This window comes from Lampetra fluviatilis, chromosome 13 (assembly GCF_964198595.1).
Source record: "Lampetra fluviatilis chromosome 13, kcLamFluv1.1, whole genome shotgun sequence".
In the NCBI taxonomy this organism is placed as follows: domain Eukaryota; kingdom Metazoa; phylum Chordata; class Hyperoartia; order Petromyzontiformes; family Petromyzontidae; genus Lampetra; species Lampetra fluviatilis.
In genome coordinates, this window is record NC_136287.1 from 8,487,109 (window position 1) to 8,559,197 (window position 72,089).

The 72,089-nt window shown below is 42.0% G+C and overlaps 3 protein-coding genes across 5 annotated transcripts in view; 1 reads left to right on the forward strand and 2 right to left on the reverse strand.

The window, feature by feature from the left end:
• Positions 1-279: 279 nt before the first annotated feature.
• Positions 280-35,678, reverse strand: LOC144935615 (chymotrypsin B-like). Its single transcript, XM_078862438.1, has 8 exons — positions 35,581-35,678; positions 29,757-29,884; positions 4,579-4,688; positions 3,954-4,033; positions 3,729-3,810; positions 3,128-3,308; positions 1,763-1,896; positions 280-702 (listed from the first exon to the last, which is right to left on the reverse strand). The coding sequence occupies exons 1-8, from the start codon at positions 35,676-35,678 to the stop codon at positions 541-543; spliced, it is 975 nt and encodes a 324-aa protein (XP_078718564.1). The 3' UTR covers positions 280-540.
• KIF27 (kinesin family member 27) lies at positions 10,140-26,216 on the forward strand. 2 transcript variants are annotated; one of them, XM_078862240.1, is made up of 20 exons: positions 10,140-10,280; positions 11,401-11,705; positions 11,962-12,162; positions 12,444-13,168; positions 13,629-13,733; positions 13,893-14,045; positions 14,359-14,502; positions 14,827-15,051; positions 15,730-15,896; positions 16,184-16,311; positions 16,455-16,631; positions 17,000-17,205; positions 18,760-18,957; positions 19,299-19,412; positions 20,990-21,166; positions 22,289-22,504; positions 22,634-22,837; positions 23,382-23,580; positions 24,188-24,349; positions 24,688-26,216. In XM_078862240.1, exons 1-20 carry the CDS (start codon positions 10,261-10,263, stop codon positions 25,161-25,163), a joined length of 4,302 nt encoding a protein of 1,433 aa, XP_078718366.1. In that variant the 5' UTR covers positions 10,140-10,260; the 3' UTR covers positions 25,164-26,216. The 2 variants fall into 2 exon arrangements, with proteins under 2 accessions (XP_078718366.1, XP_078718367.1); XM_078862241.1 differs by lacking the exon at positions 10,140-10,280 and adding an exon at positions 10,305-10,339.
• Positions 35,679-50,685: 15,007 nt separating the features above from the next.
• LOC144935516 (ras-specific guanine nucleotide-releasing factor 2-like) overlaps positions 50,686-72,089 on the reverse strand; it is a 76,035-nt gene continuing 54,631 nt past the window's right edge. The window contains exons 12-27 of one of the 2 annotated variants that reach the window (XM_078862249.1): positions 70,644-70,783; positions 69,779-69,861; positions 68,824-69,072; positions 67,517-67,890; positions 66,264-66,380; positions 64,239-64,448; positions 62,721-62,815; positions 61,320-61,432; positions 61,122-61,182; positions 59,797-59,900; positions 58,390-58,474; positions 57,668-57,865; positions 57,358-57,437; positions 56,864-56,981; positions 54,240-54,308; positions 50,686-52,796 (exon numbers count right to left, since the gene is read on the reverse strand). In XM_078862249.1, coding sequence (XP_078718375.1) covers positions 52,704-52,796; positions 54,240-54,308; positions 56,864-56,981; positions 57,358-57,437; positions 57,668-57,865; positions 58,390-58,474; positions 59,797-59,900; positions 61,122-61,182; positions 61,320-61,432; positions 62,721-62,815; positions 64,239-64,448; positions 66,264-66,380; positions 67,517-67,890; positions 68,824-69,072; positions 69,779-69,861; positions 70,644-70,783 — 2,189 coding nt within the window. In that variant the 3' untranslated portion in view covers positions 50,686-52,703. Of the gene's footprint in view, positions 52,797-54,239; positions 54,309-56,863; positions 56,982-57,357; positions 57,438-57,667; positions 57,866-58,389; positions 58,475-59,796; positions 59,925-61,121; positions 61,183-61,319; positions 61,433-62,720; positions 62,816-64,238; positions 64,449-66,263; positions 66,381-67,516; positions 67,891-68,823; positions 69,073-69,778; positions 69,862-70,643; positions 70,784-72,089 lie in introns of both variants that reach the window. The other variant, XM_078862250.1, reaches the window with a different exon arrangement.

The window sequence follows — 72,089 nt, forward strand, 5'->3', positions numbered from 1 at the left end:
GCCACTTGGTTATTATTCATGACCATATGCCATCATCTTCAGTTATGTATCCTACCCAAACCCACTTAAGCGGATGATTTATTCACCTATGTATATTCTCTTATCCATTTATTCCTCTACTGTCTCAATATGGCTCCACATATTTCCATGCTTTGTGCCTGTTTCAGTTTTTGTTCAATATGTTTCCAGAAGTATGCATTTATACATTTAAAATAACTCCTTCCTATTACAACCCGTGGTTCATGAAGATCACTGGGGACAGAATAATGGGAAATATAGAGGAAAAACTTGGCTTGGAGGAGATGTTTTACTACCATTGATCAGATTTTGGAAAATACATGTTTATCATATGCCACACTGTATGCATGTCTAAATAGGTGATACAGTATATTTCAGTCTTCCATAATGACAACAAAAGAGTCATTCAATTTAACCAAACATCTAAAAATGTATAACCATTCCACATTGCATCACATAGAGAAATCACGTCTTGCAGGAAATTAAATTTATTTAAATCCTTGCGAACATTTTTACGAGGAATCAGTTCTTGGCCATGGTCTCGGCGATCCAGTCGACAAACGTGGTGACCCGAGTGTAAACCACGGGCACCGAGGTGTCACAGCGACTGTTGCCCCACGAGGTGAGTCCGGCCAGCACCCACATCCCATCCTTCTGCACTGTCAGGGGCCCTCCAGAGTCGCCCTGCCACACCACAATTATGTGAACATACGCAATTATGGGCCCTCCCAGAGTCGCCCTGCCACACCGCAATTATGGGGAATACCCAACAGCATTCAGCACGGCTCGTCATTTGGGGCCGGTGGGGAAAAGAAAAACGATTTTTAATTATACCTGCTCATGAATATTTAAACTAAAACTGCATACAACCTCCTCCTTACCCCACCCACATGCCGCCACCTATTCAGTACAACAGCCCGATCATTTTACAGAATGAGTCGATTTAAAGCTTTCGTGACTGCAGGGATTCATCTTCTTGGTTCTTTCGGTAAAGTCACGTAGAAGGGAATTTTTTTATTTTATTTTATTATTTCCCTTCGACGTGCCTTTACCGAAAGAACCAAGAAGAAGAATGAGTCGATTTATACTTAAAATACTGTGGCTATGCCACTCTTGAAACTGTCTCATGTGAGCCCTCTGCTATTAACATTGAACGGTAATAATCCTAAAGGTTTCCTAGTCTGGCTATTTGAGCCTCTGGTAGAAACGCTTAACTTTAGGAACCCTAAAGAAGCCTTAGTCTTGTTATCTGAGCCTTGGGCATTAAACAGTCCTTTAAAACAATTGGACGAACATGGCAAAGCAAGACCCTCCTGAAAGAGGAGCATGAGAATGAAAGAGGCTCTCCTAGATAAATGGCATTACGATATTTTCTGTATTTTTGCACTGTAGCGTCACTTTGTATATTTATAACACTGCTGCTATGAGTATCTTTATTTACTTATATATACAATGTGAATGACAATTTTAAATGGAACTTGCAATACGTTTAATGTCTGCTATGTGTTGGAACGTTACAACCCATATTTCATTCACTTTTGAGTGACGGGGTGAATATTATTTATATACCACACAAAACTTACGTATGACATACGGATATAACGTCTGTCTATGGACGGTGAATGTATCTTGGACATTTTAATGCAATTCCTGCATATACAAGGACACAAAACATGGCTTTGAAATTATAGTAATGTATTGATATGAATGCACTTTTATGATAAGTCAGTAGTGTATAGCTCACCATACAAGTGGAGTGACCATTTGCTCCAGCGCAGATCATGGGATCCATGATGTAAGAGCCCCACCATTTCTTGCAGTCTTCAGTTGAGATTAGGGGCAGCACTGTCTGCTGCAGCGTGCTGGAACCATAATTAGCTGTGGGTGAATACATTGCATGCATTTATCATACGGACAATTGGCTGCATGAGGTTGTTCCGCTGAATGTGCATGTTTGAACGGCATCTTTTAAGCTCAAGTGTTTATATTTTTAAGTAGTGGTCATGTTAGTCCATTGGGGGTCCGAAACAGAAATTATCTTCCCCCCCCCACCACCTCCCACTGCCTCCACCCCCCCTTTAAATTGAGATAATTTATTGCGATATGACAGAAGGGATACAAAGGAGAGATATGTAGCGAGATAAGAGTAATATAGATACAAATAGATATATACAAATAGAGATGTAGTGAGATACAAGAAGAGAAATACACCTATCATGTTAGTTTACTTATCTTATTTCACTACATATTTACCTCCTAGTTTTTTTTAAATATCAATTAGCTTGTTATGTCTACAATGATTTTTTGAGCGGATATTTGATGCGTGCCAATTTTTTCATGAATCCACGACCCCGTGAACCCCTTGGGGCCCTATCCATTTACTTGGCTTGTGTTTGCCTCGCGCTGCCACTGCTTGTAAGATGCAGGAAGTCCACACTGAAAATGTTCCTCGGTACCCATTCTATAAATTTAAACACGTTACAAAAGTAACGAACATTTACGATGCTTTCATTAGTATATATTTCAGCTGCGCCCACAGTGATGCATTAAAACAATAATTAAACAGGCAGCATGCCACGTTACGATGAGCGAAAACATTAAAATTGTTAATTGACTATGCATGCAGCAATTGATTTGTAGCAGTGGTATTGTTTTAGTGTAGCTGGGTTATACAGGCTCGGAGATGGTTTTGCATTAAATTAAACTCACCTGCTAAGCATTTATCTGCAATAATTTCTATATCATATAAAAAAAATGTTGCCATCACGGTGAGGTTCTGTAATTGCTATTACCCATGCATATTAATTAAGCAAATTAAAACACACGTGCGTGGTGCCGCCACTGTGCAGTGCGCAACACAACCGACACAGCCAGATGTCTAAAATTTGTGCTCGCAGCGGGGAAGTATGAGAGACATGCATTCATGTGGCTTACGATGCGACACCGCCAATTTCGATGTAGCGCGGTAGTTAGCTTCCACGCAGCCAGCCTCCCACGATGTGTTGCGCGCGCACGCTTCATTGACGACACTAACTCGTAGCCAGCTGCAAGCGCTCCTCGCGAGTGAGAACACTCGTTCGTGAGCAGCGGGGTGACCGAAAGCACGTACCGTTCCACCGGGTGACACCCCAGCCAGTCACGGCAGTGTTGGTCCCAGGGGAGAACGCGTCTGTAGCTCGGGGCAGGCAGATAGGCGACACTGTATCTCCAAAGAAGGCTGGCTCCTTCAGCTTGAGAAGCAGGATGTCGTTGTTTATGGTGTTTGGGTCGTACAAGGGATGAGTGATCGCCTGCATCAACGGAGGATCCACATTGAAGCATGTGTGTTTTAATTAATGTATGTTATTGGATTTCAACGCCTCTCTGTGTGTGATTCAAATATGTGTTTTTCTTACAAATACAAATTAAGCTGGTGAGTGCTCAACATTGAAAGTGTTGTAATGAGAATGTCCATTTTGTATGACATGCCGCAAAAAAAGATAAAGCAACGCATTGCTGTTGCTGGTTGTCACATGACGCGTAGAGTGTAAATGTAAGTGGTGATTCAAATAATGGTAATACAGCGTTTATCGCATTTCCAAATACTCTAATGTAGAATGATTCATTTTATTATAAAGCTTTCACAAAAAAAGCAGTACCTTCTGGAAGCATTGTCAAAAAAAATTGGTACTCAAATGGATGAGAGTTGTACAGAATGTTCTATCACTTACCTTCTCCACGTTGAGAATTTGGATGTTTTCCACATTGCTGCTCTTGTCGTGCTCGCCAACAATTACGCGATGATTGGCTGGTCTGGAAAGAGACATTGCACAAAAATAAACTCAGTGAGACTGTTTGTTCTTTTCCATTTTTCATGATGTTGAATGTTCGTATCACAAATATCCGTGCTTTTTTTGCGTCCTTTCAAAAAATTTTAGTCGAACTGCCACATTTACTTGAAGTCGCAGTGCGCGGCCGTGATGACCCAGTAAGGATCAATGATGGAGCCTCCACAGAAATGGAATCCGTCCTCATACTGGGAGTAGAAAATTGACAAAATTAAAAATACAGCACACACCGTTATATCTTCAGTTTAAAAATGATGAATGAAAATTGGTTATTTATACAAAGATGAAGATGGAAAATAAGCATATATGAAGTTGATTCTCCATGAAGGATATGTTTTTTTTAAACGTAATAAATCAACTTTGCAATGAAATATGGTATATCCCAATAGGGAGTTGCAGTATCTACAGTACAACTATATCATATTCTTTGGTTCTTTCGGTAAGGTCACGTAGATAGAAAAATAATATCAAATATTATTTTTTCTATCTACATGACTTTATCGAAAGAACCATAGAATATGAATTCCTGCAGTCACGAAAGTTTTAAGTCAAAACTATATAATTCCATACACATTGTCAATCGCAACTTTCCACTGTGACATAAATACGAGTTTGAATGGATTGTATAAGTTGGACCATTTATCCAGTGTTGTGTAATATGGCGCATGCTATTTAAAAGAGTTTAAATTAACATTTGGTAACCAATGAGCTCCTTGGGAATGGAGGAGCAGACCTGCAAGGAGACCTGCCAGGGCCAGGACCCAGGTACAGCCTCCTCTCCATTGATGACCCTGGAGAAGCCTGAGATAACAGGCTGGATGGATGGGCTCCCACACTTCTGGCCTGCACCCATAGAGGAACCAGCAACAGCAGCAGCAACACAACATGAATCAATGTTACTGGATATATTTTTATACTGCAAGTTCTGGAACAAATTCACACCGAGCAACCGTCGAAACGATGTGCAATATGCACAATCTGATTTTGTAGATATTTTGGACAAGATCCAATATCAATATGGACACTATATGTATGAGTTTTGTTTTCCTCATTGTTCTGACAGAGCTATGTTTGTAACGTTAGTTAGGACATTAATGATTGATGGCTTCTGCTAGGTGAGAACCCACTGATACAGAAATGAAGTCTCTTTTTCAGGGGTGACCTGATTATAATAATTATAGCCCTTGCCTATTCACTGCTGGATAAGGCCACCCCTAAACGTGTGGGTTGTTGGACCATACTTCACCATACAGGTTGGTGAATGGGCAGCCCAGGACCAGTTTATATATCACTCGCCACCGATGTTTGCCATGGCGGAAATCAAACTCAGGTCACTAGGTTGATGGCACAGTGCACGAACATCTCTACCACCTCTCCACCTGTAGCAGTATTGATCTGTGCAAATATAATACGTTATGTGCCGCATTTACCACTTTACATGTATATTTAGTTTAGTTAAAAAAAATACAAGTACAAAAATGTTGATGTTTTTAAAGTACCATATGAGTACGCCAATAATGAAAATAACACTACGATTAACATCATGTTTTTATGTTCTTCAACGTACACCAATTGTAACCAGTGGAAATGCTGCTTCCATTTATATATCCACCAACTTCTGTGCAGGTGGAGTGTTTCTCCGTTGGTATTTGTACAGCGTATCTTTCTTTACAAAGTCCTGCTGTTTTTAGGCAAAACAAACATAGGTGGATCAGGAGTAAAAGTCAGTTTACCCTTGTTGAAAATACTGATGTAGGTCTTAACGTCCGTATCACACATGTTTTAAGTGAATTCATGTGTATGGATAAGAATTCACGAACACAGTCCGAGTCAGCATTTACACATCTGCCCTACTCTCGAGAAACGAAGACGGTAGTGAGTGATGTTTTGCTCACGTGAGTATTGAGGCAGTAACTGATCTCCTGTTTACAGCCCTGAGTTTAGTGGTGGATATTATGCATTGCTATGATGGGGTGACTCCAGAGGAATACCACTGTTGATTTCCCCCACAAAGTTTTACCCATTTTTATAGACTCCAGAGAGATCATGAGCTGAAAAATAACTTAATAGCTCATCGGGTTCCTACAGTCGAAATAAAGATTTTGATTCTGAGTCAACCCCCAATCGCTCACTCTACCGCTGATCGGCACCCAATAAACTGACTAATCACTGTGCAGTATGTGTGTAGTTGTGTGTGGTTGAGGTGATAGGGGTAGAGACCAATCTATGCCAAAGAACAACTAGTAGCTCTGAAATTGTTTATTTTGTGTGCAGATTGAAATTTTACAGCACAATATTCTGTTTAGTGGTTTGAGAGCCTTGAAGCCTTAGCCTCAGGCCTTAGTCTAAGACTCTCGAAACACTACAAGTAAAATATGATATTATTCAAGTATATGCTCCAACAAGGCATGCTGATGAAGAAGTAGAACAACTATACACATAAATTATCAAACTACTAAGTTATGGTACAGCACATTTACAGCATCATAATGGATGACTACTGTAATGCAAACGTATGTAAAAGACACAGAGACGAAAAGATGATTGGTAAATTTGGGTTTTGGAGTGAGGGATGAGTGGTCAGCAACTACTAAAATTTGCAGCTGGAAAATACGTAAAAATAACGACAGACCTGTCTTTTTTTAACAAGAAGGAAACGATAAAATAGACGTGAAGAAGCCCAAACGGTGGATTAAGGATAAATCCCAAATCGTCAGATGTGTCTTCAACATAGGAAGGAATCACAGACTGGTAAGACGAAACATGTTTATGTCTGTCGGTAAGTGAAGAAACATTTCACGATCAGAAAGGTCCGCAGAGAAGCATGGAGAGATGCATACTTGACATTACGCTGCGAGACATCCAGAGGAACACATGAATTAGAGAACCTACACGGGTTAATGTAAGTATGTGGGCTTGGACAGGGCACGTTGCTAGAACAGATGATTGTGGTGAAGAATAATGACAGAGTGGAGTGGGAGCCAAGGAATTAAACGCAGCCAAGAAGATGTCGGCAGAGGAGAATGGAGCGATTAAATCAGCTTGTGTGCAAGTACTAGGTCGACTATTAACATCACAGGATCTTGGGAGATAGTGATTGCCTGGAGAAGCCTTGATCCAGCATCAGATTTACCATGGCTGTGATGGTGTCTCCAAAGAAGCATCAAAATAACAAGTGAGTCTCAGCGTTATTACTATTATAGTGCATGTTCTGATGAGTAATAAGAGTGTATGTATGAAATACAGCATACGCAGATTTATTTGTGCTGCTGCACACACCCAGCACAAAAACAATTGTAATGTTTTACAAAAACAAATACATTTGGCCGGGTCATTCGGTAGTTTAGCGTGGCATTGGATTGATTTGTCTGCAGCAGTTTATTTTCCCACATACGTTGTGATAGCGGCAGTGCTGTACGGAACAAATTGCTCACTTAATGAAACTGTTATGTCCAACGCACCCACGTAGGTGTTAATGGGATTTAACAATAACCTTCAATGCAATACATTAGTAGTGCTGTGTTGTAATTTGTTCAAGTGATCAAAATTCAGATATATAAATAAAATTGCAATGCATTTCCATATTAATGCTTCATAAATGGAACACTTTTAAGGGGATTGGTCTGATAATATATTTCTAGCACACAAAAAAACGATATCAATTTGTTTTTCATTTCCTTGGAAAATCAGCAAGAAACTTCAAAACCCATCATGTACCAAACATTGCTGCCTACAGTTCTTATTATTTCTCAATACATTAAAGTCTATTTACTATTGCTTCTATAGCCAAGCATTTACAAACGCTGCTGGAGAAATATATTTGGTTGTCTGTCTGTGCATGCATGACTCACAGCATGTTTTGTGTGCCAAGTATTTTTTTTTCTGGTTGGATGTGAAATAACTTTTTTTGTGTTAAAACGTGGAGAATTGTACCTGTCAACGCTTCTGTTCCCTCATTTGTGAAAACATCGTCCTCTTCTCTCTCATTGCCTCCCGAAGGTCGCCAAATGTGTGCACACGTGGCAAATTTGGCTTCGGTGTTCCGTTTTGTGCCCACAGTATCCTACCAGTCTCATCACAAATTGCGAGCAGAAACGTGGCATTATTTAAAACCTACAGTGGAACTTTATGTACATCGCATTTGCGATTCCATGTTTGTGATATGACATAGCCCACAAATGAACCCTTGGTCAAATGTATTACTTATAGTGTACATTTATTAAAACTGTTTATATAAATGGCTATCCCACGTGCTTTTGTATTTTGTGAGACGTATGACCTTTCCATTATTGGTTTTATTTGTTTAATCATTGTTAAATGAACGATGTTTAAATGCTGCAATAGTATGCATTCCAGCCAGTCAGTGCCATTTTCCAAAACCTTAACCTATTATTTACCTTTTCTATTGCAAGCCACCTTTAACGATGAAGGTGGTTGGGTTCCATTTGGAATGTAAATCATTAAACCACTAACAATTAACTCACGGTATTGGTAAGTTAGAATTAGTACGGTACAGTATATATTTTTTTTTTTATCTATTGTGTTGTTTTATTCATTGCTTTAAACATTCGTTTTCACCTCCTTCCCACGCTACGTTTATATTGTACCACAGTGGCTACCACGTATAAAACTAGAAACTCAACTCTTTTTTATTTTACCAGGTAACACCCACGAAGCTATATATCTTTTTGTCATAAGCGACCTGGCCACAAATTATAGCTCAACAAAGTGGCTTATATGGAAATGTATAGCAGCCAAATACTCTAAATGCATGTTGATTATAAATGTGGAGGAAAAAATTGGAGGACCTAGAGAAAAATCCACGCGACCACGGGGAGAACGTGTAGATATACAGGTTTCAGGGTCGGGATCGAACCCAAGACCTCCTGTATACCTGGCGAGGGAGTTAACATCTCGCCATTATGGTGTGTTTGTTACACAGCGTGTCACAAGTTTCTTTGGCACAAGCGAGGCCGATTTCATATGCTTACACTGCTTAATTAATAAGGTGCCCAGGAAGATAAAGACAATTTGTTTAACAAAGATGTGGCAATGATTGGATAGGTGTTAGCTCAATGCTTCACGTACGGGATACGAATCCGTTTCACTAACACAAAGCATGCTAATACATAAAGCTAAAGGTTATAATGATAATTTTAAAAAAAACGTTTTATCCTGTCACTAAGAGTAAATATCAGTACACCGCTTAACACCGTGCTGCAAACTGCAGTTGTAAATATTATTGCTCTGGCAGTCCACAACAAGTGCATTGCTTCATGAAATATTTTCTATTTCTCTTGCAATGCAGTTGGTTTTTTACGCTAATTTATATTTGCTTCATTGCTGCGGGTACACTGGACAGCTCCACCGGTCTCTGTGCAGCTACACCGGTTTCAGTGCAGCTACACCGGTCTGAATGCAGCTACACCGGTCTGAGTGCAACTACACCGGTCTGGGTGCAGCTACACCAGTCTCTGTGCAGCTACACAGGTCTGAGTGCAGCTACACAGGTCTGGGTGCAGCTACACCGGTTTCTGTGCAGCTACACCGGTCTGAGTGCAGCTACACCGGTCTGAGTGCAGCTACACCGGTGTGAGTGCAGCTACACCGGTCTGAGTGCAGCTACACAGGTCTGGGTGCAGCTACACCGGTTTTAGTGCAGCTACACCGGTCTGGGTGCAGCTACACCGGTCTGAGTGCAGCTACACCGGTTTTAGTACCGCTACACCGGTCTGAGTGCAGCTACACCGGTTTTAGTGTAGCTACACCGGTCTGAGTGCAGCTACACCGGTTTTAGTGCAGCTACACCGGTCTGAGTGCAGCTACACCGGTCTGGGTGCAGCTACACCGGTTTTAGTACCGCTACACCGGTCTGGGTGCAGCTACACCGGTCTGAGTGCAGCTACACCGGTTTTAGTACCGCTACACCGGTCTGGGTGCAGCTACACCGGTCTGAGTGCAGCTACACCGGTTTTAGTACCGCTACACCGGTCTGGGTGCAGCTACACCGGTCTGAGTGCAGCTACACCGGTTTTAGTACCGCTACACCGGTCTGGGTGCAGCTACACCGGTCTGGGTGCAGCTACACCGGTCTGGGTGCAGCTACACCGGTCTGGGTGCAGCTACACCGGTTTTAGTACCGCTACACCGGTCTGGGTGCAGCTACACCGGTTTTAGTGTAGCTACACCGGTCTGAGTGCAGCTACACCGGTCTGGGTGCAGCTGCTCCCCGCCTGCTCCCGTCGCGCTGCATGCCGGGTAGCCGTTGCTAGGCGACGCACTTCTTCCCCCACCAACGCCCGCGCCGCGTCCCGTAAACCAACGCCGACTTTGAAAGAACGATGTTGGGTCGCAATTAAATTACGATTTTATTTAATGACACAACTTTTTGGTTGTTTTTTTAGCGTGCGTTCTGATGCAGAGGAGCAACAGCGGGTACGGATTTTGCGTCTTGCTTTTTTTTTGGCGAGCGATACGGCGGCGGCGGCGGCACGGTGTGTAACAATAGATGTGCAAGTTTAAAAGCAAGGCCGCAGGGCGAGGCACCTACTGGGCCTTTTGTGTGTTTCGCGACTACGGTTAACTATTCAGAGTACAACGTTCATATCGAGGCGATGAAAACATCCTCCACTTGCAATGATAACTGTATCGCACAACGCGGTACCACGCTGTCGTTGTAATTATGCTAGCTTTATATGATAATTGGTTTTTACCCTTTTATCTGGCAACAAAAGTGACACCTTGTTTTTACAAGGATTCATGTTTGCAAACAAAAAACACAACTCTGATAATGTATGCACTGTCCTTGAAGTTGATTGGTCCACACCCGAGACAGCTTTCCTTAGAGCCTAGTCTCACATGGTGTTGGACCAGATGACGCCAAAAGGCGCACAACTCAAGGACAATGCACCATCAGAGTATTAGAGCTCGGGGAAAGCATTTACACCATTGGAACCTCATTTTCCAGTAGCAAAATATGATAATTGGGTTTTTACCCTTTGGCTGGGCTACAATAATAACTCATTGGCGTGTTGTTTACGTGACAAACCTCACTGAATGTGTCGGGTGGTGGAGGGTGACGACACATACGTACGCGATCTAACCCAAACACCTTGATTATGCTAGCCCTGTTCGTTTGCAGCACGTACGGAAAAGAATAACTATGTAATAGGCGACGTTTCGGCCAATGATCCTTCACAGCACATTGCCATGATATGTTTAATCACACATGGTCGTAACGTCGCTCGTGAACGCATTCTTCAACTGTTGCCCACAAAGACTTCAACGGTGGCTATTTGAAGACAATTGTGAAACTAAATTATAATTGGTAATGATGTGATGTTGCAGAATTCGACAAGGTAAATTTGTCTTGCTGAGAGTGACACATTCGCTCTTTCAAAAAGTTACGGAAATGGTGAATTTATATTTAACTTGAGCATTTAAGTAATTGCAGTATTGTACTTGGACTTCATACGGTAATTGTTACAGTGGAATATTTGAAAGTGCTTTTTTTTTAAACTTTATCATTCCCGCATGTGTTTTCTGAATTTTCCAGCATTGGAATGGATGACACGCTGGTGAGAGTAGCAGTGAGGATTCGTCCACTGTTACGTAATGAAATTCTTTACAGCCAGCAGACATGTGTACGAGTAGTACCAGGGAGCCAACAAATTCTGCTGGGAAAAGACCGAGCGTTTACTTTTGACCACGTGTTTGGGTCAAAAGTGGCACAGGAAGAGGTGTACAAGACGTGTATACAGCCACTTGTGAAATCATTTGTTGATGGCTACAATGTGACAGTTTTTGCATATGGCCAGACAGGCTCTGGAAAGACGTTTACAATAGGAGGAGCAAACATTGGTGAGGAAACACAGAATTTCCATGTTCCTGAAATAAAAAAAAACCCGGATTAATTTAACGATGCAAAGTAATAATTCATCTTGCAATTACATTATATTGTGGGGTAAAATGTATAGTCATTTCCTTAGTGCAAACCCAAAGGCATGTAAAATATGGACAACAGTTTTAAATGTACTGCTTATGATTGGTATATAATTCTGTAATGTTTTTATGAGATTGCACAATATTTGCACCTGATACCTAATGTGTTTTTCAGCCTCGAGTATTGAGGATGAGAGGGGAATCATCCCACGAGCAATTGCAGATTTGTTTTTTGCAATGAAGGAAAGCCACAATACGGACTTTTCCGTTGGTGTGTCTTACATTGAAGTTTACAAGGAGGAGCTGAGAGACCTTTTGGATATTGAGACGTTGAGTAAAGATATGCACATCAGAGAGGATGACAAAGGGAATACAGGTAGATACTGTCAATACATTATTGTTATTTTGACCTTTGTGCAAGTCAACTCTACAACTTATTATTAATGACGACCTTATTTAATCTGGGAATTTCTTCTTTAAGAAAAATTCCGGTTTATAAAACGCTTACAGATTTTATACTTTACAATTATGTATTCAATCTATAAACTTTTATATTGTATGATGTAGCAACTATATTTATAATACGTATATACTGTATATATTAAGCGTACTAATTCCTTGACTTTGGTTCCTTTCTGCATACTTGCATTTTTACAGTTATTATTGGGACAAAAGAGAGTGTGGTGGAGACGGAGGATGAGGTGTTAAGTTTATTGGAGGCTGGTAATGCTGCTCGGCATACTGGCACTACCCAGATGAATGAGCACTCAAGTCGGTCACACACCATATTCACCCTGACTGTTACTCAGAGGCGTCCCTATGGGTCATCCAACTCTGGAGACAACCTACACGATGAATCTGAAGTGAATGCTTTCGAGTCACTATCATCAAAGTTTCACTTTGTTGACCTGGCTGGTTCTGAAAGGGTATCAAAAACTGGCAACACAGGAGAGAGGTTCAAGGAGTCCATACAGATCAACAGTGGCCTTCTTGCCCTTGGTAATGTCATAAGTGCCTTAGGGGACCCAAAACGAAAGAGCTCTCACATTCCCTATCGTGATGCCAAAATCACTAGAATTCTAAAGGACTCGCTTGGAGGTAATGCAAAGACACTAATGATCGCCTGCATCAGTCCCTCATCAGGAAACTTTGACGAGACTATTAATTCGTTGAAGTATGCAAACAGGGCCAAAAACATCCGTAATAAACCAGTTGTAAACTACAACCCAGACTGGGACAGAATAGATGAAATGGAGCAGGAAATCAAGACGTTGCGTGAAGCCCTTCACAATCAGCGATCTACTTTAGCAACACGAGCCAGTCATGTATCACAAGATTTCCAAGCTCAAGACAGGTTGCGTATAAAATCCTTGGAGGATCAGGTGAGATCTTTGAAAATAAAATATAACAATAAAATGGTTACTTTAAAAATATTTTTTTTTACATTCCCCCCCTATATTTTAACTGTACCTGGTGGTTGTAAAAGTGGTATATTGATACGGGATTTAACTAATTATATACAGTAGATGCATTTTCAGTCTAAAGATTCTAAAATGAAAATATTCTTAATCTTAGGTTTTAATATTTTTCCCAATAAATAAATATAGCAGCAGTCACAACATATCACAGCACATTGATACATGCAACACCTGCACGCATTTTTTGTGTTAATTACCCACAATTAGATGCTAATTACACTTCATTAATTTATATTGGATTAACAAAACGAAAAGAATGCGCATTCATTAAAGGCGTGGACTCAATAAATTTAGATAACGGAACTACTGTTACATTTTAGAAGCCATGCCATCCTTGCCTAAGTGCTTTCTGTTTATGAATAAGGTGGGAAGTTTACAGACGGAGTGCAACCACTACCGAAATTGTACAGATGAAGCTTACCGCTTTCTCATGGAATTACGTAGAGCCTCCAACATTACACGGAACCAGGTATGTATATTTTGAAAAGTTATTTTACGGAAACATTGTTTGATATATCGAAAGTGGATTCCTCACACTTTTAAATGTAAACTGTCTCTGTGCCTTAATAAATAAGTCTGCAATAGCATGCCATGAGAATACCAGTCTACATTGCTCTACTCACGACAGGCTCAACGTGCAAAGGAATGGCTTGACCTTGCAGAAGAGTATAGAGATGACATTGCAACTGCATCTGAAAAGGATAGTGGGGTGCAGAGCACAGGCGAGGATCCACACCATGTTACTATCCTGCAGCTCAAACGAGAACTCAAGAAATGCCAGGTTGGCAAATAACCTCGTGCAAACATGCCTTTTGTATGCTCTGGGTTTATGCATCGGTCTATTTTTGTCGTTGTGTTGGAGCTGGTAGGGATTATTTTTGTTCATAATTTGCAACAGTATACATGTAGCGTGACAAGGCAATTATAGCAATTGTTTACATAACATGAAAACGTATATGTACTGTAATTGCATTTATTTGGCATGTAATATTAAAAAAGGTGGTTCGAATTTATTTTTTGAAATTGTAGATTTGCTAAAAATTTTAAGGATGGTCTGGGTTTTTTTTTTATTGTACATTTGCAAACATTTTAAGGATGGTCTGGCAGCAGACGAGAATGTATTTGGACTAAAAGAAAAGGAGCTGCAAGAGCTGCATGAGAAGGTAATGGCACTTGAAGCAGAGAACAAGGAGTGCCTGGCTGCTCTGGAGGACGCCATGGAGCGCTACAAACAACAGGTGTGTTTGTGTTGACATTCAGTTGCTTAGGATATTTGGCCATGCTGATAGTGTTTAAATTGTAATTTTTATTAAATGTTTTCTTTATGTCGCTTTACTTTTTTTCCTGCTTACACTGATTTCAAAATGAAATGCTAACAGTCCACAATTGAAAAGAAATCCGGAATAATCAACCTCATTGTTACAACAGTAAAACATTTATACTGTTCGTGTATTTTTGCATAATATTGCATATTGAAGCAAAAACATGCACAGGCTGCTGTATATAAGCATTGGTTATGATTGAAAAAAAAATAACATTTACCCATATTTGTGTTTGCACAGAGTGACAAGGTGGTTGAGCAACAGATGGTGATTGCAGATTTTGAGAACAAGTTGCATATGCTGAAATCACAGCATGCTGGCATAAATCCAGATATTGTCCCCGTCAGTCCTGTCTTATCGGAGCCTTTTAGACGCCCACACACAGTTCCTCTCAAGGCTGTCCGACCTATCCACTTAAGTGCTGAGCAAGCCAGCCAAAGCCTATTTACACAGAAGGCTCGAAAGGTGTGGGAAATACTTTTTTTTAATGCAATTTGAATTCACAAATGTTCAGTTATGTATGATAGTTTTATATGAAATGCTTGATTGTAATGATGTAGTTGGCAGTAAAAAAAAGTGATGACATTGCTGCTACGATTGATGAGGTATGTTCAATTGACAGCCAAAATGCTTCCAAGGCTATGTGATGTTTCTCTTTAGCACAGAATGCATGCTCAAGATTCAGCTAGGATGGTTTTTACACTTTGCATATCTTCATATAAGTAGTCCTAAGATTGGGCAGACAGATTTGGTATTCAGCACTGCAGCAAAAAGTATTTTATTATGCATACATCCGAACACAGAAAGCAAGTTTAGAAAACATGATCTTGCATTAAATATTCCTGTACAAACTTCTATAATTGGATATGCAAATTTAGTTTTTTTAATTATTAAACATATAAGGACTCCATATTATCTACCAATATATGAACATCTGTTGGTTTCCAGGTGGTAAAACCATGCTACAATACTAAACCATGTACTGAAGCCACTATATTGACCCTTTATTGACATACGATATTGCACATGTATGCTAGAGTCCACAAGTGTGTGTATATATATATAATTGTGCATGCTAATACAATTCTTGGTAAGCTCTCAGACATGAAAGTGTGTGCCCTTAAGTAAATTCCGGTGTTGCAGGTGCACACGAGCCCTCCGACGTACTCTCTGGAGCGTGTGGTGGCCAGATTCCATGCCCGCAGTCAGCTTCTGCTAAAACAGCTGGAGGAACAGGACGAGGTGCTGCGGGAGAGTTTCTCTGATGATGGTGATGAGATGGATAAGCCTGAGCTACACAGCAACTTCAGGTAAATTCGTCCAAGTAATTAAACAGGTTATTTGTAGTCTCCCCAAATCGCCTACCTTTTTTACACGTGAGTAATGAATTAACATATTGTAAATGTACTATAGGACTGGATTGCAAGTTTAAGCATACATGTTGGCAGACTGTTCTATATATGTATTGGTTATTCTGTTTATTATGTGAATATACCCATATTATTTGTGGTTGCACAGAGTAAGAAGGTGCTTGATCAAATAGTACAATTTTGCATTTTCATTTGTTGAATTCTGAACCCATGCATTGTGTTTCTAGGCGCTCTGTTAATCGGACGTGGAGCCGTAAACCAACTTCATTCATGAGCATCAACAAACAAAGCAGAGGCTTTGTGTCTAAGATGGCAGAGCAAAGTGGGGAGATCCCTGAAATTATCACTTCATCAGGTGATGTATAATTTAAAATGGCCACTAATACAAAAGAGGTTTTTTTTATATAAAAGTTTGTAATACCAAGAAAAGTATAAAAAAATAAGTTATAAAGCCTTAATTATATTAATGAAAGATAACGTTCTATTTGGGCTGAGCAGGTGTTAGTGTGGCTGGAAATGATGATGAGGAGGCCCTTTTACAAAAGAGCCAAATGGTGAACAAAAGGCGGCTGAAGGATTCGGAGATACGCTTCATGCAGGCGCAGCAGAAGAACCGCGAGCTTGCAATAAACATCCGTATGAAGGAAGAGCTGATCCGCGAACTTGTTAAAACAGGTACGGACTGCTTAACTCTGGTTTGAGTATCGTTAGCTCACTCTTGCATACTTCAAATAAAGATGTGCAGTGGAATAAAAAATGTTGCAAATACATATTGCATAAATGAACCCTTGTTTAAGATGAAATTGAGGAGCTCATCCATCATCCTGTCAAAACATGTTCACCCCACACAATGTCATTAATGAATGCTCTTTTATATTTCATGGGTGATAATTAAACTGGCATGAGTTTCAAACAACCACTACCTATTTGATACATAGGTATACACTGTGGTGAAGTTTTTTAAACATTTTGCATATGATTGGAAGTAATTTGAGATCTGCAAATAAATGATCGATTTAATGGGCATTGGTGGGCATTGCCAGGCAAAATGGCGCAGGCGATGAACCGAGAGTACTCTGAGAAAATGCGGGAGGCAGAGCGTGAGACCACTGCGGCACGAGCAGAACTTCAGGAGTCCCAGCGGCAGCTGCAAGAGGTCGAGCAAAAGGAAATGAGGGATGTGGCTGAGAAAGCACGCTTGCAGAAGGAGTTTCGCAAAAGGATGGAAGCCGCCAAGGTTAACATTCAGGTCAGAAGCTGGATTGAGGTTGTGGTCCAGTGAATTGCTCTTTCTATGTTTGTAAAGTAAAATGTAAGCAGTAAAATAATTCCTTTGCTTAAAAAAATCCGCAATAATGCTTTTGTGCTATGAATTACATCTAGTTAAACATTTAAGCTAAAGAGATGTGAAATGTATTTTCCTTGTTGATAAGAATGGACATTTTCTTTTTCTGTAAGCATGTGTCCTTTAATGCGGACATTTATATATTCCCTGTGGTGTACATTCACTTTTTGCCAGGTGTGACCAATTGTAGTGTGCGAGATGTGGCGTCTTTGTTTTCAAAATTACATCGAATGAATTTGAGGACAAATATGCAGGTCTGAGTTTGCCGAAATTGATCACACGTGGTTTTTATATTGTAAAGAACATCTACAGTATGTTTTTTATCTGAAACACATAAGAATATGGTAGGTATTTACAATATCTGACGAACATTTATTTTCAGTATGGTATATGCACCCACCAGGCACATAACAATTGATCAATCAATTAAAACCAATTCATCGACCAAGTAAATCGGACAATATCACAGAAACAGTACAAATCAGATAAATAAATATTTTTTTAAGTACCATGATTTCCAAATGTGGTGATACATTGCATTGCCAGTGGAGTGGTTACATTCCTACATTTTTGCGTGAAGCACAGGGAGACATTAATTCTACATTTGAAGCTTTCGTGACTGCAAGGATTCATATTCTTAGGTTTTTTCGGTAAAGTCACGTAGGTAAAAAATTAAAATTAAAAAAAGTAAAAATAAAATAAAAATCACGACGTTTCGGAGGCAACACAAGCCTCCGTCGTCAGGTGGAACCGTCACAGCACGATAGCTGTATCACTTGACACAGGGAGACAATCATATGTGTTGAATAAACAATTCTGGTGACCTTTGTTCAATTCACGATTGAGTATTTCACGATCGAGCAGTAGATCGCTCATGGTGAGTAGTTGAGTTGGGCAACAAGATGACATTGCACGACACGTGACGGTGGGATAACAACGCATGTTATGACATCGAAATGTGTGTATGGTGTGAAGTAATTACCAAAAAAAGGCTTTTAATTTAACAGTGGTTTTTAAATTTAAGTTTTGGTTAACCCTTTCATACATTGGCTATTGGGTATATATACAAAAAGTTTGCTAATTATGGAATAGATTTGTTAATACTTTAACAGTTTGGGTGCTATGGTGGCAAGATGTTAACTTCCTCGCCTGGTATGCAGGAGGTCATGGGATCGATCCCGACCTTGACGACTATATATTTTGAGTTTGCATGTTCTCCCCGTGGTTGTGTGGATTTTTCTCCACTTCCTCCGGTTTTTCCCTCCACATTTTAAAACATGCTTTTAGAGTATTTGGCTGCTTTAAATTTCTGCATAAGTCACTTCGTTGAGCTATCATTTATGGCCAGGTCGCTTCTGAAAAAGAGCGAAATAGCTCGGGTGGGCCTTACCTGGTAAAATAAAAATGCTTTCAGTTTAGTTTTATTTAAAATCCCAATGTGTGTATCTATTTGAACAGAAGCTGCATAAGAAGCATCAGGACACAGAGAAGCTGGCTTCAATAGCAACACAAGGTGATAAGCGTCAGAAGGATTTGGAGCGGCAGGTGGAGGTTATGAAGCAGCAGCAAGCCTCTTTCCAGAAGAAACTGCAAGCTGAGACCGAGCAAAAGAGGCGGTTGGAGAATGAGATGGAAAGGGAACTGCAGCGCATTAAGGTTTCACATTTTTTATGAATGCACTTTTGATATTCTTGGTGTAAAAAGGTATATTACCTTTATATATTTAAAAAATACACTTTCTGAAGCTGGTAAAGTGAATAATATGAATTATTACAATATTGGAGTGAATGGTTGGGTTTTAGTAACATGTTGCCACATTGTATGGCATGCTTATGTATTGTATGCTGTAAAATTACAACATCCATGGGCCAGTAGCCTTTGAAGTTGTTTTTCATATGATATGTACTGCTCATTAAGTATCATATTAAAGTTTTCCCCAAGTAGTAATTTTAAGGTAAATAAAAGTTATTTTCACATTTCTAATACTCTGCCTTCAGGATCTTGAGAAGAAGAATGAACAACAGCAGAAGGTCCTGGAAGTAAAGTCTCTAGAGATGGCGGCTCTTCAAAAACAAAAGCAAATTGGAACCTTCATGTCCATTGAAGACAAGGTCTAAATATTCCATGATTGTTTTTTATTTCACATTGAATCGTTTTACTACACTTCATACAATTCTTCAATGCAAATACTGAAAATACACATGTAAATCATACTATATTACAAACACATTTCTGCGGAGGGAGCTGGTAGGAACATTGGGTTGCTCGGTCAATGGCCAGGGTCAACGGCGGCGTGGTGTATTCCGCAAATATGCCCGACTGTGAGGGCGGGCACAAGCCGGTGTGAGTAGGTTAAACGTTAAGTTTTATAAGGGCCCCTCCCCATCCAGCCCCACCCTCCCCACCATCCACTCCGCACCCAGCCCCACCGTCCCCTCTCAGCCCCTATGCACCATCTCCACCCAGCCCCTCCCTCCCCACCCAGCCCCTCCCTGCACGACGGACACAATAATCCCCTGTGGGCTGGTGTAACCAGGAGGTTCCTACCAGTAAAAAAGATATTCTGGCTGGCTTCCTGTCTGGATTCCTGGCTGGGTTGGCTGGCTGACACACAGGTGCTTGTGCATGTTAGTGACGTCACCTCATACATCTGCGCGATGACATCATCCACATCCCACAGCACTGAGCCAGGTTCGTGCGTGTAGACTTTTCAGAATCTTTATCTCGACTGGAGGAATCCGATGAGCTATGAAGCTCTTTTTCACAGGTGTCCAGTATGGGTGGGTTAGCAGGTTAAAACAGCAAACAATAAAAAAAACGATAGGAGTGAAAAATAGAGAAAATAGCTTAAATGTAAATAAATAATGCTAAAATAATTATATAAGTAATATATATCAAGCTTGCGAAAGGCAGCAAAAACGATAAATACAGAATTTACGCCTCCACCATGGCCGTGGATCCTGCACAAATGCTCGGGATAGGTGATCATATTATACTATATACATGTTGACTGTAGCTGTAGGGGTTGTTTGAACATACTTTTACATGCTGGTCAGTGCAGGGAGATAACGGTGGGGGTCAGAGGAGGGGGGGTGGTTTGGGGAACTCCAGGGCAAGTTCAGACATCCATCACCGATGTCAGCCATTGCTGGTAATTGAACCAGGATTCTGGTACAACGTAGTGCACCAACCATCCTGCCACCCCTCCATCATATAGATTAAATGTATGTTTGGGAATTGCGCTGAAATATACAATGCAAAACAGTTTTACGCCCACTGTATCATGGACCTTTTTTTATTGTTATTCCCGTATAATCCAGTTTAATGCCGTTATTTACACAAAGTAGTTTTGAGGAAGATTACTTGTGTGTGATAGACTTCATGAGGCATTCATCGACAGCTTTATTTCACTGGTGAGATAAAGACACCATCAAATAAAGATGGTCAGTGCATCACACGCTTTCGGATGCGCTTCTGCAGCTGTCTGGAACACTCTTCCTTCTGACATTAGGAAGCCACTGGAGCTATATGCACTTTTAAATCTAGATTGAACAAACATGTTTGGAGAAGTGCTTTTTGTGTTTAGTTGTCCTTCTCTCGCACCTCCAATAAGCATGGTTGGCAACATACGGTGAGAAAGAAATTCAACATAAATACAAACAGCTGTGTCATGTGGCTGTTCGTGCAGAAGCTTGAAGAGCAGAAGGCCTGTCTGGATGAGGAGATGGAGCGGGTTCTTGAGCAGCGGCATGCCCTGTTGGAGCTACAGCAGGAACTTAGCAGGCGTGAAGACATATTAGCTAAGAAAGAAGCCCTGTTTCAGGAGAGAAGCCAGCTAGAGATTAAGCGTCTACGATCAAGTCAGGTACAAACAAATCCTCCACCGAGCTTTCTCATGCACAGTGATAAAATAACAAAGAAATGTTTTGCAAAGCCCAGATTATAACTGGATATCTAACTTTTTATGCAGCCATGATTGATATAACACAATAAACTTGCTGCATCGGAAACCAATTTCAGGTTCCATTTTCTGCATTATCCAAAGGTAATGATAATTTATGAGATGTGTGCCATTATAGTGCAAGGCTTTCACGAATGCACTATGTGTCACAGATGTGTATAGTCTTCAATTCAGGAGAAATGTTACGTGGGTTGACTCGATTAAGTGATTTGCAAATCGGTTTTCAACTTGGCAAATTTTGGCTCTGATGCTAGCATACATGACCAATTCTTTTTTGCATAACGTGACATGATGCTTAATGTCCACTTTGAAGTACACGGTGCATATTTATGGTTAATGTACCTGCAGTGATGATCATTTTACCACTGCCTATGTCTCGCTACTCTTGATACTGTCACAGTTGTGAATCACAGCACACTACACGACACCTCTTTTGCATCTTCCTATTTACACATGTTTCATGGATAAGAGGAGTCATGCTGCAAATTTATCCTCTGCATTTATTCACACAAAAGAGCCACCTGGACATTGCTTCTTGGAAGTACACCACTAATCCTATTATCCGAGATGTTTTCATTCGCGTGGGAAATCATATTCGTGCTTTTAGGGAAAGGTTGGGAGATGTATTCTTAGGTTTTTTCGGTAAAGTCACGTAGGTAAAAAATTAAAATTAATAAAAGTAAAATAAAATAAAAATCACGACGTTTCGGAGGCAACACAAGCTTCCGTCTTTAGGTCGAACCGTCACAGCAAGTACTTGATACAGCAAGCGTGCTGTGACGGTTCACAGCACGCTTGCTGTATCAAGTACTTGCCTACGTGACTTTACCGGAAAAAACCTAAGAATATGAATCCTTGCAGTCACGAAAGCTTCAAATCTAGAAGTTGGGAGATGTATTTTTGTGGATTGTCTTGGATTACAGGATCTATCAGTAGCCACCCTCCTTATCAATGCAAGTAAGAGGTGCTGGGCTGCATTCGTAAATGTTATATACTGTGTAGTTTTTGAATATTTTATGTTTCCAGGTGCTCAATAATGACTTGACTCGTTTGTCAAGCCGCCTGGACATAGTGGACCGAGAGATTTCCGATCGGAGCAAGAAACTTGGGACTACAAGTGATGCAGAACAGCGTAGGGCAGCTGAGGAGTTGGCTGTCCTGCAGCAGGAAAAGCAGCAGCTGCACGAGCGCAGGATAGAGCTTGAAAACAAACTTAAGGCAGGCAATGTCCTGGGTACTGAGGTAAACACAGTTTAATTGATTAAATAAAACCTGCCAACACTCGTTTATTTAGGAATTTTATACATGTTTTGTTACTTCGGGAAAGCCATTTTATGCATGTGATAAGAGTCTTGTTGGTGTGCATTGCAGGAGAGGACTCTGTTTCGACTGGATGAAGAGATAGATGCTTTAGAAGCAGCTATTGCCTACAAGGATGAATTCATTAGTAACCAGCAGCGGGCCCTGCGAGCATCTACCAGTGCCCTGACCCAGAGCCAAGCCAACATGATGGGCAGGCTGAGCTGCTTGTCTAATTCAGAAATCAGGACCCTTCTCTGTAGATATTTTGACAAAGTAGGTACTGCGTTTGGAATATTGGTAAAACTAAAAGTCGGCATGATTTATATATTTTAAAGGGGTTTTATTTATGGAGGGAACATTGTTTTTATTTCAATTTGCAAATAAAAAATTGAAGAGTGAGTTTTCACCATATATATATTTTCAAATTTGATCACAAAGTTTCCACTGCAAAAGTACAGATAAGTCAGCAGTTTCTCTAGAAAAAAAATATGCATTTACTATTTGCCATGCTTTTGGCAAACCACAAAGAAACAAAACAAATATAAAAAAATATTCCTTGATTGCTTGTAAACAACCAATGTTATGAGCATGGTGACAATACTTACTGTGGCAGTGTCCACCACCATTTTTTTTTATAGCTTGAGATTTTGTTGTTGTACTGTTTCCATTGTGGACTGCATTGAGAAACTGTTACAGAGAAAATATTTTGGATTGTAGTATTCCACATCAACAACCACGCTGTTAAAGTGAATGTGATTGGCAAAGTACGATACTTTTGTGTGTCTGTGTGTGCGCGCGCGTGCATGTGTTTGCATAGGTCGTGTCTCTGCGCGAGGCAGAGCGCAGGCTGAATGTGCAGTGTGCCGAGGCAGAAATGCGTGCAGACGAACAGGAACGTATTGTTCGGGAGTTGGAGCTGGCCTTGGACAGGGTGGCCATGGATATGGACAGGAAACTTACAGTCCTTCAACAAGAGTATGAACAAAAAGTTCAGCTGCTGCTTCAACAGCATGCCGGTTGGTCACAGCTAATTAAAAGTCAACAATAAACGGCACTATATTTTATCACTGTTCATCTTGAACCGGATCACATTACAGTTAGCAGGAATATGATATACAATGACAATTGCTATTTGTTGCAAATTGGTGTATGTGAAAGACTGTCATCGTTTTTTACGTGGTAAAATTCTAAGCAATTGCTCATGTAAGCACGCAGTTTATTTTACATGTATATAATGTATGTTTTCTAATTAGTATTCCAGCATAGCTCGAATTGCATGAAACCATTAATGGAATTAAAGTACTCATATTTTTATGGTTTTTGGAATTGTAGAAACATGATTTGTTTGGCTACATTTTTAAACCCCATGCTGAGTGACAAATTGTATATAATCTAGCATCATATATATATTTTAGAACTGTTGGTTGCCAGTTTTGAATTGCTCATCACTTTTAAATGTCATATTTTGTAAATCCCACCAACTGCAAAATGTATTGTACGTGTGCATGAGGTGATTGAATGCTTATCATTACGGAATATGAAAAACTGAATAAGATGGACAAATATTTTCTTCCAATAATGCAATTATCTCATTGCATGCTGTATTATTGTTTTGTTCTTTAGGTGGGGATGGTGTTAATGATATAAAGACTCATGATGAGAAAATGCAACAACTGGAAAAGGACTTATTTTTCTACAAGATGACGAGCCGTGAGTTAAAGAAAAAGTTAAAGGAAAGCAATGGAGAAAGCATCCAGCATAAGCACTCACAAAGCACTCAACAAGGTATGTAAATCTCTCCACAGTGTTTGATGTTGTCTGTTGGAATGCATTATAATAAAAATTACATATTTCTCAATGTTACGTGAGCATTTAATAAAAAATAATGCTAATTAGATTCTGCTTTTAGAATTAATTGTAAATTATACTTCCTGGTCTGATATCTTTAACATTAGAATGTTATACATTCAAGTTAAGCTTCACACCACATATCTATGCTACTTAAGCTACTTACATACCATAAAGGAATGTAATTAAGAACACCATGTTTATATGTTAGTGGAAATTCTAGCTGTTGTCCATTGTTTTGTTAACTGTCAGTAAATGACATTTTACTTTGCTAGGCAATGGCTACAATTCCATGGAATCTGTAAAGGCTACAGGGAGTGAGAATAAAACGTCTAATCCTGGTGTGGAGCACGGCAACGCACAACCTGACGAGTGGTCAGACCATGGAAAGGTATTTGAACGAGGAAAGGTCGGTGCAGACAGCGAGAATTCTAGTTTTAGCCGGGCAGAGCGGGTGAGTCGGCTGAGAGAAGAAATTGCAGAGCTTGTGCGGCACCCAACACCGCCCACAACACGCAGACATTCTGAAAGCTCCGAGGATCCACCTGGTACCACCGAGCTACATGAGCACCCATTGCGTCTACCACATGTATCCGAGAACACAGGACGCGTTATGACGGTTAGGAAGCCTCGTAAAGAGCTACGGCAGATCCCAGCTTCGGAGGTGACGGCACGGCGTGCGAGTCTCACTTCAAGCGTGAGCTCGATGCCTGTAGACTCCATTGATGCTGGAAAAAATCCCTGGTCATAAATGTACACCCTTGATGCTATGCACTTTGCTCCCATTGTTTAGCACCTTAAACGTCCACAAAAGTCATCAATAAATCTATGGCTGGATGAAGGTCTCCCCAAGATATCATCTCTCATGGTCCTGTCTTGTAGCAATTTCCCTACCACCTGCACATGAGCTAATATCATCACTTCATCTTCATGGTGGACATCCTCTCAGGCGCATTGCATTGTTATTCTTGACTACCAGCCAGTATCCATTCTCGCAGTGTCCTGTGCAGGACCACTTCTTTTAACGTAAAAAATGTCTTTAACATGCATATTTTCTCTAATCTATGTGTTCCTCTTTCTTTCTCTCAATGGAGTACTTGCATGCATGCATCCATCCCTCCATACTTTGTGCACTTATCAAATGTTGTTCCATTGTCCATGTTTTTCATGCATATCATTTTATTAAAGGGTTTCTTTTTTGATACATTGGTAAATTGCTTTTCATGATCAAGTTTAGCCTTTCAAAAGCACTCCAACCTGCTCTCTTGTCCATCTGTCCTAAGCATTTACTTTCATCCCAGTCCACCTTCAATTAACTTTCCCAGATATATTGTCTTCCTCTTGTGTATATATAAAGAAAAAAATCTGATATTTAAGTTAAATATCGGAATAAATTAATGTATAGTTTTTACTATTTAGATGCTAATTTATAGTATGTTTCATTTATAGTACTAAAAAAGTGTACATATATTTTATATTTTATATAAGCCAATGTTTTGTTTAATTTTATAGATGTGATTACACCTAATTTTTGTACCTTGAATAAAAAAAATATGCCTTTAGAAATATTGCAAGTACACATTTCATTGTCAATTTTTTTTTTAAACTTCTTTTATTTTTGTATGCTATGTTTTCTAATTGACGTGTTCTCTATACATTTGTTTTGAAATTAGCTAGGGTGGAGGATTTTTGTTGAAGGGATTTTGAGTGTGCAATATAACTTTATTTTGAAAATTTCAGTGATTAGGAGCCAATTATATTAAACATGGCCTTTTATACAATAAATGTAGCATCCAGATTTGAATTGTTGTCTGAGTATTGCTTTGTTTTGCAATGGAACATATGTACAAGTATACAGCTTTTAATATACATCAGAACTCCAATAATATGCACTGATATGGGAGGAGCATATCACGGATCCTGTAATACATGATGCACCCCGCAGGTTTGTGCCACAATCCATGAAAAAATATTCGAGCCAATCGATGCAGTGTGCCACCGGGTAGAGGAGTAATTAGCCATGCGACAACATTAATATGAAAAAGATTCACAGATTACAGGAGAAGTGCGTCACGTGACGAGTGGCTCCATTAATCTGCGATCAATTTGCGGATGAGGTTACATTTCCTAAGACTTGAAATGCAAATCTGGCAGTCTTTTCAAATATGTTTTGCATTTTCTTACACCTGATATCCAATTCGACAAAAAATTCAAAACACCTTTATTACTCAACAGATCAAATTAGGAGAGCTCTGTATGTATGTATGTTGAACTTATTTCTTACCGTACGTAGCCAACCATGCTAATCGGAGGTGGGGGAAAGTATGTGTTTATGCAAAACACAATTTTGCAAAAAAAAATGTATTTCACCTCTATTTATAAATTCAGTTCGACGATTCTACCTGTAGCTATGCTGGCACTTAAAAAAGGGCAAGGAGTGCAAACCCAGCGACATCTGCAATGTGAAGCACTGAAAAAGGGGAATATAGTTCATAATGCAAAGAAGCCAGTAGCCTATTTGCAATGCGAAGTGCTTTCAATTATTTTTATATTAAGTTATGATAATTATAATAAGCCGCCGACGAGGTGTGCCACGGATTGTGAGAGGAATTGGCTGCTCCCAGGAGAGAGCTAAAACTCTCATTCTTTGTATTGATTTCAGGATAAATGGTCCCTTGTATTACGGGAGGAGTCGCACACCATGGGTAATCTGTGAAGTTTCGGACTTTGTGGATTTTTAGAATTCTCTTCCATGTACACAATGCATTTGAAACAATGTTTTCCACCTAAAATATAGTAATGTTCTGCTAAAAGTAGTTTGTAATTGAAACACTTGTTAATAAGCCACTCACAATATACCTATCAAGGTACATTATGTCATTTTACTTTTCAGTTTTAATGTTGCTTATCATCCCGAGTCATTTACATTTTTAACGGTTTACAATGAACTAGAATTTATCCAAATAGTATTTGTATTGTACTTCAATAAAGAATACCATATATATGTCATCAGACGAAGCATTGCATCGGGAGTTTTTCATGGAATATCTCCTGAAATAGTTTTCCAACTGTTTTGGATGTAGTTTCATTACATCAATCTGCATTATGGGTTCCGTAGCGTCCAGGTTGTGTATTCGTGGCGACACGCGTTTAATTTTCACCAATACTTATGGATTGCCTAAATGAAGGCACATGCGGGAAACCAGTCAAGATGTCTCGTCGCTTGTACAGCAGCATGGACCCCTCTTCCTCAAGATACGGGCAATGGTCTTAATGGGATTAGCCCGTAGGACCACTAATGGAACATGGTTGATTGTGTGGCCTGCTGGCCCGTGTTAGTTTCTCTCTTTTATTTACTACTTAATATTTTCTCTATATGCTGGCAAGAACCATTTGTATAGCAACGCTGTTGGTGTGACAATATTCAGGAGAATCCAATACTTTTTGTAAATGGAAGGCCAAGAATATTTTGCAAACCACATGTTGAGAGAGGATTTATCCATATACTAAACAGGATAAGTTATTGGTAAAAATAGAAAACTTAAATAGAAAATTAGAATATTTGTATATTTATTAAAACCAAAATGACAGGTGTTAATATATGTAATATCTTATACACAGAGCCACTTGATTAGCAAATATATATATATATAAAACGTGCAAGTGTCCATCTAGCTCTTTTGTCGCAAAGAGTATGTCGTACAAAAACAACCCGAACACTAAACATTTTCTTGGGGATATACCCGCGAAATATTTGCCTTTTCGAATTCACATTTTGCCCTTGAAATTCCAAGAAATAATGTCCAATACAAACCAATGGGCAGCCAAAAGTGTTCGGAAGATCGACTTTCATTTTATTCGTAGTCGTTCCCCATTGATTATATTAAAATGTTCTACATAAAGCCATGGTTCCTTAACGCGCTTGGCTTTGGCATGGTGACATCACAATATAGGGCTGATTGACTTTATGATGTCATCACGCTTCACGCCATGGGCAAGAGTGGGGTGAAGCTACATCCCGCACAGATGCGCGTGCTCTGCTAGTATGTGATGAGCCCAAGAATACAAATAAACATTTATATTCTGCAAATCATGCATAAGTACACTGCATTGACTTTAAAAAATGTAATTTCACTAAGATGACTTAAAGTGCAATAACTCCAGAATAAAATAAATATGCTATTTTGGACAAATTTCCACAGGATACACTGACATATACGCAGGAGCGTGTCAATGTTTTTGATAATGGGATCTCACCGAGTGTGAATTGGAAGGTAAACAACATGCCACACACACGCGTGGCACCACAGCGACCGGCGTGTGGCCTAGCCGTTGGCAGCACAGTTGTGCAAGGTATTTCCCCCCTCCACATCGATGCGATCGTAGAGCCACTTGCGGTGCACGCGGCACTGGAGGCCACACTTGGAGGAGCTGCACTGGGAGCAGCTGTAAAAGCAGCCTGGACAGTCCTCGTCCAGGCAGTCGCATAGGTCAATCCCCACGGAGATGAGCCGCCCCGCCTCATCGTACACGTGCTGATTCGCTTGCTGACATTGCCTGGCGGTGCCACAACCGATGGATTGAGCTCCAATAAGCAAAATGAGGCAGCGATTCTGAAAACATGTTCACATTCACAAATGCACGAATCCAACATATTTGACGTCATTGCACATTTTCGTACGGAGCATCTGCATACTAAATGTGAAGTTATTCAGCTGGACAGCAAATTGTCATGATTTAGGTGCATGCTCCAATGTAGAAGTTTTTTGTTTAGTTTATAGCATTTCGTTTTTATTGGCTTGTCCCAAATTGTTCTGTCATCCATTTGATTAACTTCCATGTACGGCACATTCGTATATAACTTGCTTAAATATAAATTAATCAAGCCTTAGATATATGATGCATGCATGAGCATATAAACTTATTTATGAATCAATGCATCTTTATAGTGCAGATCATGCATCAGTTATAAGGCAAATAATTTGCAAAACTGTCCGTTTACTGCATTCTTTGGGGAATACTCTAAATAATTATACATTCATGCAGTATTTCTAAATCACGTATTGTACTTTTCAAGTACAATTTCGTGCCCAAGTAAATGATGGCTATGCTATGGTGTGCATTACAAACCATCCTTAAATTAAATGCTGCAACTCAGGTAATTTTGCCTTGGCAGCCAGTCGTGAGCCACAAACCACAAATTACATTGATTGACATTGCCAGACAGGGCAGAACATATTACACACACTGTCCTCTTAGCAATGACACGCTGATCTTGCCCTCCTTGTTCGCTTGACACAATGTGGCCCTTTTGCAAACACGCTGGTGATGTGTGGGGTCCCACCTCTCTGCAGTTTTGACTTTACTCTGCAGCTTCCTCCGTTCCCGCTTGCTGTTCTCAGGGTTGAAGTCCGAGATGTTGGGACCAGGGTTGAGGAAGCGCAGGGTGCGTATGGCCTTGGGTGTCTGCGGCTGTAAGGGAAAGCTTTGTCAGTGTTGTGTACGGCTTCGAAGTGGTCGTACAAAACATTTTGGCAGACGAGTGTGCATCTTCCACGATTACGTTGTCACAATGGGTGGCCATTTACGATACTATTGGGTTACACATTTGTGTTGTTTATATTCTTTGTATTGTCTCAATTGTCCTTGTTCAAATGTGTTGTTGCTCTTCATTGATTGAAGAGGAGAGTAGTTTGCCTTATAACCAAATATCCTGGAATGTACTCTTTGGTTCTTTCGGTAAAGTCACGTAGGTATAAAAAAAAATGTAATCACGACGTTTCGGGCGCACCATAAGCATCCGTCATCAGGTGGGACAACCACAGCAAGAAACAATTGCTAAAAAACCAAAGAGTATGGATCCCTGCAGTCACGAAAACTTCAAATCTAGATTGAACCTGGAATGTTTCAGTTTCACTTATTTGGTATAGCCCTGTGAGCCATTCGGCTCTTGAATCAGGTGCAACCGCAACTAACCAAAAACATGAACAAGAAAACATCTTAAAGTGACTATGTGACTTTGTGAAAACAGAAAATATAAGAAAAGACAGCAAAATATTGCAGAAAAAAAACCGTACACCAACGCTGTGCACAAATCCCAGTGGGATGCAAGTCAAACAACAACCACATAGATTAAGGCCATTAGTACTACAACAAACATGGCCAAACCAAAAAACTTTCCGAAATCACCAAAATAAAGCCATGAAAGCAATGTAACAGTGATCATATCAATGTGCCACATCTTTGAAGGAAAACCAGGGTTGAGCCTGTATATTGCTTTGGTAGATGGCCACTGTGCATCATTAACAGCAGGTTGCTTTTATAGGGTGCAGGGGGGTGCTCTGTGCAACATAACATTGTTGCACTGGACTTGCATGCTCCCTGCCTTCAACTCCACCAGCGTGGTGAAAGAGGGTCAATAAGCCCCATGAGCTGAGACAAAAGGGCTGTTCGCACATCATCATAATACGCACCTCCAACTTTTTCTTAAAAATACAGGGAAGGTTGGGGTTGGGCATCTTATAATCCGGATAATATGGTATGTGTATAGCTTGGGCATGCCATCAGCTGCTGCGATGATGAACACTGCAACCCACGAGGGATTGCGCAATTAATGTAACGATTCTGCAAAGTCCTTGTATGTTGTTACCAACATTGGGTTGTCGACAGGAGGGGTACTGGCTCAATGTATTTACGGGCAACAGCTGTCGGGCTCACTTCGTGTTCGTAAAATATCCCATTAAAAGTGTATCCCAGTTAAATTTCAATTTAAAGCTTTCGTGACTGCAGGGATTCATCTTCTTGGTTTTTTCGGTAAAGTTACGTGACTTTACCGAAAAAACCAAGAAGATGAGTGTATCCCAGTCCCACTACGAAGTGTGATGAATGGGATGAAGTTCACGTTTTGACAAAGGACTTAGTAAGTTATGTTCATATTACATCTATAATATAGTTTTTTGGGTTAGATCGCGTAAATATAAATGTGTCGTTAAACCCGCGACCAGCCGACACAATCAATTAGTGAGGTTTGTCACGTAAAGAGAACGTGCCAATTTGTTACGAGTACAGCACACCGGTTGTGTTGGAGAGCAAATCCACAACATTTACAATCCACAAGTACCACGTTTCGCCAGTAATTTCAACCGGCAGAATTGTGGAGAAATCCTCTCGTTACGTCCCTTAAATAGAGGCGTAGATGTGATGGGGGTCACTTGTGAGCCCTTCACGTGCAAAGTGGCGGGGGGGGGGGGATTAATGCATATGTATAAATTACAATGGTTATCCTTTGCGTCTTATTGCACGTTTGTACTATACAATATAGATCGTGTGATACCAAAGTGAAGGCGTTGCGCAGTGATTAACGCATTTCTGCCTTGAGTTCGAGATTCCCGGCTAAGGCTGAACAGCCTCCACTCCCCCATCCATCAGCCTGCACTGATCAGTGTGAAGTATGAGAAATCAACCAACAACACGTGTTACGGTGGAGGACTGAATCCGGCAGTCGACTGGCACAGGGCTGCAAGTTAATCACGGCAGTAGCCAGGGAAATCTTGACTTCTAAAACACAAATTTGTCGTTAAACCCGCCACCACCTAACACAGCACATTAATAAGGTTTGGCACGCAAACAAAACATGACAATTTGTCACACTGGCTTCGTTACGTTGGGTTGGCCGTGTCGGGTGGTGGTGGGTTTCACGACTCATGTCACGCGCGTGACGTCACTCCACATGAGGCCCATCCCCCCGTGTGACGTCACTCCACATGAGGCCGACCCCCCCGTGTGACGTCACTCCACATGAGGCCCACCCCCCGTGTGACGTCACTCCACATGAGGCCCACCCCCCAGTGTGACGTCACTCCACATGAGGCCCGACGCGTGACGTCACTCCACATGAGCCCCCCCCCATAATTAATATTCATGAGTGGGTGGATTTTTACACGAACGCAGAAGGTCGAGACGAATTAAATAATTTATTACGCAAAGTCGCTTCAAATGTGGCGTCTTTTTACAGAAAGTGAAAAATAAGTATAACCCGTAAAAACAAAGTTTTTCACTATAAATCCTTTATATGCGTGGCAGCGAACTTAATATAAAGGATTTAAAAATATATTCGCCTGTGGAAGACGCAGGGATCGATCCCGCGACCTTTGGCATGGGAAGCGAGGGCGCTACCAACTGCGCTACTCCGCCACAGCTTGTGGAGGGGTTACGCTCTGGGCTCTTACACTGACGTTCAGCCAAAACCATGAATGAGTTCTATTTGAATATATGTAAAATATTTTTTTTTGCCTAAAAAGTGTAAAATTTGGGGAATTTTTTTTCACGAACATTAATTGTCTCGCACAACGAGTCTGTGTGGAAAATGTCAGCTCGATTGGATCACGGGAAGTGGGTTAAAAAACGACCAAAAGATTTGCACGGTCGTAAGCAAGCAAGCACGCAAGCAAGCACGCAAGCAAGCAAGCACGCAAGCAAGCAAGCACGCAAGCAAGCAAGCACGCAAGCAAGCAAGCACGCAAGCAAGCGAACTTAATATAAAGGATTTAAATAAATCTACGCAGCAGCGCGACATCCGTGGGTGACGTCACTGTAAAAGAGCCCCCCCCCTCTTCATTAATATTCATGCCCGCGTGGAAATTCACACCAACGCACTCCACATGCCGCACCCCTCCCCTCATGAATAATCATGAGCGGATGACGTCACTTCATATGCTGCACCCCTCCCCAATCACCATTAGCGGGTGACGTCACTCCACATGGGACAACCCCCCTCATTCATAATCATGAGCTGAAAATTTGTTCTATTGAATATTTCAGATTTACGTCTTTATTTATATTTACGCGATCTAACCCCCCCCCCCCCCAAAAAAAAAACCTCTCCAGTATTATGGAAAATATTGGTAGCGAAAGCCTACGTGTTAAACATGCAAAGCGCATGTGTATAATGGGGAAATGTGTGTGTATAATTTTACAGCACGTGTATTATGGAAAGAAAACACGCATTTAATGGAAAAGCACGTGAACATAACGGGCAAGAGCAGACGGTACAAACAACACGTTGCTACAAAGCACACAACAACACGCAACTCAAGAGCGCCAGCACGCTTGGTAGACACAGCTCAGAAGTAACGTTGCCAGAACGTTGCGTATCCCGCGGTGCAAGTTTCCACACAAGCACCGTGTATATACACTTTAGCGCACAGCAATACGCACGAAGCTATCAGCACTGCATACAAAAGGTGCCCGAAATCTACATTGACAGTCAGTACCAGTGACCGTGTGGTGAGGTAAATGGCTGGGGAGGCACTGGCATGCGTCAGATTCTAGATTTGAAGCTTTCGTGACTGCAAGGATTCATATTCTTAGGTTTTTTCGGTAAAGTCACGTAGGTAAAAAATTAAACTTAATAAAAGTAAAATAAAAATCACGACGTTTCGGAGGCAACACAAGCTTCCGTCTTCAGGTGGAACCGTCCCAGCACGATAGCTGTATCAAGTGACAGCTGTATCAAGTGACAGCTGTATCAAGTGACAGCTGTATCAAGTGACAGCTGTATCAAGTGACAGCTGTATCAAGTGATACAGCTGTCACTTGATACAGCTATCGTGCTGTGACGGTTCCACCTGAAGACGGAAGCTTGTGTTGCCTCCGAAACGTCGTGATTTTTATTTTATCTTTATTTTACTTTTATAAATTTTAATTCTTTACCTACGTGACTTTACCGAAAAAACCTAAGAATATGATAGCGTCAGATTCACACACCGAAGGGGGCGTGGACTCACTGAGGGGGACGTGTCTAACACGCCCACCTCAGTGAGGCAGATGTGATAGCTGCCTCCCCTGGTGCTTTTTCATTGCAGTTTCATGACGAGACCAGCGAGCCAAAATATCTTCATACACATACGTGAAATAAGTTACCTGCAGTATGGAAGGCGAGGACATGAAATGAAGGGGTCTACAAACATTACATTGGTGACATACTGAGATAGTAACAGGCACACGCTTATTGCCCGCGCTCCATCCAGTTACTGAGGGGTTGCGCAATCAGAGGGGAGGCTGAGCTCGTCGCTGCCTCACCTCTCGTCTCTTGGAATCGTACAGAAATGACATTTATAACACAGATCAGTGGGAAGAAAAAAAAATCTTAATATTTATTTTATTCCTTTTTTTAGTCGCAGCTCTTTTTATTGGAGTATGCCAGGTGAGGCTCTGCCTCCCCTGCCTCCCCTGACCCGCACGTCCCTTGGTCAGTACGCGCCGCTGTACGCGTGTACCCATGGAATGTGGGAACACGTTCCGTATAGTAGAACTTCTCTCGCACCGTACGTTGGCTGCCGCTCTTTAAAACGCAACGACCCCGTGATGCTGTGCACTTGATTCAACGAAACAATCACTCGAATAAGAACGGGGGAAGAAGAGAAGTTTGCAACCGTCAAGGAACGGAATCGCGTTACCCCGAGCACGTCAACCGCGGAGATGGAGCCGTTAAAATCGAGTTGGTTGTGCGAGGTGCTGGGGGTCGTGGAACACAAACAACAAGTGGGTGCGTAATCTAGCAGTGGATTGACCCTGACCTACGCGATTAGACGGAGTGAGCCGTGCACACCCACCGAAGCGACACACGTGGGGAGGCCTCGGATCCACCCTCGTGGCCACATTAACACACGCGAAATGTTCACGTTTTACACTGCCCACGAGTTACCCAACCCCCCCCCCCCCGGGTGTTCTTTATCACTGTGGTAACGTCCCTCTCTTTTTAATTAAAATAAAACCGAGACGCAACTCGAAAGTAACTTCCTGATGAGAGAAACAAAAATAAACACGAGAGTCGCTTCCAGATTGTTGGGGGGGGGTCTCTTTACTGTTAACCGCAACTTGCAGCAGCGTATCGTCTCACACACCGTACCACTGCAGTATTTAGTATCGTCTTGATATGAACACACTACTAGGCTCCCACACACACTCTCTACTCCGGCTGCGCCAACAGTTCCCGTCGTATAATACAAAAACTATTGCCAAGGCCTCCGTCCTGGCATCCGCATTCGAGTTTTTTGTTCAGCTTATCAGCAGCCCACGTTAAAGATGTCCACGTCTGGGCAAGGTGTCGATACTACAACAACACAGGGGGAGGAAGGAGGGTGGTGGCCCACAGGAGCAAGAGAGACCTGCGTGGTGGCCGAATTCCCTCCCTCGGCGGTGCGAAGATTCTGATCCATATCCGCGCAGCAGCAAGATGACAGCAAGCGAACAGCAGAATTGACATTGGGTGGGCGGGTAGAATGGGCGGAACAGGGCTGTGTTGGACCACACGTACACCCCCTCGGTTACTGTACACGTACTGAGCCCATGAAGTTCTCATGTTCGTCGTTTCTGATTTGACTTGGGTGGCACTTGCATGTCAAGGTGAACACGAGCCTGCAGGAAAAGCACCGTACACCAACGCTGTGTGCAAAAATCCCAGTGGGATGCAAGTCAAACAACAACAACAACCACAAGACAACTTAGATTAAGTCCATCAGTCTAACTCAGTACTACAACAAACATGGCCAAACCAAAACACGTTTTCGAAATCACCAAAATAAAGCCATAAAAGCAATGTAACAGTGATGCGTTTCTGAGCTGGTGCAGGGGTGGGCCCCCTCCCATGGGCACCCTCCCACCGCCCCCTCCCAGCCACCACCATCAACACCAAATGTCGTTTTGGCCGATTCAAGTTCACCTTTGTGCTATCGTGGCCACCCACACAGCAACTCTACTGCCCCCTTCTGAGAGGACCTGTTGTCACCATATAACACCAGATGTCTATAATGCAACACACATGCACTGTATAATGTAACACTCCTGCTCTATATAATGTAACACACCTGAACTCTATAATGTAACACACCTGCTCTATATAATGTAACACACCTGCTCTATATAATGTAACACACCTTGCTCTGTATAATGTAACACACCTTGCTCTGTATAATGTAACACACCTGCTCTATATAATGTAACACACCTGCTTTGTATAATGTAACACACCTGCTCTATATAATGTAACACACCTTGCTCTATATAATGTAACACACCTGCTCTATATAATGTAACACACCTGAACTCTATAATGTAACACACCTGCTCTATATAATGTAACACACCTTGCTCTGTATAATGTAACACACCTTGCTCTGTATAATGTAACACACCTGCTCTATATAATGTAACACACCTGCTCTATATAATGTAACACACCTTGCTGTGTATAATGTAACACACCTTGCTCTGTATAATGTAACACACCTGCTCTATATAATGTAACACACCTGCTTTGTATAATGTAACACACCTGCTCTATATAATGTAACACACCTTGCTCTATATAATGTAACACACCTGCTCTATATAATGTAACACACCTGAACTCTATAATGTAACACACCTGCTCTATATAATGTAACACACCTGCTCTATATAATGTAACACACCTTGCTCTGTATAATGTAACACACCTGCTCTATATAATGTAACACACCTGAACTCTATAATGTAACACATCTGCTCTATATAATGTAACACACCTGCTCTATATAATGTAACACACCTTGCTCTGTATAATGTAACACACCTTGCTCTGTATAATGTAACACACCTGCTCTATATAATGTAACACACCTGCTTTGTATAATGTAACACACCTGCTCTATATAATGTAACACCCCTTGCTCTATATAACGTAACACACCTGCTCTGTATAATGTAACACACCTGCACTCTCTAATGTAACACACCTTGCACTCTATAATGTAACGCAACCCTTATACAGTCGTCATTCCACCGTACACACGCGTAGAGAACATTCAAAGGTCCACACACAGGTTAATCAGGTTCATGAACCTACCTGGCGTCTTCTGGACATCTCACAGCCCAGTGTAGGTTTGAAGTTTCACAAATCTATGTGCGATCCACGGACCCCCATTGCCTCCAAAATGCTGGATTATGGATGTGCACGTACAATAATTATTTGTAAGTTAGTCTAGGTGTACATATAAATTTACCCTGCAGTTACAAGAAATGTACAATTATGCATGCTTACAACGTGTGTGTATATATCTGTGGGTCTTGTGCAATGTTTCATGATCTCTGTTATGATGTGCGCACTCACATATTGAATGTAATATTGAATAGAGTCTGCACTTCTCGATGCATACTTATTTTTTTATGCAATACGATATGAGCATATTTTTACCGGTGTGTATGTGTATTTTTTTTGCTGACAATGCCCACGATGAATAGAGGTTGCTGAATGCGTTAAGCCGCTTTTTTAAAATATATATACTCATAGAGAAGCCATTGCTCTGCAATGCAAAATAAAAGACGGCTGTCATTTTTAGACTCTTCTCACAATCCTATACTCGGAGCACTAAAAGTAATCTGGTTTTTACTTAATAAAACGCCACGATAATATGGATTGCGAGGTTTAAAAAAAAATCGATTTAAAGAATATTCCGGTGAAAGAATGACATACGTTGAAAAGTTGGAGAAACTGTAAATGAACCGTGCCAGTATTCTGTATTCATAACTCCCACCTCGTCGGTGTCGCTATCTTGTTGATACGTCTTCCAAACAACTTCCGCAATTTTTTTTATTAAATTCAACGTTTATTTGTTACACGGAAAATCCCGTTTCGCCAGTTACCTAGAGAGTTGTTTCGGTGGCAGCAGCCCGCAGCCACTAACAAAGTTATTGTTAGGGTGTCGAGGAGGCCTGCCAGTAGCCAGCAATGAAACTTTAGACGTAGAATATATACATACATTTTTGTAGTTATATTATATAGAAAAACGAAAGCTACGTGGAACAAAGTTCTTCATTAATGCATCGTGTGTATTTCCCTGCATTTAGCGTGTGATTTTCCTTTACTGTATATTGCTCTGAGTATACACACATGTGTAAGGACAGTAAGGGGTCTAGTGGAAGTAAATAGTAATTGAAGCGGACAGGGACAGGCAGGGTAATGTAAGGAGTCTAGTGGTTCTAGATTTGAAGCTTTCGTGACTGCAAGTATTCATATTCTTAGGTTTTTTCGGTAAAGTCACGTAGGTAAAAAATTCAAATTAATAAAAGTAAAATTAAAATTAAAATCACGACGTTTCGGAGGCAACACAAGCTTCCGTCACAGCACGCTTGCTGTATCAAGTAAATTACTTGATACAGCAAGTGTGCTGTGACGGTTCCACCTGAAGACGGAAGCTTGTGTTGCCTCCGAAACGTCGTGATTTTTATTTTTATTATACTTTTATTAATTTTAATTTTTTTACCAACGTGACTTTACCGAAAAAAAACTAAGAATATAGTCTAGTGGTCATAAATAATAATAGAAGCGACAGGGACAAGCAGGATCAAATGAGGTGAGAGAGAGAGTTCGGGGAAAAAGGGCGTGGCTGAGTCGAGGGGCGTGGCTGAGCCGGAGATAAAAGCAAGCGGGGAGCGGGGCTCAGGGCTGTTGTGAGGATTCGAAGTTGGATCGTCGTCGCTGTCGTCTTCTTGGAGTGGATCGTCCTCACCGCCTGCGAGTTGGTCGCTTTATCGTCTTGGAAGACTAGGGGGAGATCATATATTGTCGCCGTAGCTGCTCCTCCATCGGCTCCTATATAGTCAGCCAGCTGTATAGGTGAACGTCGTGTTGCAGCTACATAAAGTCACCCACTGTACATTGTCAACTCGCGTCTACCCGTTAACATGCCATCGAGTCGGGCGGACCGTAATAGACAATAAATATGTATACATACTTGAACAAGACAGTGTCTCTGAGTGCTACATTACATATGTTTATGTATAATATGTCATTCTCAATGCATTACTTGACAGAAAATCCAGTGGATGTTTATTCATGTAATAGGAATTTAACTGTCTGCTGCTTGGCAATAACTTTAGAGCTCCTGGAATAAAAGCATTACTTGCAACATTGTAGGGTGGCACTAGCCTTCATTGATTCATATTTAGATCTTCTTGGTTCTTTCGGTAAAGTCACGTAGAAGGGAAGTAATAAAATAATAAAAATAAAACATAATAAAACAATTCTCACGACGTTTCGGCCACAACGCAAGCAGCCGTCCTCAGGCGAAGAATGAGAACATTATCAAGCTAGGAGCTTATATAGGTGTAGCGAGGAGGAGCGCCTTAACAAAGGAATGTGCATATGAAGAGGAATTTAGCATACCAATGGGCAATGCATAGGAGGTGGGCGGAGGGGTTTCAAAGTCCCATTATGCCCATGCATTATGCAGGATCAACAGCACCACGGGGGGGCGCAAGGAACAGCGTTAATAAAGGAAAGGAATGTTAGTGATATGTAGCTGCATTTGCCAAACAACCACGTAGAAAACCAAAGTGAAAACTACATAAAAAACTAAAATATAAACTGATACTTACTATACTCTACAATAAGCTGAGTTACTAACATCAAATAATAAATTACAATTCTACGTCGTAAGAAGTATATAATATACTTCCATCTAAACTTTATTCTCTTAGCATATACAGTACTATATACTGCCATAGATAAACCCAACATTAAATTATATACTGTATTGCTGTAAACCACCCTATACTTTATACATTTTAATATAACACTATGTATTATTCAACTCACCCTAATGTGTATCGAAATGGTTTATTACGTCCTTCCAATGATTGCTAAGCCTGAATCCATCTTCTCGGTTAAAATTGTCTCTGTGTTTGTATATGTGGATCGCCTCATGAACGAATCTCTCATGATAGCCAGATGGCTTGCAGAGAACCTCCGTCTTGGAGAAGTCAATGTCATGTGAGCCCACTGAGTTGTAACAGTGGTCTGCCACGGCTGAGGTGTTTGTCCTACCGTGTTTTAGATCAGCTTTATGTTCACGAATGCGGTCTGAGACGTGTCGTTTGGTTTCCCCAATGTAACTGCTACCACAGAGGCAACTTAGTTTGTAGACGCCAGGGTACTGTATGTCTGGAATCACATCTTTTACAGACGGTACCAGATCACGGATTTTATGTACTGTGTTGAATCGGACCTGGATCATGACATTGACTTCTCCAAGACGGAGGTTCTCTGCAAGCCATCTGGCTATCATGAGAGATTCGTTCATGAGGCGATCCACATATACAAACACAGAGACAATTTTAACCGAGAAGATGGATTCAGGCTTAGCAATCATTGGAAGGACGTAATAAACCATTTCGATACACATTAGGGTGAGTTGAATAATACATAGTGTTATATTAAAATGTATAAAGTATAGGGTGGTTTACAGCAATACAGTATATAATTTAATGTTGGGTTTATCTATGGCAGTATATAGTACTGTATATGCTAAGAGAATAAAGTTTAGATGGAAGTATATTATATACTTCTTACGACGTAGAATTGTAATTTATTATTTGTTGTTAGTAACTCAGCTTATTGTAGAGTATAGTAAGTATCAGTTTATATTTTAGTTTTTTATGTAGTTTTCACTTTGGTTTTCTACGTGGTTGTTTGGCAAATGCAGCTACATATCACTAACATTCCTTTCCTTTATTAACGCTGTTCCTTGCGCCCCCCCGTGGTGCTGTTGATCCTGCATAATGCATGGGCATAATGGGACTTTGAAACCCCTCCGCCCACCTCCTATGCATTGCCCATTGGTATGCTAAATTCCTCTTCATATGCACATTCCTTTGTTAAGGCGCTCCTCCTCGCTACACCTATATAAGCTCCTAGCTTGATAATGTTCTCATTCTTCGCCTGAGGACGGCTGCTTGCGTTGTGGCCGAAACGTCGTGAGAATTGTTTTATTATGTTTTATTTTTATTATTTTATTACTTCCCTTCTACGTGACTTTACCGAAAGAACCAAGAAGATGAATCCCTGCAGTCACGAAAGCTTTAAATCGAAATTTAACCGCCTCTACGGGGAGGGTTTCCACATAACTTTGAGATCCTTCAACAAGCTCCGGGATAAGAAGGCTCAGCTAATCGAGTCTCTCACCTTTCTGAAGAGATGCCGCGACTCTAAGGTAATACCAAACGCATTTACACTAACATCTGCTGCTGTAACTTCTTCTAATGCGAAACGAATTCTGTCTAGAACTAGCTTAGCTCTTATCTCAGAGAAAATCAGACTTACGCGCACCGAACTAGATCAGTTAGACAAGACACTCTACAAATCACACTTATCTTTGAGTGCAACAATGTCCACATCGGATTGGGAACACGTGGAAAAAATGACTGCCTCTTCAGCTGCCGCTATGTCGACTAAATGTAAGGACAACTTGATTTCCAAATTCAACCGCCTCTCAAACAAGAAACCGGACCCACACATTGAAAAGCTAGATGTTAACAAAGTCGTAATTAATCGCAGTAACAGTCCTATTTCTGAAGGTTTGAAATCCGTTTTAGCTAAAGGACTAAACTTTGCAGTCACACCTAGACACATACCAGTTAATGATATAATTGCTCGAGTAGATGTAGCTCTCAAGGGCTTGAGTCACATCGCTGCAGACGTAGCAAGATCTGAAATCTCTGTAACCCTCAAAAACGCTAAGATGCCAGCTAGCAACATCAGCAAAGATGAGCGTTTTGAATTAGCTCAATTAAAAAAGAGGGATGACATTGTCATCCTCTCAGCCGACAAAGGCAATGCCACTGTCATCATGGACAAAATAGAATACAACAACAAAATTCAAGAACTACTCAACGATGGCAGCTATACAAAAATAAAAAGAGACCCCACCAACAGCCTCGTCTCCAAAACCAACAACATCATTTCTGCTTCAACCGCATTAATTGATCAGACCAAACAGTTCTCGTTGAAACCTTCTGCAGCCAGGCCACCAAGATTGTACGGCTTGCCAAAGATACATAAAGAAGATACACCTCTTCGTCCCATTGTCTCTACTATCAACTCCCCCACTTACAAACTGGCTCGTTTTTTGTCCGAAATCCTACGGCCTTTCACTGGAAAAACCACCTCTGCAGTACTAAACTCTACTGACCTGGTATCGACAATCAAGGGGATTGCCCTGTCCCCAGACGACCTGCTTGTCAGTTTTGATGTGGTTTCCTTGTTCACCAAGGTGCCTGTGCCTGACACCATCGCAATCATTGAAGACTTGGTTCATCAAGGACTAAATGCTGGGGTACCCCCCCTGGTGAGACACTGCTTAACCAATACATACTTCACCTGGAATGGAACCTTCTACAAGCAAATTGAGGGCACCCCAATGGGCTCCCCCCTATCTCCGGTTGTAGCCAACATCTTCATGGAGAAATTTGAGACGGACGCCATCCAGACTGCCACTCTACGCCCGACCTTATGGAAGAGATACGTAGACGACACTTTTGTCATCTGGCCACATGGCCGGCCTGCTCTAGACCAATTTCTCGACCACATCAATTCCATACACCCAGCCATCAGATTCACCATGGAAGTCGAAAATGATGGCAAGCTACCCTTTTTGGATGTCCTAATCAAAAGGAGACCTGATGGTTCAATGAGCCACTCTGTCTACAGGAAAGCCACCCACACGGATGCTTATCTAAAACCGGATTCCCACCACCATCCATCCCAGAAGAATTCCCTCATCAAGACTCTATATCATAGAGCCCAATGCATCTCCGACCATGAACACATTTCCAGTGAACTCAAACACGTACGCCACGCTCTTAAAGCTAATGGTTACTCCGACTACACAATCCGCAAAGCCATCACTCCAACCATCAAGAAAGATCCTGTTGAGGAGCCTTTCAAGACCATCACCTTACCCTACATTGCTGGGGTCACAAAAAAGATCTCCAAAATCCTGATTAAACACAAGATCCAGGTCCGATTCAACACAGTACATAAAATCCGTGATCTGGTACCGTCTGTAAAAGATGTGATTCCAGACATACAGTACCCTGGCGTCTACAAACTAAGTTGCCTCTGTGGTAGCAGTTACATTGGGGAAACCAAACGACACGTCTCAGACCGCATTCGTGAACATAAAGCTGATCTAAAACACGGTAGGACAAACACCTCAGCCGTGGCAGACCACTGTTACAACTCAGTGGGCTCACATGACATTGACTTCTCCAAGACGGAGGTTCTCTGCAAGCCATCTGGCTATCATGAGAGATTCGTTCATGAGGCGATCCACATATACAAACACAGAGACAATTTTAACCGAGAAGATGGATTCAGGCTTAGCAATCATTGGAAGGACGTAATAAACCATTTCGATACACATTAGGGTGAGTTGAATAATACATAGTGTTATATTAAAATGTATAAAGTATAGGGTGGTTTACAGCAATACAGTATATAATTTAATGTTGGGTTTATCTATGGCAGTATATAGTACTGTATATGCTAAGAGAATAAAGTTTAGATGGAAGTATATTATATACTTCTTACGACGTAGAATTGTAATTTATTATTTGTTGTTAGTAACTCAGCTTATTGTAGAGTATAGTAAGTATCAGTTTATATTTTAGTTTTTTATGTAGTTTTCACTTTGGTTTTCTACGTGGTTGTTTGGCAAATGCAGCTACATATCACTAACATTCCTTTCCTTTATTAACGCTGTTCCTTGCGCCCCCCCGTGGTGCTGTTGATCCTGCATAATGCATGGGCATAATGGGACTTTGAAACCCCTCCGCCCACCTCCTATGCATTGCCCATTGGTATGCTAAATTCCTCTTCATATGCACATTCCTTTGTTAAGGCGCTCCTCCTCGCTACACCTATATAAGCTCCTAGCTTGATAATGTTCTCATTCTTCGCCTGAGGACGGCTGCTTGCGTTGTGGCCGAAACGTCGTGAGAATTGTTTTATTATGTTTTATTTTTATTATTTTATTACTTCCCTTCTACGTGACTTTACCGAAAGAACCAAGAAGATGAATCCCTGCAGTCACGAAAGCTTTAAATCGAAATCATATTTAGATGTTTTACTACAGCTAAGGGGGAGGGGGGGTCACAGTCATTCTCAATGTACATAGAAAATGAGCTCGCATATACAGCATATGTACACAGTAGCCTCTCTGTGGTCGAGGATATTTTGTACAAACGCAGTCAATCACAACAAGGCAGGCGGAAGAACATCAGAGGCAGGTGTGGGCAAAATGTGAGGTGGTAGTGAGAGCAAAGGAGGAGGTCAAAGCCAAATATTTCTTTACAAATTGATCTTGGCAAGCGTATTCAGATCATGCTAGAATAGTTATTTTTTTAATTTAAAAAAATAGTGCGTGTTTGTGTATATGCGTATGGAGAGGGTGAGTGTCACGGTTAGCGCGCTGCGCTACGAACCTGGCAACGATTGTCTGAGCCGGTCCTGTGCCTCCCCTAGGTCGACTGAGACTCAAATGAGTACCTGGTGGGATGTGTAGCCATCACCACTAGGGAGATAAATGCGGCCGGGCGTGGTGCTGGCCGACCACCCCTTTCGTATGCCGTTCCAACCTTCATAGGTGCTTACGAATAGCACTTCCTCCAACGGTATGTTAAGGCTATGGGGGATGTTTGTTAATAACAATGCACTTCATTTACCTCCATTGTCCACCAGATTTGGCACAGACTTATACAGGATTTGCTATTCACTTTTTCTATTCCGATAACTGACATTGATTTGAACAAAAGGGTTTGTGTTTTTGAGAAGGACGAATATAATTGTATATGTCCTTCTAAAAAAGACGTGTACTTCAGACTACCTTTGAACAGAATAATTATGTAAACGGCCTTGATATATATTTGCGTCGAATCAATGCATTTTGAATGCAAAAAAAAACAAAGCATGAATATCAAAAAAATATGGCAGATTCCATGCAATTACAGGCAGGTATAATGAGGGGCGTAATGTTCACAATGCATTCATTACAACACACTGCGCCAGAGAATTCCATTTTGGAAAGCTGTAAGATACTCAGCTAATTTTATTAAAGCAGGCTGATTTGGAGTCGAATAATTTGAGTGATTTATTTGACGATTGAGTGGAAAACGACTGATTTTGGCATCACAAGTTCATCACAACATGCGCAAGTGCTAGGCTGAATGAGTTATCTATAGACGCCTATAAGACATGCTCTCACATATACAACAACATCTGCGCATGCATTCCCGTGTACGCATGTATTCACACGTGTGAGTGTGTGAGCGTGCATTTAATAGATACGTAGGCAATATGTTTGCTTCACATATCTGTCTTTCTACAGAAATAGTAAACTATTATTTCTATAACCCATTGACACCAACAAGGCCTTTTGATTCGTGAATACATGCAGCAGCATTGATTCAGTACAAGCAAACTATTAACCGGTTTCGACATAGTGTCCTAGACAGATATATGAATGAGACATATTGTCCCCTTATCTATTCTGTTATTTACATTTTCCACAACGACACTTACGATTATGTGAGCCTGCTTTGTTGTGTTTACATGTCGTGTATACAAAAGGGCGCAGTGTATGCATGAGTTGAGGTCCATATGGTTTTTAATCTGGCAGCAGGGGTCAGTCTGGCACCAAAACGGGCAAGTCCATGCATGTAAGGCACAACGAAGACTTACACGTATTTTTCCCTAGTGAAGCAGATTACCAAGTCACATCCTATTCCGTGGTGCATCCCCCTTCTGACCATGGGTGGTGCCAGAATTGTAAAATTAAGGGGCGGTGAGTGGGCCAGGGAGCCGACTCATTTGTGGGATGATGGTGCTGAGAAAATGCCATGATTATATATAATCATATAATATCAATAAGTATTTATCAGTACATCGATGTTGAATATGAAAAAAAAGTAGCACCGGTGTGGAGAAGCAAGTAGCCGAGGGGGTAGGTAGGGCTTAGTTTAAAGCATCAAGTGAAGTTTAATTCTTCAAGCAGGTGAAAAATCAAGAGACCAGGATTGTCTCATTTGCAAGAAGTCATTTGGGTCACCAAAATGACAAACCGCCCGCTCAGATGCAGTGGCTCTCTATTGAGTGATGTAGTTTTGAACTTTAGCAAAATATAATACATGCCATGTTTATGCGTTAAATGTTTTGTTAATAGTAACACGTATTTGTTCACGAGATACATGCCTTTTTGCTGTTAAAATTAAATGAATTTCTCCTCTCGCTATTCATATGGAATGTTGGTAGAAGAGGAAGCGGGATTTTAGTTTTGTAACGCCGAAGAATGCCACAGCTCCTAAAATATGGAACGATCATCACTCCGTGTACTCGTTCGTATATGAAGTAGACATGCAAATCTGCAAGTTAATTAAATGCAACTTCTCAGTCTGCAAGGTCTTATATCAAATAATAATTACCTTGTTTAATGTACAAATCTCGCAGCTGACATGACCACACGGGTGGCAGGATTTATAATTAAAACCAAATAAATTACACAAGGCCACTTCTAAGAGCAGCGCTGTGTTTGCGCTGTAAGATGCGGGTTGATTACATACAATTCAGTGGTAATTGTGAACAGTTTATTAGTTCTGATGACCTCTAACCTGAAACGTCCTCAACAAAAAAAAGCAGGTGCCGTTCGATTGCGATTCAATTGTATGAGCACGTGTCTAAAGCCATGTAAAATTCGTATATCATTTGCCACACGTGTGCCAACTCTTGCTCAAGCGTATTCGTTTATTTATGTGTGCCCGCACGTGGGCTACGCTGAATGTGCGTGAATAGTTGTGTTTGCATTGATGCGTATGTGCCCCTAACAGTGCTGAGCATGCACGGTGCTAAGCCAGCATGCATAAATTCCAGTCATTGGAGCTGGATAATATTGCCACCGGCCTTAAATAGCGGAATGACGTTCCCCTACTTTACTCTTCGGTTAAACCCCCGCACCCTCATCGTTTTCACGTGTCCCACAGTTAGACACTCCCCTGAATGCTACCTCTCATTCCTTTAATATCCAGCACGCCATGCGCCCATTCCCCTTTGTACCACACTATCTGGCTGCTATACCCAGCCAGCCCCGTGTGTGTATATATATCCCATTTTTCCAGGAGTTCTAGGCACTCAACCAACAGCCGTCGACGGTATATTGAGAACAATGGAATAGTGGGGGGGGGTCGCTCGCTATAGCACAGGGCGGACTCACAACCTCACATTTCACCAACAGCAAAAACATTGCCTTGGGCCATGCTAAGCGAATACCTCCCCTGTAGCCACGCGTAACCCACTCTCGCATCCCGCTAAGAGGTTTCCTGGGTGACTGCCTCAAAGCCAGGCAGCAGCGAATTTTCTGGCCAGGTGGTATCCAATTTTCGTTGAGTGGACATACTGCGGAGAGAACACGATACACGATTGTATATAGGGGAGAACAAGGAGGGAGTCGTGCAAAATCTAAGCCAATCGTTTAAAAAAAAACTCTTAATAATTAATAACAATCAGCAAAATCAGTGAAGCGTACAATGCTAAAATGAGGCTTGCATTTTTGAGTGAATGCTTCGTGAATCGCAGCCCAGTTGCCGACTCGTGCTACATCGAGGCGAGAAAAGGCACGTGCCGATTTCAGCATCGATGTGCTCCTCCACAGTCTCCACACTTCAAGCTCAAGTGCAGTAATCATGTGGAACAGACATGATCAGATGAATATGTAATCAGCAAGGAAGAAACACCTCCTAAACTGCCATGAGACGGATATTACAGCAATGTGCCTTCGGACCAAACTACGTATTTCGTTAAGCCTAAGAATGAAGATGTTTTATGCACAGCATTATACATGATCATGCCTCCTTGAATAATTAAACCCCGGGTTTAATAACGCCTTGCTAACTAAGCACATAAAAAATCATAGACGTGCAAATTTTATTCAGTCGAGCGCTGCTTCCAAGAGGGGTGATTAGGCATTAATCAGATAATGCTTTTTATGGAATTGTTGCAATGCATGGATTAACACTAAACACTTACATATACATGAAATATTCACCGAACTTGGATGAAAACCTATTCATTTTATTTTAATGATACATCCAATTTGGGTTGCAATTATATTGTGTCTGAGTGCACCCAACACCTGCTTGTTGTGGGTACAGTTAATTTTGGATTATCTGTGGGCAGATTTGGGCATGCGCCGGTTTCATAATTAGTTACTCCTGACTCGTTATGGGTCAGTGACTGCTCGCATGTATGTATGTTGAATTTCTTTCGCACCATACGTAGCCAACCGTGCTCATCGGAGGTGCAGGGCGATTGACAGCAAACTAAACGCAAATATCAGTTCTAACTAAATGAGTTTTCAGTGTAGATTTACAAGGGCATCGCTCCAGTGGCTTCCTAATGTCGGAAGGAAGAGCGTTCCAGATGGCCGCAGTAACGCATCTGACAGCGCGAGATGCGGTGACAGTCTTTGTTCCATGGCGAGCACCCACAAGCCACTGCGAGGATGATCGGAGTTTGTGTAATGGTTTTTGCTCCTTGACGATATTAGCAATGTATTGTGATTCATTTGCGGCAAGCGCTTTGTGTTTAATGAGTACAACCGCAAACGTGTCGGAAAGTAAACCCTAATTTTAAGTAAGTAAACAATCAATATTCGTTTTCTACATGTTTTTCAACGCTCAGGTTTTTGTTTCATTCGGGCCACCCGTTGTCTCCATTGTATCAGGTAATCTAGAGATGGCTGCGTATGATTTTGCATTACCCATGTTTAACTGTTAATTGCCATGCACATGATTGACGAACCGTTTAAAGATGGTGTGTACTGCCGATTGTACACCAACTATGCACATTGGGAGAGCCGTGTAAAGCCTTCAGCATCATCTGTAATTTTTCGCTGCAGATATTTTTTCCCTTACCAACTGCACACAATCATAAGGACAATATAACATACAAGTACCATTCTACATTGTGAACGTTGCTGGCTATTCCACTATTATGAGATGCATTATGTGATGTAGTTGTTTATTTATTTAAGGTTTAAACAAATGTAAACTTGACTTTAATAAATCGGAGTTTATCTTAATTTCCATATTTTTTCCAATATTCATGGAAAACACTGCTCAGATAATTTCTCATGACTATATACTAATAAAGAACATATATTAACACGTAGCTTAATGCGTGTCGTTAACAGCCATAATTTCATGTTTATACTTAAATAACTTACAGTAAGGTAAAAATAAAGAGGCGCTTAGAACCCCAGTGATCAAAATGACTTCTGGTAAAGTTGCCTCCTCATCGGGGACCATTTTTATGGTCTTCGAATCCCCTAAAACAAGCCAATTGTGAGCCCACTAGACTGTAGTACGTACAATATCCGAGTACGCTTGTGCATTGCTGATGAGTAAGACCAACGCAGCTTTTCAACTGTGCTTCAATTATGCTCAACGAAATCAGCCTATCTCCACACGTGCCAAGCATCGGACAACTGTGAACCTGCAGAGAAATACTCTGTTTGCAGGCAGCTGTATCGAATCGTTTCTGTCATGGGCTGGTATTCGTATGTGCAACCCATGTGCCCATCACAAAGCCATATGTGACACAAAACATCTATTTTGATACTGCTTTGGCAGTTGTGTATACGAGCAACACATGACAAAATAAATCATCACGTTTATTCATAACACTGTTAAATATATATTATGTTTCAGGCAGATCTCTCTGTAATGAAAAAGGCCATGGGCTGAAACCTCACCTATTCTCTCCACAGCACGGAGGCTCAAATCTAGCAGTGGATTTCAAATCTAGCAGTGGATTGACTGTACATGTGCATACTCTATTCCTTCTATGAAAGTACTGTACATGTTACTTTTTACGTATATAAAATGGTATGCAAAGACACATTCTCACACTTGACCAGCTGATTGCTTGCTCCGCACCACCAGAGAGAATGTCTTCTTCCATCACCACAACGAAGTAAAGGTTTTAAGAAAAAATATCTGAATTATTAGACTGAATTGAAGCAGTGCACAGTATCCCTCGCAGTGTGGAGATCCTTAGTGTAAGAAATTATCATTTGTAAAAAATATATATTTTAATACCACTTTGCCTTCCTTACATTTAATAAAAGTATTTTTTTCAATTCATGCTAAAGTCATGCCAAAATGTTCAACCTGAATATCTCCGAATTCTAAAGGAATTTGATGTTTGGAAAAAGTTAGATGATTTTTTTTCTTGTTAACAGTTACAGAGGAAGTAATAAAAGTATGATCTACTGGTTTTTGACATCTCATAATGTAGCAGTTTTATCATCTTCCTTTGCAGTTAAGAATATGCAGCCAAATGAGCTGTATCTCATTAATAACCCACAGAGTTTCCCCCCCCCCCCCCTCAAACCCATGAAATCCATTTCCATTTGAATAAATATTTTTGGTACCTCATGTAAAATAACGTACAACATTCCAACGCCTAGGAAAACTATGTTAATGTACATACAACATAATAATACGTCGTTTATACTCACATGTTCTCTACAGCTTCGAAGCCAGAAGAGATAAATGTGAGTACTGATCGTGTTGCCCGACGTACGTTCAAATGTGGCTCACACTCATTGGGCGCAACATTTCCCGGTTAAATCTCACGACTGATTTCACTGAACACAATTAATCAAAGTTGCGGCCAGTGCTTTGTTCAGGAATTAAATCCTTTCATTGTATATCATGCATACAATATGTAGGCTAAATGGAACCTACGATAAAATATAAGATGCAAAAGTTGCAGTCCGGCAATGATTTGTTCACACCGCTGCGGGCAGAATGGCCTCCAGTATAAGGCGCTAGAAAGCACAGGCTCTCGAAGGTGGTGTTGCCTACTCTTCCACACTGACCAGACATCATGGAAGAGTGCTATGTTCTGCTTGGACGAAAGGAGGCTGCTATTTTTAATCGTGTGAAGAACAAAGGGCAGCTATCACGAACGACACCTTAGCCAGGCCATAGGGATTGATTGCATGTTCTCAGAGAGGATTTAGTGGAAGGAGTTTGTCATGAGTGAGAATAATACAAATGATTGGCTGCACATACGCTGCCTTTTATGAAAAACAAACACCAAGGTGTAACGTGCTTTCTTGCACTTTATGTAATAATCATTATTACATTTCAACATTGTATATATGCATATGAGTTACCAATCTCACTGACTCCAGAACAGAAACCATCAAAGCCAAAGATATGTTCTCAATATGTGTCGTCGATGCATCACCTAAAATCGTAAATCGTACACAAGTCTCAATAACAATCAGTATGTTTAGTAATTAAGAATAGTTTTAAAAAGATTTTTGTTTAAAAAAAAATCATGCAAGTTTGTGCCGTTTAACACAACAAATAAATAAACAGGACATCATAGTGCAACGTCAATCAGGCCAAGGGTTGACGAACAAAGCAAGCACGCCTTTGGTGCGCGTGCGTCCGAGCCTGCGTGCGAGTGAGTGCGAGCATCGTCTCCGTGTCGCGACTCGGGTGTGTGGTCATCCCTGGTGCGAGCGCTCAGAGAGACCACGGGTCAACAGCGCTCGTGCCGTGCTGAGCCGCAGAAACAACTGGCGGTGCGAGTCCATGCATGAAGACGGGGAAATACGCCGCGGCCAACCCCCCCCCCACTCGCCCCAGGGCATGCAAGCCCAAGCATCTGCATTTCCCAACAATAACGTTCATTTCCATGTTGTGTAGCTATTTTAGAATTTGCGTGCGTTTTAAATTAAGGCCACATTTATATTAACCTCTGTAGCCGAATAAGCAACGATACAATTCCTGTAATTTTTGCACATGCTAACTAAATTATATGTACATTTATATTCACATTCCATTAAATTAAATGGTGTATGAATATTGTAATGCATTTTTGTTGTTAAATCAGAAGGATTGAGAAAAAAGGCATATTCATGCATTTTTTAATAAAATGCCATTCACATGCGCTTCCTATGCCTCAAGGTACTGATAATACCACCTCTGTACAAAAAATAATCTCCATTCTGGACTTAATGGTTGATGTGAGGCAGGCATGCTTAAACACTATGCATTAGCAAAAACTTGTTTTGCTGCATATTAAAGCCTCAGTTACAAAAAAAGTCCCACTTGTGGCAAGCTCCAGTTTCAATTTCTGGCACAAGAGACATGACTGCCGCCAGACACATTTTTATTCCGCGTTCGCTTGCAACCTCTGTCACTCAGAGCAATCACCTCCGTCGAAGACTCTCTTAGACACCTCGCAGGTCCGTGCAAACATCCGATTCCCTCAAATCATGCAGGGTAATCGAGCGGAGGCGAGGCCCCGCCTTCCCTCCCAAGCCCCCCAACCCAACTGGCCTCGTCCGTGTGCTCTGTGTCAGAAGAGCGTTCAACTGACTTGGCGCATCATGCACCGGTATAGTCATGTGGGCAGCCTGGGTTCGATTTGCAGGGACAGCGCGTACAAGCTGTCGTCGTCGCACACGTGAGCCCGGTCCAGCAGGAAGCGTGTCACCTACAGCAAGCCGCACACACGCACGCAGTGCACTCGCGTTGGAACACGTACGTCGTGAGAATTTCATTTTATTATGTTTTATTTTTATTATTTTATTATTTCTCTTCTACGTGACTTTACCCGAAAGAACCAAGATAATGTACAGCAGTACTTGCAATGCAGTGGTGGTGTAGTCTCAGTGGGGGGGGGAGCCGGAATAATTTCAGAGGGTGGCCCCCATCTTTCAATTTATAAAATTCCAGTGAGATGACAATCGAGATAAAGACACGAGATACGAATGTAGCGAGATAAGAGAAACGGAGACAACATTCGAGATCCACTAAGAGATCAGGGAAGAGAGATGCCGGCAAGATAGAGTTCAGAGAGATTAATTAGGTTTTTATGGTAATTAGCTTGTTATATTTGTGAGCATTTGAATTTGAGCTGATATTTGATGCACCCATAATTTGTTTTGTTATAAATCTGGGGCCCCTTGAGGTGTTTGGAGCCCCAAGCTTCTGCATTCTTTGCTTGAGCCTAGCACCACCACTGCTGCAATGCACCAACATCAACCTCCAAAACGTAATTTAAATGAAGGGATTTTTATACATTTAAAACACTTTAAATTCTAAACTACAAGAAATTAAATTTCGATTTAAAGCTTTCGTGACTGCAGGGATTCATCTTCTTGGTTTTTTCGGTAAAGTCACGTAGAAGGGAAGTAATAAAATAATAAAAATAAAACATAATAAAATTAAACAATTCTACGTGACTTTACCGAAAAAACCAAGAAGTACAAGAAATTACATTAAACATATATCTTATATGCAATATAGCTTAAGGTGCAGCCCTGCAATTTCTCGCTGACGCCACTGCTCGCAGAATGAGCTCGGGAGAGCTGTTTCAGAGGGTACCTTGGCCTACTCTTCTACGCTGGCAGATATTTTGGAAGAGTTGAGAGTGCCCACATTTAACGCAACCACACGCGATCTGCCGATCGACTGCGGTGAACCGATTTATTGACAGAAGCGGGGGGATTAAACAAAAACGTGCCCATTATTTCAACTGCCACGCCAGGAGATCAAATCAGCAACCTCTGGATTGCAAGCCAAATGTGCTAACCATGACACTGTGGAAGAACCTAATATAATGTTTATAATAATCATCATCACCAGTGATGCCATTTCTATCTCAAGGCTGGATGAAGGCTTCCCCACACCCTTTTGGTCATTATTATTTGTTTTATCATATTTCACCACACTGGTCAGTGCAAATTGATAAAGCGGACACCCTGAACCGGTTCAGATATCGCTTGCCACTGACATTATCTGTGGCTGGGAATTGAACTTGGGTTGCTGGGTTCATCGTGCAGTGCACAAACAACTGTGCCAACTGCTCTATGACATGTGTGTGCTGTTTGTGACTGCGGTGTTTGGTAATGCAACGGGTAAAGTTCATTCTTACTCTTGTTTGGGGTTCGATGTTGTAGCAACTTGTCTGGAACTGCCGTATCTCTCTAATTATATGCGAAATCTGCAATGTGAAAGGTGACATTTTTTTATAACGAGGAAGCATAAACAAATGATGATATAGCATCTATCAGGAGTAGCCAAACTTCCTGACCCTACGAGCCACATGCCAACTCCTGCATAGGGTAAAGGGCCACAAGATGCTGAATGAGTTATACGGGGTGGTCACGTACAGTGAGGGAAAAAAGTATTTGATCCCCTGCTGATTTTGTACGTTTGCCCACTGACAAATAAATTATCAGTCTATAATTTTCATGGTAGGTTTTTTTGAACAGTGAGAGACAGAATAACAACAACAAAATCCAGAAAAATGCATGTCAAAAATGTTATAAATTGATTTGCATTTTAATGAGGGAAATACGTATTTGACGCCTCTGCAAAACATGACTTAGTACTTGGTGGCAAAACCCTTGTTGGTAATCACAGAGGTCAGACGTTTCTTGTAGTTGGCCACCAGGTTTGCAGACATCTCAGGAGGGATTTTGTCCCACTCCTCTTTGCAGATCTCTCCAAGTCATTAAGGTTTCGAGGCTGACGTTTGGCAACTCGAACCTTCAACTCCCTCCACAGATTTTCTATGGGATTAAGGTCTGGAGACTGGCTAGGCCACTCCAGGACCTTAATGTGCTTCTTCTTCAGCCATTTCTTTGTTGCCTTGGCCGTGTGTTGTGGGTTATTGTCATGCTGGAATACCCATCCACGACCCATTTTCAATGCCCTGGCTGCGGGAAGGAGGTTCTCACCCAAGATTTGACGGTACATGGCCCTGTCCATCGTCCCTTTGATGCGGTGAAGTTGTCCTGTCCCCTTAGCAGCAAAACACCCCCAAAGCATAATGTTTCCACCTCCATGTTTGACGGTGGGGATGGTGTTCTTGGGGTCATAGGCAGCATTCCTCCTCCTCCAAACACGGCGAGTTGAGTTGATGCAAAGAGCTCCATTTTGGTCTCATCTGACTACAACACTTTCACCCAGTTGTCCTCTGAATCATTCAGATGTTCATTGGCAAACTTCAGACGGGCATGTATATGTGCTTTCTTGAGCAGGGGGACCTTGCGGGCGCTGCAAGATTTCAGTCCTTCACAGCGTAGTGTGTTACCAACTGTTTTCTTGGTGACTATGGTCCCAGCTGCCTTGAGATCATTGACAAGATCCTCCCGTGTAGTTCTTGGCTGATTCCTCACCGTTCTCATGATCATTGCAACTCCACGAGGTGAGATCTTGCATAGAGCCCCAGGCCGAGGGAGATTGACAGTTATTTTGTGTTTCTTCCATTTGCGAATAATCTCACCAACTGTTGTCACCTTCTCACCAAGCTGCTTGGCGATGGTCTTGTAGCTCATTCCAGCCTTGTGTAGGTCTAAAATCTTGTCCCTGACATCCTTGGAGAGCTCTTTGGTCTTGGCCATGGTGGAGAGTTTGGAATCTGATTTATTGATTGCTTCTGTGAACAGGTGTCTTTTATACAGGTAACACGCTGAGATTAGGAGCACTCCCTTAAATAGTGTGCTCCTAATCTCAGCTCGTTACCTGTATAAAAGATACCTGGGAGCCAGAAATCTGTCTGATTGAGAGGGGGTCAAATACGTATTTCCCTCATTAAAATGCAAATCAATTTATAACATTTTTGACATGCATTTTTCTGGATTTTGTTGTTGTTATTCTGCCTCTCACTGTTCAAATAAACCTACCATTAAAATTATAGACTGATCATTTCTTTGTCAGTGGGCAAACGTTCAAAATCAGCAGGAGATCAAATACTTTTACCCTCACTGTATGGTGGTCACTTAGCTGGTTTTCTCGTGCTGGTTGGCTCTGTAGGTTTGAACTTAGAAATCTATGGGAGTGTTCCGCGAGTACTCATGCCTGGCTCAGCTGCCATACATGAGTGCTACGTGCTGCTCTCGCTTCCACAGATGTGTCCTGTTTTAAATAGAGAATAATTGAAAACATGTTAACTATCTCTGTCTCTATCGAGCAAACTAGAACTGCTCAGGAATCACACGTATTCCATGGGCGACAGCAGAAAATTGGCACTGCGTTAAGTCACAAAATGTTAGTCATATCGATGCAATTATACAACTTAAACGAGTAAATTATTTGACAACCCACTAATTTCACACAATTCACTCTTTTTGGTCATGTAAATAAATTAGAACCCGCTGATACGTAAAAAATATCTGGTCTGGGCTCATGGACTCATGTGGCTTGTGAGCTGTGGTTTGGCCACCACTGGTTTTTAATACACTCACAAACACACATTGAAATGTACATATTAATGTATTTAAAAACTAGCTTGGAAATATGTATATATAACGAACTTATAATGTAAAACACGTGGATTTAATCCTCTAGCGAGTGAAACATTTGGTAAGGTGCAGTTGCCTGCAGTAATGTACATTTTTTTCCATGATACAGAGAAATATACAAAAATTACTAGACTATATTGCCCCTCACTGGTATGAGAGTGTAACAGCATGGGCACCCTCAGCCCACATGTCAGCTGTTGGTGAGCAGTGACCGCGAGAAAAACAGGCGACATGCACGGTGAGCACCAACCATTCTCATTTTTGAGAAATTGACGAGTCCTTCCTCCGTGAAGTTTGGTGTTCCCTCCTCAATGAAGGCCAGATCCGTCAGGTACATACCCACGTAGGGCACGCAAGGTGGGTCACAGCTGCACAGGGCACGCCACGTATTAGGAAAGGGTATGCGTTCGTCTTCTCCCCCCCCCCCCCATGAATAATGCGCATGTCGCAGTGTTTTAGCGCAATCTTGGGATACGGTGGCGTTTAGATGCTTCGTTATTTCGAGATTGTGTAGTAATTAATTGTGACTGCGTCTGATCAACGGTACGGCAGTTTTATATTGCTTCAGAAGCGTAGGTGTCTCTGGATACTTTATAAAATGATGACAGGTAATAAAGTCTGATTTATAATTGAGAATAATAGCTGCTTATAATGGCAGAACAAAAGACAAAACATTTTTAGACAGACTGGGCAATAAGCTGCGGGAGGTAAATTTTGTTGTGCTGTGACCTTCACTCGACTGACCTTTTCAGTGTCTCTCGGAGATTCTTAAATCGCCCTTCAGATGAAACTATTTTCTGGAGCTTGTCGATAAGCGCCTTTGTCTGAAATTAAACATTAATATTGTTCCAAATTCATTTGGAACGGCATAAAAAGGACGGTGGTGCACAATACCTGAACCCAAGTGATTCAAAGCTCCGATGCCTACTCTGATCAAGCAACCCTTTGACTCATTACAAATATTTACAGAGAAACCATGTGATGCAAACGATTAACGAAATCAAATGTCAGCTAGTCGTAGAAGTCTTATCGGGAGGTCTCCCGTGGATATTACCTGCTTGGATACACGGGCCCAGGTTTTCTTGAGCCGGTAGACGGCACTGCGGTTGAGTGCGGATGTGATCTGCAGCACTGTGTTATAGCTGTGCAAACAGCGGCAGATGTCGGCCACTGCCACCCACTTGTCGATGGCAGCGGCTCGGGCCCCCACATCCATTCGGCTTGCAATCTCCCAGGCCACCAAGTTGCTCATCTGTGCGGAAAATTGAGTCTTTGTTAGACTTGAGGTGCACCAGACTGAGACCACCATCAAAGATTCAATCGCCTCCAGATTGTTTTTTTTATTATTTGTTTCCCTTGCCCTGAAAATTACCAACGTGGATGCCTTTACTTTTAAATGTATTATTTAAATTAATGTATTTATTAATCTTGGGATTTGTACAAGGTGGTGCATTCACATTGAAATGTGATTCAGAGCAGCTTTTTTGACCGAGGCCTGTCTCGTTCTGCAAATTGTATATAAAAAAACCTTTTATTTCCACGTTTGCGTGTCAAATAAAACCGTTATAAACAACAGAGTGCAATGTATACAATATCCATGTGCAATGACAACACGTTAGCAAAACACACACGCAAGTACCTGCAGTTTCTTTATTCTTTATAGGCGAGTAGGATTTTTCTGCTTACTTTTTGGACAAATTTTTAAATATTTTTGTCTCCGTTAACCTGCATGCCCCAAGCTTAAGGTGATCACGTGCCGCTCCCTCGTGCCATTACCTCATTAAAGTGCTTGCTTGTCCTCATGATTTTAGGCGCACGTTCGTTTTTGTCAGATTTCATCCATCCACGGTCTAAAAACTCCCTGCGACGACACGCATTTCGCATGTAATTTTCCACATGTGACATTTCCTCCTCCTCAAATAACATGGGTTTGCACATTGACAAAATGTCAAAACATCCGACGCTGTGTCGGTAGGGTGGGGGAATTGAAAGGGCAGTGTTTCATCCCTTGATTCATTGCCGCTTTTCGACAGGCAAGGGGTCAACCGATGATGTAAATGGGGGCCTGCGCTGGCCTTGTCGTCAGGGCCATGTGTCACAGAGCAAGGATGCAATGGTGCAAAAAGGATGTGTGCCAAGGAGTTAGGGCGGTGTTTGCGCACCTTTAAGTAGTAGGCAAAAATCAATTGTAAAAAAATGCGGGAGTCTGTAACAAATGAATTATTATTACTTATTGATTTTGAAGTTTAAGCCTCACTAACCCAGCAGGAAACCACGTCAGACTGCTAGCTTTGTTTTAGTGATTGCAACACTGTACGTATATTGATCGTGGGGCACAACATTAATATATTACATTAATAGTGTGTTTTATCTCTGGACACATCAGATGCAGGGCACGAACTCCGTTTCAGAATGCCTCCTTCTGACAGGCCCTGTCACCGCCTTCATTACAGTTAATGAAATTAACATCGGAAGCAGCCACTGGGCACGCAGCCCATTTCCATTTTGCAAGCACAAGAGCGACACATTTAGGTGGGCACACGAACAAAAGGCATGTTTGCATCACACAGCTACTTCTAATGTAACCTCTCTGGCTTCTCAATGTGCTGTGGATGGTTATTGCCTCGAAACTTTAACTGGCATAGCCACAATCCTTTTACGGCAGCGTGAATGAAAAAGGCGCTATTATTTGAGTTCGTTCACTGCCAACGCAGTGTCATCAAACAATGTGTTTGCTTAATATTTACGATCATCTTGACTCGATAAACACCGCAAGGCACACGATGCAAACGTAACTAAAAGATAAAATTAGGCACCACTTTTGGACCACCTCACATGAACCCCCTGTGACCCGTGCGATGGGAGGGATAATTAATTCATAAATACACATCCAGTGCGCGCGCACACATCTGCGATGATCTCTGGGAACCCAAGGGAGTCGATTGGAAAGGCAACTGTTAAATCAGTCTCGGTGGTATTCAAAGGTGTGAATCTAACTGTCTCTCAACAGAGGCACGTGGTAAACGCTCATATAAATAATGCCTGTGCGGTAAATGTTGAAACAGAAATTCACATTCCATAACAACGCAGCCCTTGCCTGATCCCTTCACTTTGATTGCTCTTCAGCTTTGAGCATCAGACTGAAACCCTGGTGTGCTGCACAACAACAACAATTGCACTCACTGGTACGGGATGCTTCTGAATACGAGAAAGTCCAGAAGAGTCAGTTGTTCGGCCAGCTCCAGCACGGACAGATATTCAAACTGTTCTGGCTTCATCTCCTCATTCTGAAAATTGCAAAACGTACTCCCCTGTGAATAGCAGACACGCTACTTGTTGAGGCGTATACCTTGAACACATGTCATAAAGCCCCGAGTGTTATGGTTTTATTTCATTGCATTAGTGTGCATTCTAAAACATTAATTTTTAATTCCTTTCAAATCTGTTTTCTTCTTCTGACACTTGGTGGGTATTAGCGTCTTTGATTAACTAAATGTGCCGACAGACCTACTTGTATCTATATTAGCCTTCCGCTCATTTCAAAGTTGATCGGGAAACTCATTTCTAAGAATATATGTTATTATGCATTTGAACTTGTTTTATCCGGTTGCACAAACAAGAAACAACACCGTATTTAAAGGGTACAGTACGGATGGTAACAGAATAATTTTTATCAATGCAGATCCAACAGCGTGTACACACAAGACACAGTTTTCTTACTCCATCAGCTGGGCCACAATAGCATAACGATAGAGCAAGAGAGAAAAACAAGACACTGGTGATCAATCATTGTCTCAGTCTTGAGTCTTATATCTTGTTTGAGAATATTCATATCTTAATACATGCTGACTTTTCAAAGCTAATGATCAATTCCATATTTACGATTATATGCATGGTTTATTCTATACGAATGACACAATAAGCCAATTAACTTGCTGCTGCATGGGACATATTACAGATGCAGGTCATTTCAGACTGTTATTACGGTGTGCTGACTTTCCTAATTGTGTGAGATCATACGCAGTGGCTTGTAAATGTGTTCTTTAATGAAGGTACAATTTAATCACATTCAGTTACACATAATGGTTAATTTCATCGCCATAAAAAGCCATTATATTACATTTAAACTCATTTTGATTTGTGTTTTGTAGAACAAACCCCACAAATGTAAGTAAAATACAGATTATACTGTGAGTTACAATATCGGTATTCTGACCTCTTTGAAGACAATATGGCCAGTGTGATAGAGAATGCCAAATACTCACTCGAAGGGCTTGATAGAGAGTTCTTATAGCGAAGGTACTTCCACCAGCAGTGGTGTAAGTAAGCAATTGACGGGCTGCACCTTAAACATTAACGGTGAGGAAATACTGCCCTGGCTTTCAAACAAACAAAAAAGTCATTTTATTGCCGGTGCCATATTAAGTGCAGATGAGAGTAGAGTGGTGCCAGTCTGTGTATGACTGATGGAATGACAGTTAATAGAGGGAATGCATATGCACACTAACCGTGAGTGAGACTTTTTCCAGAGTCAGCTGACCGTCGTCTGCCTCTTCTGTCATTAGGGCCCTGCACACGACAGCAGTGGCAGCTTTAAAATGAAAACCGCGAATTAAACATGAAGCAGCAAATACAAGCAAACGCTCTTTTGAATGTCAAGAATGCGTTGCGTCACAGCTGAGAACAATACCGCCCCCGGTTCTGACCTTAGAATGTTGTTTGCGGCTTTTCTCTCCTGAAGCAACAGCTCTGGATCACGCATTATGTCCTCTAGAAATCCAATCACCGTGGCTTTCAGTTTACTATCCAATTCAAAATCCTAAAAGAGAGAGGAAAAATGCAATGGCTTGCCTTGAATCTAAAAATAAACTACATTGTGCGAGGCACCATTCTTCTACCAATGCAGCAGCAGCAGCAGCGGCAGGATATTTATCTATACACATTCCGTCGTATATTGGAATATAACTAGCAATGGTCTCTGCCTCTTTCAATTGACGTTAAATAGAAATGATGTCTCGAGCGCAATGCCAGTGTTTTATTGCTCGAGGGAAGGGACATTATGGAGGTGGTAAATGATGGCGATTTGTTCGGTGTTTCATTTGTACCGTACACTGTGACGGGGGGGGGGGAGGGGGGTAATACATTACCTCAGTTGCTGTAAAAGGGGAATGATGTTGTAAAGTAATTTATAAACTCCGCGCACTGCTCCAAGTATGATATGTGGCACAGTGAAGCATTTATTTATTTTTTAACTGTGAAGAGTTTGAGATGAATGCGGTAAGTGGTGGTCATATTTAGCCACTGCAAGATCGTGCAGGATGGAATGCCTTCTTGGCGACGGATTGGAGGGTTTAATTGAAACAGTTGAACGCTATTTTTTGCAAAGTAAACAAATGGAGTGTGTCTGCCTTATTGATGGCTAGCAGTGGTTAATAAATCCATTAGATCCAATGCAGCACATTTAAAAAGCCTCGGTCGACATTAATCTCATTGCATATAATTTGTATTACAGCTTTCAATAAAAATGAAAAATGACATACTTGAAATAAAAATTGTAAAAATATGTTTTAGAGCAGCCATATCCATTTGTTTACATTGTGTGACTAGCTTATCTGTTAATGACCATGGCAAAATGTGGCAAAACACGTGAGGCATATAGTTCGATCCCTGTGAGGAAAAAATAAACCCATGTGGGCCAGTCATCCATATGGTGTCTGGTCTGAATAAATAACACTTAAAAAAACCCAGTAATGATGTTGATGTTGTTCAAACTATGACCTAACAAAAACAGCAAATATTTATGCAATATTAATATTGTAAATATTCATTAAGAGTATATAAAATAATCATGAACAACTGGCCATGCTATTGTGATTGTCATAATACGCTCCGAATAGACAGACCCCAAACCGCAAACTTGTACCTGGTATCCGGGAAGTTAAACAAATCTGTTCATACACATTCACCAACCGGATTAAAGGATTCACCCCCCTCCCCCAATTTCACTTTAAAAGATGAGAGTGGGGGGGGGGTGCATCTTATAATCTGGAGGATATGGAACATCTCTGTTTCGTGACTTTCCTCATTTCGAGCAGTGCTTCACAAACCTGCGAATGCTTGAAAACCCAGTGACGCATCACATTCAAGACACGATTCTTGGCAGCCCGTCGGATCGCAAACTCCTTGTCCAAGGTTTGCTGGTCTGTTAAATAAACACCCGCATGTCCGTCCATGCAATGGGCTGTTGCACATTTTACACGATGGCACACCACTTAGTAGTCATACCGTGTTGGTGTGAGTCCTTGTAAATGTGCCCGTTGGATAATTAAAATGGTGATTTTAAGCATAATTGTGCTATGAAGGACCATTGCCCCAAATGTTGACTATTATATACATATTTTCTTTTTAAGGCAGTGTTTACTGACAAAGGTATTCAAGTTTTTTTGTGAGGATTATTGGGTCTCTCAGGAATAAAAAAAAACCCCACAATGACTGATGGTGACCCCCAGTGCTGCTGTTACGTGGCGTGCATATGAAATGTGATGATCCTTCAGTGACTATACCGACATTGACTGAATAAATTAAATATAGGTTTTTTTATTTTCTTCCACCAAACAGAAAGTGAGGGTTGAAGCCTTGGATGCTTAGCATTGCTAATGAGTAGTATTATTTGCCAGGTATACGACGATTAGTGTCAGCTGGACCTGTCTATGTCAGTGATCCATACAAAATATATTTGTACACGGCACCCCGCATCCAGTATGCCCTGGGGCTTATGGCTGTGGCTACTCGTCACATGCCCACTCCAGTCTTAACAATGACTCGGAACAGATTCTGTGAGAAATGAAGCTCTGCAGGTATGTATTTTCTCTTGGTATAAACTATAGAAAGCTAGCCAATGGGTGAACTGGTTTTTAGAGATGGACATTATCCTTTTATCAATTAAAAGTATCACTTCCAAGTTTAAATGGTCTTCATGAACACCATGTAAACAATTATACATGATGAGTAGTGCACACAAAAGATGATAATCGAAAATCTCATTAGTTTGGGCAATTTCATATCTCATTATCTTGACATTTTGATCAGCAATATTCCACATTTACACTTTTTTTATCACCACTCATAACATTAGAGTTATTGGTCACGGCTCATGCAATTTTAAAAGCATTACTTGAAGGACTTAATTAAAACTGTTGAGAAAAGTAAGGGCGCTTGGGCAGTAGATGTCACTCGAAGGGATGCTGGCCCGTGGTGAAGAAGATTGACGGACTGGCGGGGAAGGAATAGAATGTGCTCGCGAGAACGACCACCGAATAGAGATGGAGCGATGAAATCAGCTCGCGTGCAGGTGCAAGGTGGATTATTTACATTGCGCGATTATGAGCGATGATGGCATTTGCTCGTGGAGACCTTAATCCGGCAACAGATTGATCGTGGATGATGATGACGACGATGAATGGTGAACTGAGCTGGCTCCCGGTTAACCTGAAGCTGTCCATCGCTACGAAGCCACCGCCGCCGCTAACACCGAGCCCGTGACTTTTACCAACGGGGGCGAGAGTGAGAGACGGTGGGTGGGTGGGTGATTCATTTGATTTATTTTTGCTGCTGTTGTCGAGCACCGTTGAGCGAGTGCCTGCGCAGGCGCTCCTCGTGCGTGGGGGGTCCCGCGAGGCCGTCGTGGGCCGGGCTGCCGTGGTTTGCACCGGCCGTGGCGATGGCGAAGGCGGACACCGCCGTCACGGAGCGCAGGTGGTTGTCGACCTCGCGCGAGCTGGCCGCCACCACGCCCGAGCCCGTCACCCCGCTGTTCAGGTGCAGCAGCGAGATGTCTGCGGCGTGGGGCAGGTGGGAGCGGGGCAAGTGGGAGGGGAAGGGGCCGTCCGTTACGGAACGCCGAGGCCGGGCACCCCGCGGGCGAGGAACGCGGCCGCCGCTGAACGAGAGGGGCCACGAGCTCCTTCTTGTCAACGCGCCGGGCCTCTTCGGAGACCGTCCATCGGGCCCCCATCGTCTTCCCCGCCACTGACACAGTTGGCTCACGTGACTGCCCTGCTTGTGACGTCGTTGCAATGCTGTGTCCTTCAGTAAAGCAGGGATCAGAGAGTTTTTCTGCTCACTTTGAATAGGTCATCGCGCAAGACGACTGGCCGGTGTGGACGAGGAGGGCAAATGCCCTCGAGAGGGGACTCTAGAGGGTATTTTGCCAGCAGTGGCATGAGCAAGACATTTCAGAGCTGCACCTTTACCTTTTAGCTTCTAACAAAAAGTATGAATAAAAGAGACAATTTGTTTCATGTTTGTCGCTATTTCCTGGATGTGGCTAGAAATGCAGTGCTTTTAAGACAGGGTTGGCTGATGACTAAATAGATTAAGGCGAGCCAACAGGCTTTGACAGAGGCATTATCTGTTTGCGAATTAAAGTGTTTACTTTAAATGTAGCCTTCATTAGCACACACTGACAATAGAGGGAGCATGAAAAAATGGAAACAATATTTGTTGACGGTTTCTGCTCTCTGCTGGATGTGCTGGTGCATAAGCAATTGCAATGCTTTGAATATTTGGTTGATGGATCTCAAAGAGATCTGCACATGCGGGAAATACCCACACGCAGGCATCATTCATGTTCCTTCCACACTCAACAAGGAATTTACCACACAACCTCAAACAGGATCCTCCTGGATAAGTATGTAGGCTGTATAAGTAGAACTTGATCATAATTCTACTGTATTTGTATTATTATGGCCAATTCCTATATGCAAACAGTTCACACAAAACGCATATCAATGACCTATTTGGTGGGCTCAGGGTGTTTGATTTATTGCACTTTAGAACTTGATATCAAAATGCATGAAGCTTGATGTGTCAGTAATATATATGCTGTTGCATCTTTATTGCATGCAGACTGTTTGGTTCAATTTATTTGAATCCCCCACAGCGGCATCAGTGGTAAAAGTGACCTACTGAGATATTGGATGTGCCTGCATGTTTATGCAGTGCAGAGGGAACGAGTAAGACAATGTAAATCAGCACCACCTCTAATAATGTATAGGAATTCATGCCCAGACCATATTGATACATGGATTACTGAGCAATGATTGATTTCCTTACAGGTGTAGATTGTGCGCTTTACTGTGATCAAACATCTTGTTATCGAACAAGTTAATTCCATTAAATTATGCACTAACAAATTAAGGATTTATAAGATGATTCGGACACCACTAGGAATGAAAAATAGTCCATCTTCTCACGTTACTCTATTTAATATTAACGTTTATTTTTTTACATATCTGAACAACGCAGCCGACACGTGCAGGAGGGTAATGTGTGTGTACTGCCCAACTCTTCCTCCAACACGTCTGGCCAGTGTGGAAGAGAAGGCCAAATACCCACTGCAGGGGCTCTCTCGAGCTCCCTCTAGCGGAGGCCCTTCTGACAGCAGTGGTGAGAGCACAGACATTGCAGGGCTGCACCTTAAGTGTATCTCTACGGTGTGTCTCACATCTGGTGTGTCACTGGTACATTTGCCATGAATGAATATCCAGCAGGTGCATGGGAGTGCCGTGGAGTCTCACCTGCCGAGAGGCAGTACAGGTGCCGTGGTGTCTCACCTGCCGAGAGGCAGTACAGGTGCCGTGGTGTCTCACCTGCTGAGAGGCAGTACAGGTGCCGTGGGCTCGCTGGGGATCTCGTGGGAGACTCTGCAGCTTTGGCAGTGTCGCTTAATTCTACTCCAGGTCGTCCCAACAGCCCCGCACTCATCGCTTCACACCCCACGCAGTGCACACACACACACGAGATCACACATACGTACCCATAAGCACGCACTGACACTTACATGACATAAACGCACACAAGGCACGAATTAAAATGAGACGTAACCACACGGGAAGGATTAAGAAGTTGATATATGTATGCTGTAATGTAGACGTTTGTTTTACTTAAATGTGTATTCAGACAGAATTAAACAGCCACACATTAATGTGTTTAAATTTCCCACACGTATAATCATTTCCATTCACAAAATAAAAATTCACCACAGAAAAAAAATGCAATTATTTTTAAAGCTAAAAGTGTCATTGGCGTTGAGATGATTTGCCTAAGCTAACTTGTGCAAAAGTATATTGTACATACAAATCAAGAATGTACATACCATAATTCATAATAATTATTAATATATTTGTTATCAGGCAGTTGGCATCACTCTCCCGGCCAACATTGAGCCATTATGCAGTCCAAGAAAGACATTTCAGAACCCAGTGATGTGTTTCTTGGTATGTCAGCCCCATCATTACCACATTACAACTATAGGCCCTTAACTATCCACACACACACAAAACAGCAGATGCCCCACGGATAAATCGGTCCCTGCCATAGCAGTGTAGAATTTACACCACTGGTTCATTAAATTTCAAAGCATCACAGTTAGTGAGCTCAGTCACTAAAGACCCAAAATTCAAAGCGGTCAGCAACATACAGCACGATTGAAGATGTTTTAATGAGAGTTTATGTATCCTCTAATCACCAAACAGTGTAAAGAACGATGCACACCAACCTTGTGCCCGAAGTCAACAAATAATGACGACAATTTCTATAGCTCCGTAACATGGCAAGCCATTACACAAATCAGCTCACACACACACACACACACCGACTGAATTATTAGACAAAGCCCCAAATTTTGCTTAAAAATTCCGTGGGGAAAAGTGCATTTAATAATTTTCAGAGTTCAGGTAACATATTTCTTGAATTGAGCAAGGCTGTAAGACAGACACGCTGACTCCCAAAACTCTTGTTTAGATTCCAGGGAGAGCCAGGTACTGGGACCCCCATCGTAACACCGCCCCCAACCCAACCGACCCCACTCACCTCCAACCTCCTCACCATCTCATCCACTAACCGTGTCTGAAGCTCTTCTTGAGGAGGCTCTCTGCCTCCACTGGGCCTTTGTCCCCGCTTCCCTCCTCCAAGATGCCCACCGTGGTGAGATCCAAAGGCGACGGTGCATGTGCCGGCGAGGGCACGGAGGCTGGAGGCACCGCGACTGCGCCGTGAGAGTCGGCTGCGCCAGCCAGGGACAAGTCGAGCGCCTGGAAGCCGCCGCCGCCGCTGCCGATGGTCGGCACGGTGCCCAGCGGCGAGTGGCGGCTCCGCACCGGCGAGGAGGCCACGAGCGGAGTGGAGGGGAGGCTGCGCAGAGGCTTGGGCGAGCGCGTCGGTTCGTTGCAGCCTAGCCGGCCTCCCGACGAGTTGGCAAAGAACAATTCCAGAGAGCTGAGGACGTTGCGAAGGGGGAATGAGAGCAGATATACCCTGAGGATGTATTTTGGCTCCGGACAGTGGCAACGCCAGCGATATTCGAACAAAACGTATGGCCCCAAGCAGCGAGAGGGGCCCTGTATTCGGGAAAGATGAGCACAACAAGTTCACCTCTGTATCTTGTCGGCGGCTATATTCTCTGATTTCACGACATTTGTCTCTTATCTACGCCTCAATCATTTCACGACATTTATATCCCGTTTGTCATCTCATTTGGAGTTTGTAAATTGAAAAGAGTAGGCGGGCAAAAACATTTTTTCTGCTCTGGGCTCTCAATGGGATAGCACCACCACTGACCCTTAAGCTACGAACATATCTAAATAAGTAACGTGAAAAATTGAGGATTCATACATAAATGCATTTTAGCAGACTTTATAAACACAGCATTGCAAAATTTGACAACCACGTGAACTCTCAAAGCCTTGGCAGACCACTAATTTTTTTTTTACCTCCAGAAAACCACAGCTCAGAGAGAGATTCACTTTATAATCTGCGATTTCACCGCACGCATGTTGCTCAACAGTTGGGAATGCGAGATTTCGATTTAAAGCTTTCGTGACTGCAGGGATTCATCTTCTTGGTTCTTTCTGTAAAGTCACGTAGAAGGGAAATAATAAAATAATAAAAATAAAACATAATAAAATAAAATTCTCACGACGTTTCGGCCACAACGCAAGCAGCCGTCCTCAGGTGAAGAACAGGTCTGTCGGAAAGACAGTGTCTGACAGACCTGTTCTTCACCTGAGGACGGCTGCTTGCGTTGTGGCCGAAACGTCGTGAGAATTATTTAATTATGTTTTATTTTTATTATTTTATTATTTCCCTTCTACGTGACTTTACCGAAAGAACCAAGAAGATGAATGCGAGATTTGTTTGCACAGGGCCCACCGTGGGGAGATGGCCTTGAGAGGCCAGCGGTAGATGTCCATGAGCTTCTCCAGCACGGCCTGGGCTGTGGTGAACACGCGGTACGTGTGCAGGAAGGTGTTGAGGAAGTCGATGCTAAGGAAGCGTAGATCCGTGAGCCGCTCCAGCAGCTTTTCCACGCTCGAATAGCGGATGTGAGGCACCTTGCAGGAATTCAGCGTCTTGCTGAATCGGATGTCGACATCGTCCAAATACAGCGTGGTGTCTGACCTTCATGATGAGGCACGGCGAAGACAGGGACAAACGTCACACGCGTCATGTATTGCGACGTTCGGACGAGGAGAAGCTCTCTGATGCGTGTTCCAGTTGCATCCTGTTTGACTGTCTGTGGGAAGTCGCGAGAAATAGCGTTCGCTAAATAAATCGTGTGTTTTTCGGCACAATGTCTGACGTTTCGCTCCACGTGCTGGGAACATCCTCTGGAACTGAATGGAGCAGCTCACCTACTCAATTCGAGAGTTGCCGGCTGCTGCTGGTGTTTGATATGGGCCAGCCGATGTCAATTGTTAGCTTTAATGCACGGTACAACCAGAAAATAATTATAGAGCGATATGGCACAAACGCGAAATCCTAGGCAGTAATATTAGGATATCGCCCCAACAAAGTTGGCTCGTTTTAGTTTCATATATTAACAAGAATAAATGAACGTAGTTAATTTTAACTTTTTTGCTGACATAGAGGCTATCGTTTTAAGGTGTGTTTTTTTTTGTATATTTACACATATATCATACACCTAACATCGAGAAAATGTTGATATCTTTTTTTACTTACAAATACTATTCCTGGAATTTGTATGAAGTAATAAAAATAGAATGATCGCAGGCTTGTGTGGGTTTTACAATGAAAAAAATATCTATTTAATGTAAACTTGATTATTTATGAATAAATATGTATTAACAAATAAATAATGTCTTACTTTATGACCGGTGGAACCGTCACTTTGGAGCTGTCTTCAAATACGTTCATCATCAGCCCGTTGCAACGGATGTTGTCGATGCACTGAAAGAAGACACGTTTAATCAACGGATGGTATTCCATTCACAAAATATAGAAACGAAATCCACATCCAGAGAAGCCTCATTTGCCACAGTCGCCAGTCATTTCGAATTTTTATAATAAGTTTCAATGTGCGTGACTGAACAAAAACACAACACATATTTACTTCAAACTCATTAATTTGATAGCGTTCCTGTCTAATTTGGCATAACGTTTATAACGGAGAGTGTTCGGGTTACTATTAGACCTAGGGGTATGATGTTTGACATTATCCCCAGAGATAGTGTTGCTGCCAGTTACATTAACCAACAACACTTGGCAGATGTGTCATTATTTAGCAACATTTCTAAGCATGGCTCTAACATATCTCTGAAAAAACCATCGCCATATCTCTAACTCCAAGACTAAACCCGAAGCCTTATCCAAACCCTCAATCCCGATTGATAATTTCCAGTGAATCATTTGTGGTCCTCCATCACCGCCAGGGTTGCGACCTGTCCCGGTTTTCCCAAAACATCCTGAGGTAGCTGTCCTGGGAAACCCGCAAGTCTTCCCATGACATTTAAACCTAATTTGATTGTCAGTTGCGTCATAATAATAATGACACATCACTCAAGGCAATACCTCTGCATGCATGTCTCCCCATCTTACGGCATTGTGAGAGATTCCTCCTAGATCAGCGGTGGCAACCGTAATTGCAGCTTACAGCACCGCACCAACGCGGCATCGTCCCGCGGGCAAGAGGTCATGAGCACCGCGGGCGAGGCGAGAGTGACCTTCTTCACCTGGCTAATGTCGCTGGTCCAGGCCGCTTTCTCTTGGCGAGAGGAGGCCAGGAGCACCACCGTGAAGGCCGCCGCATCCTTGGGCTCTACGGCCACCTTGAAATCCAGGTGTTCGATGTCTGAGCTGGTTGTGCTCTTTGCTGCAGCAACAGAATTCAGAAGTTCCGCATTTAATGTTCCCTCGCGATTTCATCGACAAGCCCTCGTTAATGCGAATGGACGCACGTAGGTTTGGTGAACTTCCTTCGCGCCGTGCGTGGCCAACCGTGCGAATCAGAGGTGCAGAAATGGACATATGAGGCAACAAGATTGGAAGAGGAGGCCAAATACGCTCTATGGGAGGCATCGGCAGGTAACTACAGGGATGCCACTTAAACAAACTGTCGTAAGGCAACACTAAATATTAATACTCCACCAAATTTGTGTTTTACGCTTTCACAGCTGTACAAATGTACCCAACATCACTCTTCTTTCTTTCCCCCTTGGATCAGCGATCATATGAAGTGTTTAAATGTACGTATTATGTTGAACTTCTTTTGCATCATACGTAGCCAACCATGCTAATCACAGGTGTGGGTGAAAGACAACAACACAACACCCTCAACAAAAGGGTTCGCGAAACAATATTTTGAATAGAGCATAGCGTGTTGCTGCGAACGAGTCTGCCATTTGACATGAACAAGCACTGACAAATATTGATGAATGCAACGGGGAGAACAGCATACATACACGTGACACACACACGATCCACATACAACAACAACAACCGCCATTCACTACTAAGTGGCGGTGCCATCACCACGACCCTTGTGCCAGGCTATGTGCACCTTGAGGCCACGTGAAGTGTCGAACGCCCGCTGGCAGGGGTCACGGGGCAGACCCAGATGCCACAGGTCAACTGACTGAGACGACTGGCTGATGCACCACCTGTGCCCCCTATTGTGCCAACCTGCTGGGCTCTAGCCACCCGGTGCTCTGCTCGTTGTTGTGAGTGTGGCTCCTCCGCCCTCCCTTGTTGTTGGAGGGCGAATGCCTCCAACTGCCCAGTAGCGTCCTTCACGAGCCTCCTCCACAGAGGCCGATCTTGACACCGCTGGTACCAGTCATTGGCAAGTCCACTCAACTCCACATCCTTCTGTACCACATCACTCCATCTCTTCTCTAGCCTGTGCCACGCCCGTTTCGACCCGGCCGAACAAAAGTTGTTTAGGCATGCGGTGGCTGGGCATGTGGGCTACGTGACCCAGCTAACGCAGCCCTGCCTGCCAGAGGAGCTCACTGATGGGACTTTGTCCAGATCTTTCAAAGATTTGTGAGCTCCTCACACAATCCAGCCTGGTTAAACCCAGGATGGATCGTAGGCAGGCCAGCCTAAATATTTCTAACCAGCGAAGATGTTCCATTAGAGGGGTCCACGTTTCGCAAGCATAGAGAAGGGAGAGAATG

Bases quoted from the DNA above. Each gene is read 5' to 3' on its own strand.
- KIF27 (XM_078862240.1), top strand. From the start codon at position 10,261: ATGCAGAGGAGCAACAGCGG. The intron at 15,052-15,729 runs GTGTGGGAAATA...CCGGTGTTGCAG, and splicing joins TTACACAGAAGGCTCGAAAG to GTGCACACGAGCCCTCCGAC. The intron at 18,958-19,298 runs GTTTCACATTTT...CTCTGCCTTCAG, and splicing joins GGGAACTGCAGCGCATTAAG to GATCTTGAGAAGAAGAATGA.
- LOC144935615 (XM_078862438.1), bottom strand. From the start codon at position 35,678: ATGTCAATTCTGCTGTTCGCTTGCTGTCATCTTGCTGCTGCGCGGATA. The intron at 3,811-3,953 runs GTAAATGTGGCA...GTCTCTTTCCAG, and splicing joins GCCGCGCACTGCGACTTCAA to ACCAGCCAATCATCGCGTAA. The intron at 703-1,762 runs GTGAGCTATACA...GTGGTGTGGCAG, and splicing joins ATGGTCACTCCACTTGTATG to GGCGACTCTGGAGGGCCCCT.